The sequence below is a fragment of the Mustela lutreola genome, chromosome 3, assembly GCF_030435805.1.
Source record: "Mustela lutreola isolate mMusLut2 chromosome 3, mMusLut2.pri, whole genome shotgun sequence".
In the NCBI taxonomy this organism is placed as follows: Eukaryota; Metazoa; Chordata; class Mammalia; order Carnivora; family Mustelidae; genus Mustela; species Mustela lutreola.
The window spans coordinates 53,204,216-53,276,304 of NC_081292.1; the positions used below are offsets into that span (position 1 = coordinate 53,204,216).

General features: G+C 39.0%; 2 protein-coding genes across 5 annotated transcripts in view; both read left to right on the top strand.

Annotated features, from left to right (window-relative positions):
• The first annotated feature begins 18,178 nt into the window (after positions 1-18,178).
• On the top strand, positions 18,179-28,633 carry FABP12 (fatty acid binding protein 12). 4 transcript variants are annotated; one of them, XM_059168913.1, is made up of 6 exons: positions 18,179-18,266; positions 19,625-19,797; positions 20,449-20,536; positions 22,658-22,830; positions 23,648-23,749; positions 28,511-28,633. In XM_059168913.1, the coding sequence occupies exons 3-6, from the start codon at positions 20,464-20,466 to the stop codon at positions 28,574-28,576; spliced, it is 414 nt and encodes a 137-aa protein (XP_059024896.1). In that variant the 5' UTR covers positions 18,179-18,266; positions 19,625-19,797; positions 20,449-20,463; the 3' UTR covers positions 28,577-28,633. The 4 variants fall into 4 exon arrangements, with proteins under 4 accessions (XP_059024896.1, XP_059024897.1, XP_059024898.1 ...); XM_059168914.1 differs by having other exon boundaries at positions 19,625-19,784; XM_059168915.1 differs by lacking the exon at positions 18,179-18,266 and adding an exon at positions 18,281-18,394.
• A 41,302-nt stretch (positions 28,634-69,935) lies between these two features.
• Positions 69,936-72,089, top strand: part of FABP4 (fatty acid binding protein 4) — a 4,133-nt gene continuing 1,979 nt past the window's right edge. Inside the window, exon 1 of the mRNA XM_059166139.1 lies at positions 69,936-70,094. Within this exon, the coding sequence (XP_059022122.1) occupies positions 70,022-70,094 (73 nt within the window). The 5' untranslated portion in view covers positions 69,936-70,021. The remainder of the gene's footprint in view (positions 70,095-72,089) is intronic.

The following is a 72,089-nucleotide window of genomic DNA, read 5'->3' on the forward strand; positions in this document are numbered from 1 at the left end:
TCTGGGGGAGGGGCCTGTTGTAGTGATTCTCAAGTGTCTTTGCCCCAGGCGGAATTACACCGCCCTTACCCGGGGCCGGGGTGAGTAATCCGCTCGGGTTTGCTTTCAGGAGCTTTTGTTCCCTGAGCGCTTTCCGTAGAGTTCCAGAGGACGGGAATACAAATGGCGGCCTCCTGGTCTCCGGCCCGGAGGAGCCGAGAGCCCAGGGCCCCACTCCTCAGTGCGCCCTCAGAGAACAGCGCCCAGTTACTCCCGTCTGCCTGACCTCCGGCCGCGCTCCGAGCTCACCGAGCCTGCGACCGGTTCAAGGTAACACGGAGCTGCGAGCTTACTGTCGGCTCTGTCTCTGTAGCCGGCTTTCCCGTTCCAATACCCGCAAGCTCTGCGACACTCAGACACCCCCGATCCTTCTGTGACCCTGCGGGACCTGAGGCCACGCTGACCCCGCGTGGGCTTCGCTCCGGTTTAGCCTCTGGAGCGATGTCCCTCCGCGGAACAGACTTTTAAAAGTCCTGATTTTGTGCGCGGTTGCTCCGCCGCTTGCCGGGAGCCGGCCCCTCCCCCCGGGGTCTATCTTCCCGTCGCTTTGGATTCACTTCTCCGCCGGTCCTACCTTTCAGAAAGTGGTTGTTTTTCTGTTTCCAGAATTGCTGTTCTTCTTCTCTTCGATCTGCCGATGGATTTTCAGGTGTTTGCAATCTTTAGATAAGCTATCTAGCTGATCTCCGGCTAGCTGAAGCAGTCTCAGCTTGCTACTTCTCCGCCATCTTGACTCCTCCTCAAGGCTCACCTGGTTTATCTGAAAACTTCTACAGCCACAATCCATTAACAACCAAACTCTTTAGCTTGCTCATCAAGGCCTTCTGTCAGTGTATCCCGTCATCTAACTCTTGTATAAGGGTTCTCCAAAGAAAAAGAACCAGTAGGATGTGTGTAAGAGTGTATGTATGTATGTTTCTCTTTCTATCTATCAATTGTCCCAAAGGCCACCTGCTGGCAAGAACTCCTTTTTGGTTGAGGTTGGACAAAGTGTTCTATTCAGGCCTTGAACCAATTGGATAAGGTCACCAACATTATCTACTTTACTCAAAGTCCAATTTAAATGAGAATCTCATCCAAAACAATACCTTCAGACACATCATAATAATGGTTTTTTTTTGTTTTGTTTTTTTAAAGATTTTATTTATTTATTTGACAGAGAGAGATCACAAGTAGGCAGAGAGACAGGCAGAGAGAGAGGAGGAAGCAGGTTCCCTGCTGAGCAGAGAGCCCGATGCGGGACTGGATCCCAGGACCCTGAGATCATGACCTGAGCTGAAGGCAGCGGCTTAACCCACTGAGCCACCTAGGGGCCCTAGAATAATATTTGACCAAATATCTGGTACCATATCCCTGTCTTGCCGTAGTCATAAAGTTAACCATCATGCCTTTTATCTTAATTATGCAGATTTCCTTAACATCATCACTTCCATCCATATGAATCACACTCATTTTAGCCTCTCTTTGTCCCCAGTAACAACTGCTTTTCTACCTGCTAATGATGGCCTCCACTCTCTAGTCTAATGATCCTCAAATTGTGGTGAGTATCAGAATCACCAGAAGCAAAAAATCTTGTGGAGGTAGCACAGGACCGGGGGAACTACATTTGCCAAATACTGTAGATGATTCTGATACACACTAAGGTCTGAGAATCATGACTCTAGTCAGAAGTGTGCCCTGTCTTCAAGTGGTTTCCCTATATTCTCTTCATTTGTGAGATAAGGCTTCCATGAACCCACCTGTATTAGTTTGTGAGGGCTGCCACAAAAAATTCCACAGGCCGGGTGGCTTAAACAGCAGAAATACATTTCCTCATACATAGTTCCAGAGGTCAGAAGTCCAAGATCAACCCTGTCAGCAGGGCTGGTTTCTCCTGAGGCCTCTCTTCTTGCAGGTAGCAGCCATCTTGCTGTGTGCTTACATGGTCTCTCCTCCATGTGTGCATACCCCTGGCATCTCTTTGTGTACCAAGTTTCCTCTTTTTATAAGGACACCAGTCAGGTAGACTCAGGATCCAACCTCATGGCTTCATTTTAACTTCATTACCTTACTAAAAGGCCTTTCTCCACATGCAGTTACAGCTTGAGATACTGAGGGTTAGCGTTTCAACATATGAATTCTGCAGGGACAGAGTTTAGCCCATAACACCATTCCAATTCCAAAAGCAAGATTTTCCTTTTGGAATTCCAATACTTTAGGTAGATACTATACAATTTCAAGTTTCCTGATCCATGACCTTAAAATTGTGTTCTAAGTATATTATATGTGTATGCATTTATCTCTTACTTCTATACAATGTAAGTGTTTTGAGGGAGATAGCCTTGTATATAGCATAATCTAATAAATGAAAAGATTCTCAATCCTGGATATAGTTTAGAATCACTTGGTTGAACTTTAAAAAAAATCCTTAAGTGCAGGCCTCACTTCCAGTGATTCTGACTTAATTATCAGGAATGAACTTTGGCATCAGTATGTTTTGGAAGCTCTGTAGGTGATTCTAGTTGAATCACAAGTCGAGAACCACAGTTACAGTAGAGAGAGATAAGAGGAAAAGATCTCTGTCTGCTTTGTATCATGGTGTATCCCAGGACAATGTCAGACTCATGGTACGTGGTCAATATATATTTGATGGAATGAATCTTTTCACTATTTTTGAGCTGTATATCCTCTGTGAAATTTCACTTCTCTAACCCTGTTCCCCACATTTATAAAATTGGTTCAACAGTACTTATACTGATGGGGGTGGTTTGGGAGAATAAATTGGATGATAGAGTATTTTGGCACATAGTAGGTGCTCATCAAACATCAACTCCCTTCCCTTCAAAAGTTTGTGTTCTCACCCTATTTCTGATGCTGGAGGGATGCTGTGAGCCCAACAACAGTGTATGTGAAGTGTGAACTGAGTGGAATGAATGACATATGGAGAATAAAACAATGGAGATGTTAGTGAGTGATTTAAACTGGGCTTGAAAACTGACATCTCATTTTAATTGTTGGCCTGGTGGATTCCACCGCCGCACTCGGGTGCAGAGATAAAACAGTAAATGTTAATCACAGGATATGTTGCAATTATTTATTTAGAATATTTCCTCCAGCATGTGCTGAATGAAAAAGAAGAGCGCTTTTAATTCAAGTGCATTCTCTCTCATTAAAATGAATGTGTAGTAATTAAGAAACTGGAATATGATCAAATGGACTCATCTGCTCCCAAATCTAACTTACATGTTTGATTTTCATTGAATCCCAGAGACTTTGTGGGCCCTTGTGTGGTGCTAAACTGAATGGGACAGGGAAGAAATGCCAGGGGGTAGGGAGAGACACACTTCCAAGGGTCCCTTCAGTTGTCTATGACATGTGTGTACACATACAGGTGCTCGGAAACCACGTTCTCCCACACATGATGAAATTAAACCTGGTCCAGGTGTCAGGAATTTGCGAGCTGGCAAAGGACTGTTTTTATTCCCAACTTGTTGGCAGTGTTTCAGCTTCCACCGTTCTTCTCTCTAGATATTGAGCATGGGAATTCTGATTCCTTTTTCTCCTTACTCCTTCACTCAGAAAAAAAATGGAAAGGAGACAAGGGAGTTTTGCGAGTAACTCTTGTGTGTTTGGACAAGTAAAATATCCTGAGGAAAAATGTTGTACACCAAGGGCATGGCTTCAAAAGAAACCTGAGCGTTCAGCAATGCCAGGAGAATGTGTGAAGACAGGTAGCCATCCATGTGAGACTGATTCCATTCAAGAATGACAAAGAAGTGGAAATAGCACTGATAACAAAACACGTAGAGATTACCTACTGACGCTCTGTCGTAGAAGTCTGCTTAGATAAAGAATGATACAGGAAAATCTGTATGCCGTGCCGGTACATACATTAGATTTTATTTAAAAGAATTTTTTAAAAAAGATTTTATTTATTTATTTGCCAGAGAGAGAGAGCACAAGCAGGAAGAGCAGCAGGTAGAGGGAGGAGCAGGTTCCCCACTGAGCAAGGAGACTGAAGCAGGACTTGATCCCAGGACCCTGAGCCAAAGGCAGACACTTAACAAACTGAGCCACCCAGGCATCCCCTATCCATTAGATTTAAAATTTTAGCCTTACTGTGGAATTTGTTTCAATGTGTTAAAGTTAACTAAGAACTCTTTTCTGGGAGGAGAACCTTTTTCCAGATTATTTTGGTATTTTACTGAAAATTGCCACTACGTTGAAATTTTATTCTAGTTCGCTGGAAAATGTTCTCTTTTCCCCCCTCCCCCCACACCTGTATTCATTCATGTAGAGTAGCTTTTGATGGGACTTTTCCCTTCGAACACCTCAAATGCAGCTTTCAAACTGGACTCCTTGTAGGTGTAAAATTACTTATCTAAAACCCCTGGGCTTTGAAATAAAAAATACCTGGTTTTAGACTTTTATCAGGCCTGAGAAAGGAAACACGAGGCATATGCAGACAACACCGGGTAATCAGATGCATTATTTCTTTAGCAAACTGCATATTCCCCTAAAGAAGATATGCAAAGGTTACAGATGGCCTCATGTTCATTCAGGTCAGGCTTACCACCAAGTGAGCCACTCCAGACTTATTTCTTAAATGTTAGTGTTTCAGAGCCATTAAGATTTGAAATCTTGTGTGAAGGTCTGTGAACGCCATTCCTCCATTTCCTCTCTCAGTTCTATTGCTGTTCGTTTGTTCTCCTGAGCGGATCTCCCCAGAGGAGAGGAGATCTTTGCCTCTTGCCTCTGTCTGCTAGAGCCCCCTTTTCTATATCCAACGCTTAGTTCATCTCCGTGGCTTTAGGTGCTCTTGAGCACATCGTCTCCAATTTACTGCCCCAGCCTTCCTCCTGATGGTGCCCCCTGTTTCTAGTCTCCCTCCTGGAGCCAAGTCTTTCAGACATCATTTGAGCCTGTCTGTGTTCGCAGTGAATCAGTCTCAACTCACAGAGCCCCAAGTGACCTCAGAAGCTCTATGGAAACTAATAGCTTTCCTTCTCTCCTCACACCAGGGCCTCCCTTTAATTTTCCAGACCTTGATTAGAATGGGGTACAAAGGTAAAGCTAAAGGTTTTCTGTCCACAGTTCTGGCTGCTACATAACCTCTTATTCGCTTTTGCCCTAGACCTTACCCTCCTGGGTGTACCCAACTTTCCGCTCTTCCCTAGACAATCCATAAACATTTCCTGGCTTCTAAATCATAGATCATGAAATCTCTTCCTAGAATAATCCCCCACCCACCACCACTTATGTGTGTGTGTGCGTGCCAATTTTCACTCAGTTAGTTCTTCTTTGATCCTTCAGAAATTACTTTCATCTCTCACTGGGCTTCTAGAATACTCCGAACATTTTTCTATTGTAGCCCTTAAACTGTGCATTACAATTATTCTGATTATATGCTTCTCTCTCCCCACTGGTCATGAAGGCTGGGATTGGATCTTATTTAGCTTCGTATTTACACTAGAAGAGAATGCCAAATTCATTTGGGGAAAGGTATGTTACACAAAATTAAGCAGGTCTTTTTTTGTTTTATTTTTTTCAGTGTAGGTCTTCTCATTGCCTGACCCACACAGAGATCCTTTCCCCCACAGTCCTTACAATTTTCACACCTTCTTTCTAGAGTAGGTTGAATGGTGGCTCCCCAAAAGATGCATTCTCATCCTAATCCCTGGAGCCTGGGAATGTGATCTTATTGGAAAAAGGGTTTTGCCTATGTAGCTAAAGATTTTGCGTTGAGATATTACCCTAGATTACCAAGATGAGCTCTAGATCCAGTGAGAAATTTCCTTATCAGAGACAGAAGAGGAAAAGACAGGCACATGGGGAAGAGGCCATGCAATGACGGAGGCACAGATGGGAGGGAGGTGGCCACAAGCCTAGGAATGCCTAAGCCACCAGAAGCTTCAAGAGGCAAGAAAGGATTCCCTACTAGAGTCTGTGGAGGGAGATGGTCTTGCTGACATCTTCATTTCAGAATTCTGGCTTCTAGAACTATGAAAGAATACATTTCTGTGATAATAAGTCACCCAGTTGTGGTGATTTGTTATGGTAGCCTTGAAACTCAGACAGTCCCCCTTTCTTAGTCACCTCACTGGTTGTTGTCTGTTAGTTTTTCATATAGCTCTGCACCTGTTCCTCTTATTTTACACTCTAATCTTGAATGTCCTCTTCCTTATCAGATTCCAATCTTTTTTCCCTGTGCTCCAACTGTGCATCCAGCTTCCCAACACACACTTTAAACTGGCGATTCTACAGACACTGGTTATGTAAGTTGAATGCATATCTCCTTTTTCTTTACAAAACTGCTTCCCTTCCTGTATACTCTATACTTTGCATAATGTACTTCAGGAGTTCACTTTGGACTAATTTTCTTTTTTTTAAGTGTTTTTTTTTTTTTTTGAAGACTTTTAAAAAAATTTATTTACTTGGCAGAGAGAGCACAAGTAGGTAGAGTGGCAGGCAGAGAGAGAGGGAGAAGCAGGATCCCTGCTCCAGGCACCCCACTGAGCAGGCAGCATGATGCGGCACTTGATCCCATGACCCTGGGGTCAGGAGCCCGGGGTCATGACCTGATTGGAAGGCAGATGCTTAACTGACTGAGCCACCCATGCTCCCAGGTTAATTTCTGACTTTAACTCCCATATCTGGTCAGTCTCCCAAATCCTAAATGAATATATTTTATTTCATTATTTATTTATTTATTTATTTATTTATTTATTTGACAGACAGAGATCACAAGTAGGCAGAGAGACAGACAGAAGAGAGGAAGGCAAGCAGGCTCCCCACTGAGCAGAGAGCCTGATGTGGGGCTCGATCCCAGGACCCTGGGATCACAACCTGAGCTGAAGACAGAAGCTTTAACCCACTGAGCCACCCAGGGGCCCCGAATATATTTTATTTTTAAAATTTTATCTTTTCAGTATGATTTTACATACGGTATTGTGGTTATTTAGACATACCACAGATTTATTGTCTTAACCATTTGTAAGTGTATAGTTCCATAGGATTCAGTGTATTTGCATTGTTGTGCAGCAGCTCTCCAGAACCTTCTCACCTTGCAAAACTGAAACTCTATACCCATGTCCCTCAACACTCAAACTCTCCTTCACTCCCCAGCCTTTGGTAATCACCAATTTGTTTCTATGATTTTTGACCACTTTAGATACTTCATATGAGTAGAATCATGTAGTATTTGCCCCTTTATGGTTTTCCTTTAAAATGGAATTTATTCTTTTAATTATAGAACAATTCCAGAAAAATTGAGATTACTAAAAACTGGTAAGAAAAAATTTAACTTGCCCAGAAACCTATCATCTCACACAATCAACTTAGTGAACTTAATTCCAGTCATTTAATTATGCAATTTTTTCATATTTTTGATCAGAATATAAGTAACTTTGTATACCCATACATAAACGAATGAGCAAATCTCATTGCTTTTCAAAATTGTTAGTTTGTTTCTAGACAACCCCGAAACATAATTTCTCACATGTTACCAATAATCTCCTAAATTAATTTCAAAATAGTGTTTGCTTTTCATTTTCACTTTGACTTGAACCGGAACCCAGACACTAAACTCATTTTCCCCTAAGTTCTTTTCCATGGAGGCATCATCATCATTAAAATAGCGTGAGATGACGTTTTCCCTTATGATAACTAATCTGCATTGCCCAAACCTGCTAAAGAATTATTACATGCAATTGTTCCTGGAATGTCATCACTCACTTTAGATTTCACAGTTGATGTTAATATGAGAAGAATAAATTACTCACATACCGCCTAGCCTAGAGCTAATTAGTTTCATAATGCACACTTATGATCACAAAGCCAAAGATACAAATGTTCTGCCTTCTATGACTTTTTTTTTTTTTTAATTACTGAATATTTCATTGCAGTTTTAGACTCTAGAGTGTCAAACGCTTGAAGTTGGCTAGCTTAACTGGAGATGATATTAGATTATTCCATAGATGATTTTGATAGAATAGTAGATTTTTTCCCTACAGTTGATACTAAAGTCAACTGTGTCCAACTTACACCTTGCACCTGGCCTTCTCCACTGCAGCAAGGGGTCTTTCAGGCAGCCCTGCTCCCTCCCTTCCCCTGGTTATGAAACTTCTTTAGTCACCAGTGTTGGGAAAGATAATAATTTCCTGTCCATCCTGATCACAATGTGGGAAAATATCTTCTTCTTTCTTACTTCATTAACAACAAGATGAGAGTTTTTCAAAAGTGAAGATTAAAACAAATAAGACACAAAAAGGTTAGCAATGGGTGCATTTGTAGAGTCTGGTGTGTTGGCTCAAAAGCATAATCCCCAGGTTACTGCTCCCTGGGCATGGGTAACATGCCCAGGGGTTCGTATCAGTGATCCATAACTCAACCTGCCCCCTGTAGACTTGTGGGAGCATCCAGCCCAACCCAGAGCTCTTTTATGGCTCAGTGAGGCATAGAATCCCATAAATTTCTCCCTACCCCCACTCACCAGGTTGGTTCTAACTTTTAGGTCATTTTGGGCTTATTTCAGCTGCTCTCAAATCATTTGGGTGCTGGTGCAAGTCTTCCCTGAAAAATCCATGTGCCATGGTTCAGTTCAGACAATGTTTCCTGAGGTTGGCACTTGCCATGATGCCTCAAGATGAGTGCCCAGTGTTTCCCTACAAAAAGCAAGAAGCTCTAGTCTCCCTTGGCAGACCAGTCAGGTTTTCAAGGATTAATTTCTCCTTTTATTTAATCTATTTTTTAAGTTGGCTTCCTGCCCAGCATAGAGTCCAATGTGGGGCTTGGGTTCATGACCCTGGGATCCAGATGTGCACTAAGATCAAGAGTCAGATGCTCAACAAACCGAGCCACCCAGGCACCTCTCTCCTGACTTTTCATTTTCAGCAATTCACTTCAATCTTTTTCTTCAAGAGAAGAAGATGAATGCCATTATGTCTGGGGAATGGTCATTTTCACCATTCTAACTGGATTTTATAAATAATACCCAATCAAGAAACTATCTTTATAGAATCAGTAAATCCTTATTTCTGAGACTTCAATGACACAAAAGTAAAAAAGCCTGGGTACAGAGGAAATTATCTACTTCTCTAGTTTTATTCCTAGGCCTTTAGTAGCTCCTACCTATCTGACCCACACATTCTACTGATTTTTTTTTTTTTTTTGGTAAAAATTGCTGTCTTTGGAAGTCCTGTTCTTTTTTTTTTTTTAATTTTAGGCCCATTTTAATTAATTAATTAATTAATTAATTAATTTTCAGCATGACAGTATTCATTATTTTTTCACCATACCCAGTGCTCCATGCAATCCGTGCGCTCCATAATACCCACCACCTGGTACCCCAACCTCCCACCCCCCCGCCACTTCAAACCCCTCAGATTGTTTTTCAGAGTCCATAGTCTCTTATGGTTCACCTCCCCTTCCAATTTCCCCCAACTCCCTTCTCCTCTCTAACTCCCCATGTCCTCCATGCTATTTGTTATGCTCCACAAATAAGTGAAACCATATGATACTTGACTCTCTCTGCTTGACTCATTTCACTCAGCATAATCTCTTCCAGTCCCATCCATGTTGCTACAAAAGTTGGGTATTCATCCTTTCTGATGGAGGCATAATACTCCATAGTGTATATGGACCACATCTTCCTTATCCATTCGTCCGTTGAAGGGCATCTTGGTTCTTTCCACAGTTTGGCGACCGTGGCCATTGCTGCTATAAACATTGGGGTACAGATGGCTCTTCTTTTCACGACATCAGTATCTTTGGGGTAAATACCCAGTAGTGCAATCGCAGGGTCATAGGGAAGTTCTATTTTTAATTTCTTGAGGAATCTCTATACTGTTCTCCAAAGAGGCCGTACCAACTTGCATTCCCACCAACAGTGTAAGAGGGTTTCCCTTTCTCCACATCCCCTCCAACAGATGTTGTTTCCTGTCTTGCTAATTTTGGCCATTCTAAGTGGTGTAAGGTGATATCTCAATGTGGTTTTAATTTGAATCTCCCTAATGGCTAGTGATGATGAACATTTTTTCATGTGTCTGATAGCCATTTGTATGTCTTTATTGGAGAAGTGTCTGTTCATATCCTCTGCCCATTTGTTTATCTGATTGTTTGTTTTGTGTGTGTTGAATTTGAGACATTCTTTATAGATCCTGGATATCAACCTTTTTCTGTTAGTTTTGTTCTTTTCGTTGAACTGTTTGACAGAGAACCAAATTCACCACATGCTGTCCTATCTCTAGGTATTTCCAGGCATGGTTGAATCTGGCAAATAGATTACAACATCTGAGTTTATAGTGACAACTGCATGGGAGGTGCCTTGAAAGATGTGACAGGAGGGTCCTAGGAGGCAGTACTTAGAATGCCAGGCAAACTGACTTTCAGCAAGACGAAAGTCTGTTGCAGGCAACAGGGACCCATGCACAGAGTTAGGGACCAAATGCAAGAGTCCTTCCTGCCTTTAAGGGAGAAAATGTATCACAGACACAGTATAGGGTTTGAGCCTTTTTGAAGGTGTTACTATGTAACGACTGAGCCTTAAAAAGGGGCACAGAAGTTTAGCCATCTGAATTAGATTGAAAACTGAGCCTGAGGTCTTTTTTTTTTTTTTTTTTTAAGATTTTATTTATTTATTTGTCATAGAGAGAGAAGCAAGAGCAAGCACAGGCAGACAGAGGCAGAGGGAGAAGCAGGCTCCTTGCTTGGCAGGGAGCCTAATGTGGGACTCAATCCCAGGGCGCTGGGATCATGACCTGAGCCAAAGGCAGCTGCTTAACCAACTGAGCCACCCAGGCGTCCCTGAGCCTGAAGTCTTAAGAAGTAGGTAGCTGCTTAATCAAAACTGGTTCACAGGGCGCCTGGGTGGCTCAGGGTGGCTCTGCCTACCTCTCTGCCTACTTGTGATCTCTGTCTGTCAAATAAATAAATAAAAATCTTCAAAACTAGTTCACATTTCTGGCCTCGACAAGGTTGAGCTGATGGTAAATCCAAGGCTGGTGGTAAAGAGTAGGATTTTTCAAATTTTATTGTACATTAAGTGTTTCATCTACGGATCTTTTTGAAAAATGCAGTTTCTGAATTAGCAGATTTGGAGTGAGTTCTAATAATCTGCATTACTAATAAGCTTTTAGGTGAGTCAGGTCTACTGATCTGTGGACAATATTTTTGGTTTTATTTTTTAAATTTATTTTTACATTTAACATTTTTTTCAATAATTTTAGATTTATAGAGAAGCTGCAAATACAGTACAGAGAGTTCCTATATACCATTCCTCCAACTTCCCCGAATGTTAACATCTTACATTATAGTGGACATTTGCCAAAAGGAAGAAATGAAGGTTGGTATTACACTAACCACTAAACTGTCAACAATTCAAACTTCTCCAGTTTTTCCACTAATGTCCTTTTCTGTTCTAGGATCTGATAAGACCTCATATTGCTTTTAGTCATCATGTCGCCTTAGTTTCCTTCAATCTGTGACAGTTTCACAGTTTTTCCTTGTTATTCAAGACCTTACAGTTTTGAAGAACGTCTCTCAATGTTGTCTTCACATGTCTCATGACTTCCCATGATTAGGTTTGAGTTATGGGTGTTTAGGAAGGAAACACACAGATTAAGTGCCTTCTCACTGTGTCATATCAGGGGTCCATGACATCAATATGACTTAACACAGGTGATTTAGACTTGATCCCTTGGTTAAGATGATGGCTTCCAAGTTTTTAAAATTACTATTTTTACTGTTCCATAGTTTCTTCTTTGGAAGTGAGTTTAAGTCTGGGTGGTGGTTTTCAAACTCAAATCACCCATTGGGCTTGTTAAAACATAGGTTACCAGACTCCTTTTTCAGAGTTTCTGATTCAGCAAGTCTTGGCGGGAAGGGTGTAGCAGAGGTCAAGAATTTGCATTTCTAATTAGCTCCCAAGTAATGGTGATGTTTTGGTTCAGGAATCACACTTGGAGAACCATTGGTCCAGTGCATGTCTTTCATTACTAAGCCTTAGATGGAAGAATCAACTAGGAGACATTCTAAAAATTCATATTGCCAAGTCTGGTCCTTGGCAATTCTGATTGAGAAATCTAGGGTGCACACACGGGTTGGCATTTTTACAAATGCAAATTAAGCTTGGGAACCACTGGGATTAATGCTAATTTATAATAATCTGGTGGATGTGTAACTGGGGCAGCCCCAGGACAATGCTAAGGCAGCAGGTGGGGTTTAAGCAGCTCTAACTGTGGGAAGAGAAGGGCAGGAGAGCCTGGGAACCCAGCAGGATCTGAATCACAGGCCCTCCGCCTGCCCAGCCCTGACCTTATAGTCTTACTCATCCCTCCAGGAAGTCTTCTTCTTATTTTTTTTTTTTTTTTAAGATTTTATTTATTTATTTCACAGAGAGAGATCACAAGTAGATCACAAGTAGACAGAGAGGCAGAGAGGCAGGCAGAGAGAGAGAGAGAGAGAGAGAGAGAGAGGGAAGCAGGCTCCCTGCTGAGCAGAGAACCCGATGTGGGACTCGATCCCAGGACCCCGAGATCATGACCTGAGCCGAAGGCAGCGGCTTAACCCACTGAGCCACCCAGGCGCCCCATCTTCTTCTTATTTTGATTGGTCTGAATCACATGATTGTTCAGAAACAGACAGCACTCAACCTGAAGTTAGCAATCTGCTGAAATTCTGAAACAGAATAAAGCATAACGTAGTACTATTTACCAGTATCAAATAATTTATTATATTGTCTAAATCTTAAATCCTTCAATATTCACCCCAAAGAAGTTGTAGGATTCTCAGTATTTCAAAAGAAAACTGGAAAGGAAAGAGGAGAGGAAAACAAACTAGAGAAATAGGGAACGTGTTTTCTTATATGAATTTCAGAAAAAATTTTTTAAATTTTATTATGTGGTTATACTATTACTATTACTTTTATTATATTATCATAATTGCTTACTGCTACTATTATCGACAAAAATTATCTCTATTCTTGGTAAATATGATGATAATTTTTGATTGACCAAGAAGAAAATCCAGTGAAATAAAGATAATTCTTAATAAGTTTAAATGCTATTTAAATTTATAATGCTTATTTAAATTTATAATGCTATTTAAGTTTAAAAGTCCTTCTTTTAAACATAAAATAACCTATGATTTTTAAAAATTGAAAAAAAAAAATTGGTGGGACCGGGGAGGGAGGCAAACCATAAGAGACTCTTAATTTCAGGAAACAAACTGAGGGTTGCTGGGGGTGGGGAGGGGTGAAGGGATGGGGTGGCTGCAGGATGGACACTGGGGAGGGTATATGCTGTGATGAGTGCTGTGAACTGTGTAAGACTGATGATTTACAGAACTATACCCCTGAAGCAAATAATACCTTATATGTTAAAAAAAAAAGTTTCTCCCTTTAGTAGTTTCATAGGGCTGCCATTACAAATTATCATAATTTGGTAGCTTCAAATGACAGAAATTTATGATTTATTATTATTATTTATTGTGATCTTATAGTTCTATTTTATTTATTTATTTATTTATTTATTTAAGATTTTATTTATTTATTTGTCAGAGAGAGAGCGAGAGCGAGCACAGGCAGAGTGGAAGGCAGAGTCAGAGGGAGAAGCAGGCTCCCTGCGGAGCAAGGAGCCCGATGTGGGACTCAATCCCAGGACGCTGGGATCATGACCTGAGCCGAAGGCAGCTGCTTAACCAACTGAGCCACCCAGGCGTCCCATAGTTTTAAAGGCCAGAAATTAAGGTGTGAAATTAAGGTGTTGGAAACCTTCTGGAGGCCCTGAGGAGGAATCTCTTCCATGCCTCTCTGCTAGCTTTTGGTAGCTGCTGGCGGCACTTGGTATTTATCCCTTGGTTTATGACTGCCCTCCAGTTTCTGTCTTTGTTGGTCTTCTCTTGGGCTTTTCCTCTTTGTGTCTCAAATCTCTCACCTTCTCTTACATGTCATCGAATTTAGGGAGCCCCCTAAATCCAGAATGATCTCATTTTGAGATCCTTTATTTCATTACATCTACAAAGACCCTGTTTCCAAACAAGGTCACATTCACAAGTACCCTAAGGGTTAGGACTTGGACATATTTTTTGGGGGAACACAATTGAACCTGCTCTCTTTCCTACTAAAAATATTAAACAAATGTGTGAATAACATTGATATGGAATACATGCCTCATTGTTGCTTGGTTGGGGGTCCATGAGTCTCATTCACACATTGGGTCCCAGTTTCCCATTTGCTGCTCACCTCCAGCTGCTCCTGTGAACAATGGGGGTGATGCAGAAACATCCTGAGTCTCACGGATGGCCACTGTGCCAGCTTTTTCCCATTGTCCTAACTAGCACCTACTGAGGGATGACCTGGAAAGGCTGCACTCTTCCCAAGTCTCATTAATACCCTACAAAGCCCAACCATTATAACAAGAGAAGCAACTCTAAAGTATTGTTTTTTATTTACCACCACACTGAAAGTTTTGTAGTGGATTTCTCCTATTTCCAATATTCTTTCCTTTAAAAATTCATCAAAGATATTTTTTCTTCCAGTGTGTTTTTAATCTAAGTGCATTAGCAGTGCCTGAAAACTCTGAGAGCTTAATATCACTAAGGCGACTAAAAGGGTGGGAGAGTCAGGGCCACTTCTGAAGAAAGCTTTGGAGTTTAACAGTCCATTAGACCCTGGAGCTTAAACCCAGGATGAGGCAGACAGCAGGACAGCTTTTTTTTTTTACCCTGTTTCTCTCCTAATCAATTTAATTCTTATGTCTTTCTGCCTTGTAGCACTCAGGGCATTTTTAAAATATATTTCATCTATATTTGACTGATAGCCACCTCTTTGTCATGTAACTTTTATGAAATGCCAGAGCTTAGCTTCTTAAGTTATATTTTCTGTTAGCCTTGCCCATGACATAATTATAGGAATGTCTTTTCTTGATGAAAAAGCTATGGAAGGAAAAATGTTATCCACCATTTCTTTCTCCTAAGAACAGAAAGCCTACAAACCCAGTAGTTGTTAGGATCCTGAGTTTTATTTATTTATTTTTTTAAAGATTTTATTTATTTATTTGACACAGAGAGAGAGAGAGAGATCGCAGGTAGGCAGAGAGACAGGCAGAGGGAGAGGGGGAAGCTGGCTCCCTGCCAAGCAGAGAGCCCAATGCGGGGCTCCATCCCAGGACCCTGAGGTCATCACCTGAGCTGAAAGCAGAGGCTTAACCCAATGAGCAACCCAGGTGCCCCAGGATCCTGAGTTTTAGATAATTAAACATGAGACTCTAAAATGGGGGCCATCAAACGTTTTTCTGTAAAGGGCCTGATAGTAAACATTTTAGGCTTTGTGAGCCATGGGCTATCTGTCATAACTACTCAACTCTGCCACTATCATGTGAAAACAGTCTTAGATAGTATTCAAAGGAATAAGAGTGGTCGTGTTCCAATAATACTTTATCTACATGTGCTGGCTGGAATTAGTACCCAAATCATAGTTTGCTGACCTCTGATCTAAAATATCAACCATGTTGATATCATGTTTCTACTTTGCAGATATATAGATATCTATAGATATCTATCTATATCTATCTATATCTATATATATATCTGCATATCTATAGATATATCTATAGATATCTATAGATATCTATCTATATCTATCTATATCTATATATATGTCTGCATATCTATAGATATATCTATAGATATCTATAGATATCTATATCTATCTATATCTATATATATATATACATATGGAAACACTAGGGAATTTAGCACTATTTCAGATTCTCTTTCATAATGTTGAAAACATTTTAGAAGTCTCTTTCTTTCCCCATTATATACCAGAACCTAGCATGGGGGTCTTTTATTTAGTAGCCACTCAAAGTTTATTGAATGAATAACAAATGAGTAAGGCTTATCTATATATCTATATATACATCTCTCTATATATCTGTATCTATATCTATATATCTATACTCTATATATCTGTATCTTTATCTATCTATCTATATATGTATATCTGTTATATAATATATGTATAAATTGTTTAGTTAAAATAACACAAGTTGCATATGCAGAAACACTGTATGAAACTCTAATATGGTGGGGATCTCCTCTTTTTCTATACAAAATTTATGAGCAGCTTACTTTTGTTATGGCTCAATATAGCCACAATACCTTTCTATAGAAAGACTGTAGAGATCTAAATGCATCATCCATACCTATCTCTATCTATCACTATCAGCTGGCTCATTGATAACAATGGCAATGATGAGACTCTGAAGCAACAGGGACCAGATGGCAACACTTTATTGCCAGAGTCAGGGGGTTACAATGACCATACCAACAGGCAAAGTTGAAGGGCACCCTAGTGGACTTGACTTGCAAGGAGATGTGGAGATGATTAGGAGACCATTATATCCCTTAAGTAAAATAGATGAATAGCCAGTGAGGGTGTTGCTTAATACATCAACCAAAAGAAGGCAAGAATATATGAACAGCAGATTGAGGGTGGCCAACTCAATAAAAACTCTTGATCTTTTGGCCATGTCCCAGAACTCAGCCAGTTTTCAGACCCGGAAACCATTGGCTGAAGAGGTGGCTAAGTCCACAGGAGGAAGAATTTTGAAATACCATGGCAAAAATATAATGCATTAATTACCCCAAGTTTCCTCAAGAGAGACTTATATTTACTTGAGAAAATACACACTATAGAAAGAGGAATATCCAAATATTTTGAGGGTACTGTGTCTTAATTAACATTGACTCATAGGATTTCAAAGCATTATGGTAGAATGGAGGAATAGAGGGGACAGGCTCTGAGATAAACAGAACCATGGCCCAAGTGTGGCTCTCAGAAGGTCCAGTAAGTTTGTGGACCCATCCAGCGGTCAATTCTCTGGTCTCCAAATATATAATTGAAATTGACATATTTGGCTGTTGAAGGAACCCCATCTTGATTTCTTCTCATTCAAACCAAATGGGAGCTATCACACTGGGGAAGGTGAAGTGGGAGCTTCTAACACTGCATCTCTACATGCCCATCCCCTCGATCCCTCATTCTTTTGCCAGTCCTGGCTAGGATGGTACATCAAAACCCACTGTATTTGGTGGTGATGATGGGGAGGAATGGCAGAAATGAATGCTGCTCTAAAGGATCTTAAGAATACAGGGGTGGCGGCGGGGTGGTCCATACCATAGCTCCATTTAATTTACCAATCTGACCATTGCAGAAACCAACTAAATCTTGGAGAATGACTATAGGCTACTGAAAACTCAAATAATAACTCCAATCTCAGCTGCTGTGCCAGATATGTTAAACTTTGCTGGAGCAGATTAATATGGCTTCAGGTACACGTTACAGCATTCTTTTCTATCCCAATCAGACAAGATCAGAAAAAGAAATAGAAACTGCATTTACATGGAACAACACATATTTACAGGTTAGAGGCCTACATTCTCTTCTGCTGTTATAACCTGATGAGATGAGATCTGAGTTGTCTGGACCTCCTACACATCATGTGATCAGGAGGATGAGCATGAACGGCCAGCATCCTGGAGGTGTTGGTAGGACATATGGGAGTACGGGAGTTTTAAGTTGGTGGCAATTGAGTGAAATTTCATTCTTGTAAAGTATTTAGGATCCAGGTGGGTCAAGGGCAAGAGAGGACCTCTCTTCTAGAAGACAAGTTGCTGCATCTTGCCTTTGTACCAGGAAGAAGGAAACAAAATTCCTGGTAGGATCCTTTGGCTGATGGTGGCAACATATTCCACATCTAGGAATATGCTCCAGCCCATACTTTAGGTGACAGGAAGAGCTCCCTGCTTTGAATGAGGCCCAGAGCACAAAGTCAGAATGACAGTACAAGCAGCCCTGCCCCTTGGGCCATATGATCTGGCAAACTCTAAGCCACTGGAGGTATTAGTGATGGGAAAATATGCAGTGTGGTGGAGAGGTGAAGCCACAGTGGAAGCCTCACAGAACAGACCTCTGGGCTTTTGGAGCAAGACCATGCCACCTGCAACAGAAACTTGTGTGCTTTTGAAAAGCATTCCTGGTGTGTTACTGGGGACCAGTAGAGACAGAACTCTTGATTATAAGATGCCAAGTAACCACGTGTCTGGAACTGTCCATTATGAGCTGGGTTCTATCAGAACCACAGAGTCATAGACGCAGGCAGGCCCAGCATTCCAAAATAAGATAAAAACTGTGCATCTTGGATTAAGGCTAAGCAAGACCAGAAGATATGAAGTAACTGCATGAGCAGGTAGCCCGGTTCCTCATGTCACCCACCACGGGTGTACCAACAGCCCTCCCTCAGATCATTCCTCAACTTTGTGGGGGGCTGTCACCAGCTGAAGGAGTAGGAAGAGCTTGAACAGGTTTTATGGGCAGGTCCGCTTAGTGTGTGGACAGAAGTTAAAAACAGGCTGTGGTTTAATTGTGGGAGGGGGATTGAGAAGAGTGGTGAAGAAAAGCTGTCCCAATGGACAAAGCTCAAAGTGGTGTGCCTATTACTTATTTTGTGTGGAGGGAGCAGTGGTCTGAGGTGAAGACTTCCTCATGGGTGAAGGGAATATTCTTATGAGGTGGTCTTATTCAGTCTTTCAGGAAGACTGAAAAATTGAAGGCAAGGGAGTTTGGCATCAAGGAATATGGATGTACTGGAGGGAAAAGACATAGTGTGTGAAGACTTTTGACTCACGTAGTAATGGACACCAGAAAGATCCATCACAGATAAGAGAGTGAGCAACCAAGAGGACATGTGACTAAGCCAGTACACATTAGCCAGTCTTTGATTTGGCATGATGAGCACATGAACAGAGGAACCACAGGGCCAGAGACAGAGGCCATGCCTGGCCTCTATTTTACTGACACTTTTCTGAAAGTCTAACCAGCCAGCAATAGAGACCAATACTGAAATCCCAATATGACAACTTCTTCAAGATGAGTTCCCATAGTTAATTTACATATGTTGGGGGATCAGTGTGCATCCAACACATGAGGCAACACATCAGACATTTTCTTAAAAAAATCCTAGGAATTTTAGTAACTTCAGTGCCTAATGTTAGTATCTTTAGTACTTGGCTTCAGTCTCATGCTATTCAATTGAGTGAGGATAACTATAAATTGTACACATTAATATAAAAAAATCATAATGGTAAAATTCCTAACACAGGAAAGGAAAAGAATAAAATAAGCTATGGTATCTTTTCAACCATAGTTGGGACATTAAGTCGATGGTGTATGCAAAATTGCTTAGCCTCCTATTAGGCATATAATACTAGGTGCTCCACAAATGTTAGTTGAATAATTATCGGTCAGACCATAGGCCTGGATAAATGCTTTTACAGATATGTATAAATACTGGAAATTTAACATCTTAATGGGAATTGTTATAAAATGCTATTTTTCTTTTCTGTCTTAAAATAATTTTATAATCTCAGTTTTTCCTAATAACTCCATGTTAGCATATGGACATCAAACATTGCCTAGAATTAACAATGATATTCCCAGAGCTGATGGCATGTGCAAGGCTGTGTTTGTCTTTTAACCTTGAAAATCTCTTCTCTAGTTGGTATATTTCCCATTATACTCTTTATCCTCTGTTCTGATTCTTTACAGATATCAGAGGACATCACATCAGAGTGTTTCAGTCAAGACTGAAAGGAACAGAACCTAGCCTAAATTAAGGAGGATTTACTAAGAAGATACTTGGTGTTGTCATGGCAATGACGACTCTCTAAGCTTATGGGAAATTGAACTGACATCTGGAAAAGCAAGAGTAACAAGGCCATGTGTGTGTGCGTGTGTGTGTGCGTGAACACAGTCTCTTTCCTTCCTTTTTTTCTATGTTCCATTCTCCTGCTCTATATGACATGGCTTAAAGTGATTGTTCTAGCCCTCACTAAATTTAACTTTTTAGTTCAAATGCCAAATACAATCTATGAAATCTTTCTGGCTTTTAGTTCAACTTATCAAGAATGAGAGTGTGATAAGATCTCTAAACAGCTGATAATTTGGCTTATTCTAGATCACCCTTGGTTAGAGAAAGAGAGAAAAAGACCTGGAGCACAGGGGTCTTAGGGCATAACCATAGCTGCCTACTTTCACCCCCTACACAGTGCTGTGTGTGTGTGTGTGTGTGTGTGTTGCTGTTCTTAGGGAAGGAACTAGAATTTATAAACCTAGTTTTGATCTTAAATTAGAGTTGGAAAAATTATATCTGATCCTTCCAAAAACTCTTTCTATTTTCATGTTGACCAGCTTACATTTGAGAGAGCTTTCCTGCTCTAAATGATACTAAGAAAAGATGACAAGGATTAGAATTCCTAACTTTTCCCTCCGACTTTTCTGTACTATCCACAAGAATTGTATGAAAAACAAGTTCAAACACTATTTCAGGAAATAATAACACACTCATCCTAATGAGTCTATTTTTCTTTAAGATCAATTTAGACAGAATGGTTGATCAGCTCCAGGGAACATGGAAATCCATTTCTTGTGAAAATTTTGAAAAATATATGAAAGAGCTGGGTAAGCCATTTTTACCTGCATATCATAGCCAGTAAAAATGGGAGATTTGATAGCACAGAAACTTGGTCTGTATATCAGCTTTATCGTGGGCTCCTCCCTCCGACAGAAACATAGAAACAATCACATAGAAATGATTAACATTGGTTCAGGACCTAGATACAGTTCTTTGCAAAATTAGTTTGTAATTAGCAGAATCCTTGCTCTCATATAATTTACCATGGGTTTACATGGCTAAAGCACATATGCAGTATATATTATATTATTTATATTATTACTATATTATTATATACTATAGTAATATATTATATGTATTATTTCCATAAAAATCTTAAAGCAAAAAGTCATAATTATTTTTAAAAAACAATCATTTTTTTCAAGGATTTGCTCTATATCTTTAGAAGATCTTCAGAATAGATCTTGTTTTCCAGCTGAGATGCCTGCTGGCCTTCTGTGGTGTCTGTCCACCATACTCCAATCTCTGTTCCTATTGTAACATTGCCTTCTCCTCTTCTGTAGTCTAATCACACTCTTTATTTTCTTATAAGGGAAGATTCTTTTTTTTTTTAATTTTTAATTTCTTTTCAGCGTAACAGTATTCATTGTTTTTGCACCACACCCAGTGCTCCATGCAATCCGTGCCCTCTATAATACCCACCACCTGGTTCCCTCAACCCCCCTCTCCCCCTGGCCCCTTCAAAACCCTCAGATTGTTTTTCAGAGTCCATAGTCTCTCATGGTTCACCTCCCCTTCCAATTTCCCTCAACTCCCTTCTCCTCTCCATCAGGGAAGATTCTTATAATGAGATTGTGATTACATTTAGGGTCCACGTGGCTGATTAGCTCCCTATTTCAAGATTCTTGAGTTAACCATATCTACAAAGACCCCTTTGACCTGTAAAGTGACATTCACAGATTTTAGGGATTAGGGTGTAAATATCTTTGGTAATAATTATCTAATACATCCCAACTTGTTATCATGTTTCACAATATAAATTCATGAGCTGTATTAGGGTGTTTGTTTAATTTATCTTCTCTTAGAAATTTAACTTAACTATTGTATATGTGACACTATTTCTATAGAAAATAGTCCTACATGTAATGCACAAAGCTGTGTGCACAAGGATGCTCACACTAGCATTATTCATAATAAGAAAGCATGGAGGGACGCCTGGGTGGCTCAGTTGGTTAAGCAGCTGCCTTCGGCTCAGGTCATGATCCCAGCGTCCTGGGATCGAGTCCCACATCGGGCTCCTTGCTCAGCAGGGAGCCTGCTTCTCCCTCTGCCTCTGCTGCCACTCTGTCTGCCTGTGCTCGCTCTCTCCCCCTCTCTCTCTCTGATAAATAAATAAAATCTTAAAAAAAAAAAAAAAGAAAACATGGAAACAAACTAAATGTTCATCAATAGGGAGAGAGATGAAATAAATATTAATATATATACTCTGTAAAATATTATGTAGTAATGACAAAAATTTGTATCTACATGTACTGACACAGAAAAGACATAGAAATGGGGGGAAAGTAGGTTAAATAACAATTGTTATGACAGAATAACTATATTTAAAAAATTTTTATATGTAGTGGTGATGGTTCTATAATATTGTGAATGTGCCTAATGCCACCTAATTGTATGCTTTAAAATGGTAAAAATGATAAATTTTATGTCATATGTATTTTAGCACAATAAAAAATACTTTATGGAAAAAACAACTCTATATGTGTGTACATACAAGAATATAATAAAGAAATAAAGATCTTAAATAATCCATGCCCAAGTATTTCCCCTGTATAAATGAGTGCATTTTAAAAGAGGGAGGTATTTTTTCAAAATATGGGCTTTAATAAAATTTTCAAAGAGGTTCATGAACCAACAGGAATAATACCTACTGGGCTAAAGAAACATGACAACCAGTAGCCAAAATTAGAGACTGATTTTTTTTTCCCTGCAAAATATAATCTATTTTAACAAAATGGTGGTGCTATAAGCTTCAGCTACTTGAATTCATGCAGCATTAAATCTGCTTAACTCGCAGACCTCTTAGCTAGTAAAGAATTACGCAGCGAACATGGGTTTCTAAAGTCAGCAACAGATTTAACTATGGTGTCCTTTCATCTGGTTTCCAGGAATAGGAAGAGCCAGCAGGAAACTTGCCTGTCTGGCAAAACCCATAGTGACCATCAGTACCCAGGAGGATATGATCACTATAAAAACCAAAAGCATCTTTAAAAATAATGAGATCTCTTTTAAACTGGGAGAAGAGTTTGAGGAAACCACACCAGGTGGCCATAAGACCAAGGTGAGGCCTTCAACACTCTTTCAGTTACATTTCGTAAGAATGTAAATTCGAAATCATTCTAAGTAAGGAAACAGTTATAGCAAACACATCTAAAGTCTGTATTAGATGAACATTGGGCTAAAACCTAGGTCTGAGGATCTTAAATTTTAATATGCATAGACATCTCCTGTGATGCTTGAGAAAAATGCTTATTTGTAGGTCCCATCCACACAGGTTCTGATGTGTGGGGAAGGCACCCGAAGACTGTATTTCTAACAATTCTGAGGCAGAAACTTAGCAGATGCATATTGAGAATCATTTCTTTAGATTCTTCTCTCAGAAATAAAAGTTATTTCTTTCTACTTTGTAGCAGTTTTCTATGCATAAAGTTAGAATGAATAAAACTACATTGACCAGTATAGGTGACGTTATGCCTCAGTACCAAATTAGCCACAGGCCCCAGTGGCTTAACACAATGGGAGTTGCTTTCTATGTTGGTATACATATTCAACAATACTACTCATGGCTGGAGAAGTTTCTGTGCATGGAGTGGAGAGCAAACAGGAAATGAGGGCATAGGGTATCTACTCCTCTTAATTTCTCAGGGAAAATAGAATTTTACTTAGTCTTCAAGATAATATATTTTTACTCTTATTCTTCTCTCCCCAGAAGAATCAGCCAACAAATTTAGTGCTGATGAAGTCTTAAAATATATGTAAAACTTGTAAACACCAGTCTAAAACTACCTGAGAATGTCACAACAGCTGAGAAGAATTTGGTAAAATGTTAGTATTCAAATGTGACAATCTGAGCTGAATTCTGTTTTGTCCATTTTCAGAGTGTGGTAACTTTCGATAAGGACTCTCTGATTCAGGTGCAAGACTGGGATGGCAAGGAGAACACCATAAGGAGAAAGTTGGTGGATGGGAAAATGGTGGTGGTGAGTGAACCTGTCTGTCATTATTTTTGTCACCTACTCTAATACTTAATACAAAAAATCATTCAAATAGGTTGTTCTAAAATAATAGAAGTCAATGTAATTTGTCTTTTTCTCTTGCTTTACAAGAATGGGGGAAAACACTGGCAGATAAATATAGTAGATATAATATTTATGCATGATCATAAATATTATAAAATGTGGGTTGAGGAACTAAAACACTAAAGAAAATAAAAGAGTTGTGTTACCTAATTCTTTGACTTACACATAAGCCAAAACAAGCATGTGTTTGTGCAATGAAGATTTCAGCAGGGATTGTGAGATGTTGCTAATCCTTTGCTCCATATCAATCCTTTCCCACTGTTTTCCAGCTCAACACCAAACAAACAAGTGAAAAGGAAGTTTAAACTAATGCAAAGTTTAAGTGGTATCCCCTTAGTGTATGGATGAGTTGACACAATTAAAAACTGACATTTCTGTGACTACTGTTTGCATGCTTTCCTATATTATTTACCTAATCCTCACAATAGTCCTGTGAGTTAAGACTAATTAGCCCATTTAGAAATTCAAAATCACATTGAGAATACCACCTTATACCAGTTAGAATGGCCTCAATTAAACAACATGTGTTGGAAAGGATGTGGAGAAAGGGGAACCCTCTTAAACTGTTGGTGGGAATGCAGGTTGGTGCAAACCACTTTGGAAAACAGTGTGGAGAGTCCTTAAGAAATTAAACATAGAGCTACCCTATGACCCTGCAATTGCACTACTGGGTATTTACCCCAAAGATACAGACATAGTGAACAGAAGACAGAAGGGCCATCTGTATCCCAATGTTCATGGCAGCAATGGCCACGATCGCCAAACTGTGGAAAGAGCCAAGATGGCCTTCAACAGATGAGTGGATAAAGAAGAAGATATGGTCCATATATACAATGGAGTATTATGGCTCCATCAGAAAAGATGAATACCCAACTTTTGTTTCAACATGGATGGGAGTGGAGGAGATTATGCTGAGTGAAATAAGTCAAGCAGAGAAAGTCAATTATCATATGGTTTCACTTACTTGTGGAGCATAAGGAATAACACAGAGGACATTAGGAGAAGAAAAGGAAAAGTGAGTTGGGGGAAATTGAAGGGAGAGATGAACCAGGAGAGACTGTGGACTCTGAGAAACAAACTGAGGGTTGTGGAAGGGAAAGGGGTGGGGAGAGTGAGCCTGGTGGTGGTTATTTAAGAGGGCATGGGTTGCGTGGAGCACTGGGTGTGGTGCATAAACAATGAATCTTGGAACACTGAACAACAACAAAAAAATTACTAATTAGCCCATTTAACAGTTGAGAAAACTGAGATTCAGCCACTGATTTACCTAAGGATATTCAGCTAGAAAAACATGGTGATGCTGGGATTAAAAACCAACCAAACAGGTAAAGGATCTGTACTCGAGAAACTACAGAACACTCATGAAAGAAACTGAAGAAGACACAAAAATATGGAAGACATTCCATGCTCTTGGATCAGAAGAATAAACATTGTTAAGATGTCTATACTGCCTAGAGCAATCTATACTTTTAATGCCATTCTGATCAAAATTCCACTGGTATTTTTCAAAGAGCTGGAGCAAATAATCCTAAAATTTGTATGGAATCAGAAGAGACCCTGAATCACTAAGGAAATGTTGAAAAACAAAAATAAAAACTGGCGGTATCACGTTACTTGATTTCAAGCTTTACTACAAAGCTGTGATCACCAAGACAGCACGGTACTGGCATAAAACCAGACACATAGACCAGTGGAACAGAGTAGACAGCCCAGATATGGACCCTCAACTCTATGGTCAAATAATCTTTGTCAAAACAGGAAAAAATATACAGTGGAAAAAAGACAGTCTCTTCAATAAATGGTGCTGGGAAAACTGGACAGCTATATGTAGAAGAATGAAACTCGACCATTCTCTTACACCACACACAAAGATAAACTCAAAATGGATAAAAGACCTCAACATGAGACAGGAATCCATCAGAATCCTAGAGGAGAATATAGGCAGTAACCTCTTCGATATCAGCCACAGCAACTTCTTTCAAGATATGCCTCCAAAGGCAAAGGAAAAAAAAGAGAAAATAAACTTTTCGGACTTCATCAAAATCAAAAGCTTCTGCACAGCAAAGGAAACAGTCAACAAAACAAAGAGCCAACCCACGGAATGGGAGAAGATATTTGCAAATGACAGTACAGACAAAAAGTTGATATCCAGGATCTATAAAGAATGTCTCAAATTCAACACACACAAAACAAACAATCAGATAAACAAATGGGCAGAGGATATGAACAGACACTTCTCCAATAAAGACATACAAATGGCTATCAGACACATGAAAAAATGTTCATCATCACTAGCCATCAGGGAGATTCAAATTAAAACCACATTGAGAAATCACCTTACACCAGTTAGAATGGCCAAAATTAGCAAGACAGGAAACAACATATGTTGGAGGGGATGTGGAGAAAGGGAAACCCTCTTACACTGTTGGTGGGAATGCAAGTTGGTACAGCCACTTTGGAGAACAGTGTGGAGATTCCTCAAGAAATTAAAAATAGAGCTTCCCTATGACCCTGCGATTGCACTACTGGTTATTTACCCCAAAGATACTGATGTCGTGAAAAGAAGGGCCATCTGTACCCCAATGTTTATAGCAGCAATGGCCATGGTCGCCAAACTGCGGAAAGAACCAAGATGCCTTTCAACGGACGAATGGATAAGGAAGATGTGGTCCATATACACTATGGAGTATTATGCCTCCATCAGAAAGGATGAATACCCAACTTTTGTAGCAACATGGATGGGACTGGAAGATATTATGCTGAGTGAAATAAATCAAGCAGAGAGAGCCAATTATCTTATGGTTTCACTTATTTGTGGAGCGTGACAAATAGCATGGAGGACAGGGGAGTTAGGAGAAAAGAGTTGAGGGAAATTGGAAGGGGAGGTGAACCACAAAAGACTATGGACTCTGAAAAACAATCTGAGGGTTTTGAAGGGGCAGGGGGTGGGAGGTTGGGGGTACCAGATGGTGGGTATTGGAGAGGGCACAGATTGCATGGAGCACAGGGTGTGGTGCAAAAACAATGAATACTGTTACACTGAAAATAAATTTAAAAAATAATAAATAAATAAATAAATAAATAATCTTAAAAAAAGAAAACTAAAACCCAGGTTAGCTTAATTTCAAAGTAATTTTTGAGACCATTCTGCTCCCTTTGAGGATGGCTGCTCAGGTCAACTTTCTCACTGTCACACAGTGGAGGGAAATATGCCAATGATTCATCTTCCCAAAACTCCAATTGCACCAAAATGAATAAAATGACAATTTTGGACATAATGTTAAATAGCTTTAAGGGAATATGTGAGAACTATGTGAAGTAAAAAACAAACAAACAAAAAAATAACCCAACAAAAACCTATCTTCATTTCTTAATGTAAGGATGGTTTTCCTTCCAACAATGAAGAGTACATTTCCTTACAAAATAATAAGTGGAAGACTAGGCATACTTGATTTTATTGCTCTTTATAATGACATTAATCACCACACAGGTATGTTTTTAATTCATTAGGGAAAATGTAGATTCAGAATCCAATTTGTGCATTTCCATCCCTGCCATTCAGTACCTCTGTGACTTTGGACGAGTCATTTATCCTTTCCAAGATTGAGTTTACTTGCCTTCAAAAATGCAGGACTGTCTTTATGGGTTATTATTATTATTATTATTATTTTATTTTTTCGGTGTTGCAAGATTCATTGTTTATGCACTACACCCAGTGCTCCATGCAATATGTGCCCTCCAGGCTCACCCCACAACCCGCCACTCCAAAACCCTCAGTTTGTTTTTCAGAGTCCACAGTCTCTCATGCTTTGTCTCCCCCTCCAATTTACCCCAAGTCACTTTTCCTTTGAGAGGACCCAAATTAATAAAATTATGAATGAAAGGGGAGAGATTACGATTAATACCAAGGAAATAGAAACAATCATCAGAAATTATTATCAACAGTTGTATGCCAATCAGTTAAGCAACCTAGAAGAAATGGATGCATTCCTGGAAACCTATACACTTCCAAGACTGAAGCAGAAAGAAATTGACAACCTGAATAAACCAATATCTAGTAACAAGACTGAAGCAGTGATTAAAAACCTTCCCCAAAATGGGAGTCCAGGACATGACTGATTCCCTGGAGAATTCTACCAAACATTCAAAGAAGAAATAATACCTATTCTCCTGAAGTGTTTCAAAAAATAGAAACAGGAGGAAAACTTCCAGACTCTTCATGGTTTTTTTTGAGAGAATTAAATACCATCATGTATATATCAGTGCTCTAAAAACCATAAAATACAATATCAATGTAATTAATGTTATTATTTGAAAAATGTAGTGTATATAAAATTAGCAAAAGTGCCTCACTGTAGGCATCTAAAATGTTTCAGATTTTATACTCTTTGCCTTGCTATATATATATATATACATATACATATATATATACACACATTATATATACCATATACATGTATAACTACATTTATCATATATATGATTTTCCATTTTGTTAGCAAAATCAGCTAGCAAACAAACAGTTGGTATCTATAGTTATCTACATAGATCTCTTTTCAAGATTTTCACAGAATGTATGTATGGATAGTACTTGGTTTGCATTGTTCTAAAAGCAGTTTCACCAGCAATACTGAAATGTCTCATCGTTCCTTTGTCTTCTAGGAAAGTGCCGTGAACAATGTTATCTGCACTCGGACATACGAGAGAGTACAAAAAAACTCAGTCTGAAACTCTTAAGCATCCCCAAACTGTGATCCAAACTGCTGAGGTTGTTTAAATAAAACTCCAAAGTAAAATGTTACATCTGTTAATATGAGGGAGCTTGTAGACAAGCACTGACAATTTTGCTTTCCAGTTTTTATATGCCTCGGTTATATTGTACCTTGGTACTGAGAGCTGTGGGAAAGCAAGCTGCTATAATGAATTGAAGGCTGCTCTCATGCATTCAGAAAGGCACTTCATGTTGATTTTTTCCCCATTAAGCGTATTATGTCAATCCTTTATATTCAACATGATCTGCAGTACATTGGGAAAATATTATTAATTATAAATCCTTTTTGGGATGCCTGGGTGACACAGTCAGTAGAGCATCTGACTCTTGGTTTCTGCTCAAGTCGTAATCTTGGGCTCGTGATCTCTGGGTCGTGGGGTTGACGACCCCACATTGGGCTCTAGGCTCAGTGTGGAGTCTGCTTGAGATTCTCCCTCCCTCTGCCCCTCCCCACCATGCTCCTGTGTACCCTCTCTGTCTCTCAAATAAATAAATAAATCTTTAAAAATAGCAACAAAAAGATCTTTTTATAGGGTGCTAGAGATACAACAGAAAACAAAAGAATCCATGCCCTGATAGAGTTTGCAATCAAATGACATTGGAGGCTGTTTAGAATGATTCATATTTCAGATTTAGCTTATTATAGTATATGATGATTTGTATTTAGAAAGAATTTTGTCCTAAATGCCCAGAATTTTTAATCCAATATCTAAATTATTATATCACCCACTGATACAAATAGAACTCTATGAATAAAAATTTGTTAATAAACTTCTGTGCTAATTTCACTGAGCATTTTATAACATAACCATTTGTTTTGTGAGCCTCTCAGTGTTTTTCAATTTCTTGCACACCAAGGCAATTGTCTAAAATTAGTAGTGTGCAGCAATTTGAAACCAATAGTATGAGGACCATTGAAAGTACTAACTTAAGCATTTTCCCATCTTATAAGAATTGGTGTGTAAGAAACTTATTTTCTGTCTTGATTATTAATAAAAATTTATACTTAGATCAACTTATAATTCACAAAGAAGCTTCATTAGGACATGGTTTGCAGTCCCTTCCCCCCCTTTTAAAAATCTTTTAACCTCCTTTATCCACTGGGAGAAATGGGTGAAGGGGGTCAAAAGGAAAAATATTAATTTTTTAAAAAACTAGTTGGGACAGTGTGTGTCTCACAGGTTGAACCCCAACTGTGTGTGAAAGAATGATACGCAGGTCTGGAACTAGAGCAGTAACTGACAATCTAATATATTAGCAAGCTCTTTCTACAGAAAACACATAACCACTACCATCATAGTAAAAGCCAATGCAAAGGAGAATATTCTGTTTTATTAGCACCAAACCTTATGAAGTTTAAGCCAGGGAGGGATTTTAGAAACTGCCTGGACTTATCACTTTATTGTGTAGATGGGGAGACAGGGCCAAATTGGTAAACTACACTTCCATGGTAAACCCTGATGGTTTTTGGCAGACCTGGAACCAGAACCCATGTTTCTGGATTATTCACCTCACAGCCCTAACAAAGGGAATCAAGATAAAAACAGGTTCACAATGTACAGTTAAGGATCAATGTAACACTACTTCAAACTTAATGGATAAAAGAGCTTCCCTTTATTTATTTATTTATTTATTTAAAGCTTTCATTCATTTATTTACTTGAGAGGGAGAGAGGGCACAAACAGGGAGGAGGGGCAGAGAGAAGGGGAGAAGACGACTCCTTGATGAGCCGGGAGCCCCTGCGGGACTTAATCTCACGACCTTGAGATCATGACCTGAGCTGAAGGCAGACCCTTAACCCACTGAGCCACCCAGGCGCCCCTTTCCTTTATGCGAAAACGTGTCCCAGGATGCACAGCTTGGTCCAGGCGATGACATAGAGTTTGCCGTTTGGACTCAGGACCCATCGCTGCTTATTTGCCTCAATGATCTGTTAGGAGGTCTCGGAGGTCCGGTAGAAGCGAGAGACATGCTTGTTTTATCTTTCGGTTACTGAAATGAAGATGACAGCGGAAGGTACAGAAAAACGTCCTCTATCCTACTTGTGCTGGACAGAGAGGATCACAGGCTGAGGCTCAGGGAGCTATTTTCCCGCCGCCCTGTGGAGGGCTGTGCACTGAGCAGCCCGCTGCAGGCCCGGGGGACAGCGTGTTGCACAGAAGCGGGAAAGAAGCATTCTCCGCGCCCCCCGTCCCCCAAATGGAACCCAGCACTGCTGTGATACCCGAAGGGTCCGTGGATATGGCAGCTTCGCCCACAGTCTCCTGGCTTTGGTATGAGAATTCTGGCTTTGGTATGAGGATTCTGGTCTGCTGTGGTGACAGAGGTCCTCTCGTGGGCAGCAGGAGCCCGTGCAGGAATCCTGGCAGTGAAGGCCTAGCTGACAGAAAGCAGCGCCCAGGACGGGACGCCCGCGAGGATTCTCTGGAACATCTGGGACTCAGAGCCGGGCGTGGGCGTGGGCGTGGGCGTGGGCGTGGGCGTGGGCGTGGGCGTGGGCGTGGGCGTGGGCGTGGGCGTGGGCGTGGGCGTGGCTTTGCAATGGCTGGACCTCTCCATGAGCAAGTGCGAACATCGTGTTTGGATATTGGTATTAGTATTATTTTATTTGTCAGCACTTTGATGAAGTCTAGGTGCTTGCGGGTACTCAAAGACCATGAAAATGCAACATCAGCAAGCAGAATTTCAGGGAAGGTAAGTGAACGTCATGCCTGCCTTCTTCTACTTCCTTTATTTGGTTGAGAGCCATTAAAATAGAAGGTCACTCCACTATGACTGATGGATGCGTAGCTTCCCTCAGGTATGGTTCCGCAGTCAACATGCAATCAAACTGAACAAGACACACCACTGCTCTAAAGTGATGATGTAAATCAGGATTTACCGTGCATTCGCCATGCACGGGGCGGTGCGTGAGAAAGGGGATCCAAGGAGAGATAAGTCCTCTTCCTTGCCCTTGACTGACTCGAAAGAGAAGAGATTTGTTTAAAAAGTATCACACTGGCACGTTCATCTTAGGAATTTATATATAACAGATTAAAAACCAAATGCGTTCACCAAGAGAGAAAAGATCTAATACCAGTTTCTTGGTGGATAACTGTCTTGCCCAGGTGAGAAGAAAACTAACAACAAGGGTGGCAGAAGCAGCAAGAGTGAGGACAAGGAGGCACACATGGGCTCTCGTACACACCTTATCAGGTCGTCTGTCCTAGGGAGTGAATCTTTCCATGTTGTAGCCTTCATGCACTTTATACCCATTCAGTTCAAGTCAGTAATCACTATTCAGGTTACACAGGGAGTGTGAGCTTATTCCTAGAGAGGCATGGCCTCTCTAAAGGTGTTTTTTTGTTTTTTGCTTTTCTATTTTCTTTGTCTCTTTCTTTCAAGAGAGAGTGTGTATGTAAGTGCAGGGTGGAAGGCAGAAGGAAGGGAGAGAGAGAATCTTTTTCTTTTTTTTTTTTTAAGATTTTATTTATTTAATCTGTCAGGGACAGAGGGAGAGCGAGCGAGCGAGCACAGGCAAACAGAGAGGCAGGCAGAGGCCGAGGGAGAAGCAGGCTCCCTGCCAGGGAGAGAGAGAATCTTAAGCAGGTTCCTTGCCCAGTGCGGAGCCAGACACAGGGCTGGATCTCACAAGGCTGAGATCATGACTTGAGCTGAAATCAGGAGTCAGAGGCTTAACAGACTGAGCCACACAGATGTCCCAAGGTTGTTTTCTTAAAAATCATATTCTTTGATTTAGATGGGGCCAAATAATTAGAAGAGAAATCAAAAAAGCATTTGCTACAGAAAGGGAGGCTATTTTGGCTTTATTTAAACAGTAGAGTTAACAATGTTTAATATTTTCTAAGTAGACAAATTTGGAAAAATAATGTTCCATTTGAATAAGTCAGCTGACAATAATCTGAGATGAAAAAAAATTGGATAACAATAATCACAATACTCTGGTTTTTGAGTCATTATTAAGTGCCAGACACTGTCTAGCACTTCTGATGCATGCCTCATTTTCTTAACTGTGAGGTATTTATAAATTATAAACTAAGACTCAGGGAGGCTCAATTTCCTCAGCAGATCAATACCAGGGCTTGAGTTCAAAAGCGGGTCTTTGGGACCCCAAGTCCATGTTCTTTAACCACCAAACCACAATGCCTACTCAGAAAACAAGATGAAGTTACAAAAGCTTCTTTTTGAGTCTTTCTTTGTTAAATGCATAGTTAATCCACTAACCTGAACTGTACCTAAACTCTCATTCCCTAGATAATTAGAAAGACTACATTTTGGAGCTGATTTTCAAAGCAGAAAGCTTTGGAGAAGAGAAAATCTTTGGAGAAGATTTTCAAAGCAGAAAACAACCAAACCATGACTAATGTATCACCCATAAAAGATTCTTTTTACTTTATTTTTTTATTATGCCTCCAAAGGCAGTGCTAGAACATACAATCTCCTCAGTTTCATGAACAGAGAGGGATTGGAAGAAACTCAAGGTTACCCAGATAAGTGGCCGGGGAAATGATTCACTCAGCTTGGATGAGGAGCTCATCTCTAGACCAACCCCTGTGGCTAGGAAGATGACTTCAGAGAAGGAGAGAACATCACCTATTCAAACTATATGTTTATGTGGGAGGTGGAGGGGAAGGAGGGAGCAGTGAATTAGAAAGGTTTGGGGAGGCGCCTGGGTGGCTCAGTGGGTTAGGCCGCTGCCTTTGGCTCGGGTCATGATCTCGGAGTCCTGGGATCGAGTCCCGCATCGGGTTCTCTGCTCAGCAGGGAGCCTGCTTCCCTCTCTCTCTCTCTGCCTGCCTCTCTGCCTCCTTGTGATCTCTGCCTATCAAATAAATAAATATTTAAAAAAAAAATAAAAAGAAAGGTTTGGGGAAAAGGTTCCTCAGAAAAGATGGGCTGCTGGGCAGATAAGTCAATATGGATGCCTACTTCAGATGTCATGCTCAATAATTCCCCTATTCCCCAAGGTATCCAAACAGTCATGCTTCTTTTCTTCTACTACTTGTATGGTTTTATATTTTATATTAAAATTTTTAATCCATCTGGAATTTATTTTGATGTAAGTATAAAGTATACATGTAATGTATTATGCCTTCCAAACTGGTATGTAAATGCCCCAATGTACAAACATGCTATAACTTACAGAATTAAGACCTGTGGCAATTACACATATTTTCTTATTTGTATTTTATTTTGTATTTATATATGTATGTATGTATTTCTATATACTCACTAATTCTTTTTTCCTCTCTCTGTTTCCCTTTTTTGCTTTTCAAATTAAACTTAGGTAATTATTAAAAGAAAAATATTTCTAATAGTACAGGTTATATTATTTTTAATTTTTAAAAATTTTTTTATTTTTAATTTTTAAACAAACCAGTTTTTGTGTGAACTTGAATCTGAGATGATGTAAGGATCGGAGCTGCTGCAACCCCTTTGCCACTAAAAGGGGAGATCCTGGAACTGCTAGAGGCCATGATCAGACACCAAATCCACAGGTGCTTTGATCATGGACTTCCCAGCCTTCAGAACTATGAGAGATAAATTTCTGTTGTTTATAAGTCACTCAGTCTATGGTTTATTATAGCAGTCAAAATATGGACTAAGACACCACAAAAATTTTTCTTTTTAAACTTTTGACTTCCCTTCAACCCATTTCTTCTACTCTCTACCCCCACCTCTGGCAACCACCAGTCCAGTCATCATATCTACGAGCTTTGGTTTTTTGTTTGTTTTTAAGGTTTTTGTTTCGTTTTAGATTTTACATATAAGAGAGATCTATAAGAATCAGGGAAATTCTTGCTCAATGTGCTAAACAAAAGGAATAAAATCTAAGAATCTGAGACCAGAGAAGTTGGACTAAGAAACATAGAAGATCCAATAAGTTTTAGCTTAGCATTGATAGATGAGAATTCTGTTTAAGGATTAAAGTTGAGAATACTGTTACACATTTTGAATTTTAGGAAATTTCTGTATTTATACAGTGCAGAGATGTCATGAAAATATGCTTTTGGTACCAGACGGGGCTCTGAGAATCATAAAATAGAATTTCTCACTTAAGAGACTGTAGAATCAAGGTACCCTTAATGAGGCAGTTGACAAAGTCTTCTTTGTGGTCATTCCAGTTCTGATTGGCCACTGGTGTGTTATGTGGGTTTGCTCTTAGCAATTGCTGTAGACGATATGGGATCCCATAGAGAAACTCAAAGGAAGACTCAAGTCACAATCCTAGAATGACTTTAACTGGAATTGCTGATGAGATATGACATTGAATTACATGAATATACTGGATCCAGTCCAATGCCAGAGGAGAACATGACTCTTGCTGACAGAAAAGCTCCTTTAAGCTTTATGATGAAGAATTATACCTTCCTTATTTTGTGATATGAGCATTTTGCTAATACTTCTGTAAAATTTATTGATTTGATTTGGTTATCAGCAGTTTTAGAACAATTTTTTTCAATCCAGGGCTTTTTGTTAAATAAATTGTATGCAGATGTATAAAACAGATCAATGCAGAACTCTTCTGTTTGTGCAGGAGGTCCCAGAATCCCACACATGATTTCATCTCCCTTACCCATATTCTAGAGGGCACTTTTAATTCACTTTCTAGAGACTGAGAGATACCTTCATGAGAGCTGTTGTGGAGTTGGGACCCAGACATCTCGATGGATGTTGGTTTTTCTGAGTGGTACTGTGAGGTTGGTTCTGAGAGTGTTGGAAAACTGTAAACTGAAATCAACTTCAGCTACTAGAACCTACTGTTAACTGGTAGTCTAAAGAAATACTGCTGGGGTCATGATGATAGAATAAAAAATATGGCATTTGAGTAAAGATATGAAAGCAAGGGAATGAGACAAGCATATAAGCACATGAATTAGAAAGTTGTAACAAGATTCCATACATGTGATGATGGTGACTTGCACTGGGATGGCACTGGCGATAGAAGTAGATGGCAAGTAGCAGCAGGATCTATTTCTTACTTAGGGTTAACAGAATTTCCTGATAGATTGAATTTGAAAGAAGGAGAGAGTTAAGGATAATTTAAAACTTTTTGTTCTTAGGCATTAGAAAGACACATGTCTTTAAGAGACATAACATCTAAACTATGCCAAAGTCATGGTTTGATTTTATAAATTCCCTGAAAAACTTAACAGAGGGAGACAAAACCAACAGAAGTGATTCAAAAATAAGTGGCTTATTTATTTATTAAGAAAACATTAGAGACTTCCCTTTCCAGTAATGATGGAGTAGCAGGGCCCAGATTTACCTCTTCTTGAAATAACAAAAAGGACAACTTATATGAGACAGTGGTTTCTTTTTTTTTTTTGTCTTTATTAATTTTTTATTTTTTTATAAACATATATTTTTATCCCCAGGGATACAGGTCTGTGAATCACCAGGGTTACACACTTCACAGCACTCACCAAAGCACATACCCTCCCCAATGTCCATAATCCCACCCCCTTCTCCCAAACCCCCTCCCCCCAGCAACCCTCAGTTTGTTTTGTGAGATTAATAGTCACTTATGGTTTGTCTGAGACAGTGGTTTCTAAGACACAGAAGTTCAGGGAAAAGAACAGTGATCAGTGAGAGGAAGAAAACACATGGGTGAAGTTGGCCATTGTCCCTTGTACTCCGAGAAATATGGACACCAGCCCAGTAGCCTGCCCTCTCCTCAGAAGTCTAACTCCCAGCTTCAAGGGATGCCTCAACCAAACTTTTAAATGTTAAATCCCCGTACATTTCCCTTTGTTCCTTCCTACAGCATCAGGGAGAGGAGCTGAGTCTTGCAGTTTCCTATCTCTAATACCTCTGTGCACCTCTTTCGGTTCTCTGATACCAGCTTCAACAACAACTTATGCTAAACTCTCTCTACTGTGGTTTCTCCTCAATCTAATTGGTATAAAGTTACTACTGTGTGTCAAGCCACATACTAGGTCCTTTACACTTCAGCCTTAGAGAATTTATGTAATTTCCCCTAAGGTTATGGAAATGCTAATGGTACATCCAGGATCCAAGTATATCTCACTATAAAGGCTTTGCTCCCAGTTATGAAGTAACACCATAGTTGGATAAAAGGCTTTTAAAAGAAAACTAAGGCTTTCAGCATTACTCCTGGGATTATGGCTAAAGCCAGGATTATTTCTATTTATGTGTTACTTTTTGCTTTAAAATATATTGAAACCAGAGGCTAGAGAAGGGGTAGGAGAGTAATTTAATCTCAGAAAGTCTATAAATATTATTTCATTGCCTATAATAAAATACTGAAACTTTCTGTGGTGACCTTTGAATACCAAACACAAGTTTATCAAATGTGGACCACAGCAGTTCTTACATGCGAGTTGTAACATCTTGGGTTTGGCAATCTTTGTTTTTTCTATTCCCTTGAGGAAAGTCTAAAATGTGTTTCAAAATAGTAAATTCTTGGTAAGCTCCAATTTTCAAAGACTTGCAAACACTTGGCTGACTCAAAACAGTTCAGGCAGGCATAATTTTTGAATTTTGGTTGTAGCTTCTTTCTTCCCTTGCAATAGTACTCCTCATCTGTTGGTTTGACTTTTTGTTTGTTTCCTAGAGAGTTACTATTAAATACAGAAATATAGAAAGTTATCATTTTGTGGTAGAGATAGGTATCAACATCTCTTCTCAATTCTCTATTCCCAACACCTACCTCCATTCCGACTACTTAAGGATTGATAAAGGGGAAAAGCTATGCCTTCTCCCACATTAGGACGTCGAATACATATTCTTAAGGAGCAGTGTTATAAAAATGGAGGGCATACATTATTGAAATGAACTTGAATTCATGCTATGTTATATATACAGATGAGATAGTAAGGAATTTGGGGACTTTGTTTCTAGTCATGCTACGGTGACAAGGATTGTACTTGCCCTTGAACAATAAGTGGCTAAAAAAATGGACAAAGTATATGAAGTAGCTATTTCCAGGTATTGGAGTACAGGAAAGACATGAGGCCATAATGCCTTAGAAAAGGGAAACACTTCAAGTGAGCTCCAGCCATTGTTTCAGTTTCCGCCCAGGGACACTTCCCCCACTTATTTGCAGAGAGAAGGATTATTACAAGAAGAGCACAGAAACCTCACTGAGTTGAGGTAGGGAGTTTGAGACAGTTGGAAGATATGGGGCAGGGTTCAAGACAGGAAGGATCTCCAGAAAAAAGAGCTCTAGAAATATGTACTAAGGCCCCCATTTATTTTGGCAAAGTCCTTAGCTGCATGTGTGAAGTGAAACCTCAGAGGCCAGGGAAAGAATAGCCAGAGGGCTGTAAGCTGAACAATTCAGAGTTCATACAGGGCCTGGAGCTGTTTAAGCACTTGCCAGCCAGAGTAGAGATCCTTGATACTCAACTAGGGCATTCACAAGAGACCCTAGAAGGGTTCTAACTTGGAACTAGGGCTATACTATCCCTAGAGTAAAGGTGAGGTCAGATGCATCCTAACAAAGCTCATAAAAGGCTTTGGGAGGATCAAGCTGATCTGCCAGTAACTTAAATTTCTGTAAGAACTAGGAACAATACACTGTAAAGGAAGACAAAATTCAGGCACTCAACAGTGTTATATTCATAATGTCCACACAGCCAATTAAAAATTATTAAACATAGCAAGAAGAAAGAAATAAAATCTATAACTAAGAAAAAAATATCTGTTAATAAACAGACTGAGAAATGACAGATGATGGAATTAGCAAACATAGATCTTAAGGTTAGTTAAAACATAACTATGCTGAAATGCTCAAGGATTTAATGAAAATCTGAGCACCATGGAGAGATAAATGGAAAAGAAAAACTTCCAGAAATGAAGAACACATTATTTGAAATAAACATCTGCTGGATAGGATTAAGAACAGATTAGAAACCTCAGAAGAAAAGATAAGTGAACCTGAAGACATAACAATAAACTCTATCTAGGCTGAAGCACAGACAGAAACAAAGACTGGAAATTGCTTTAGGCTAGGGAACTTCCTCCTCCAAGTTTAAACCTGCTAGGCTGGAGGACAGCCACAACCCAATAACTATTTGATGTGGATACAATCATCCCAGAATGGGGTCACAGCTGGCAGCCTTCAGAAGCCTATACTCTTGGCAGCTGAGAGGGAATGCATACCCTAGTCTTGAAAAAGGGATGATACTATACCTCAGTATTGACTATACTTTTTTTTTTTTTTTTAAATAATTCTTTTTTTTTTTTTTAAAGATTTTATTTATTTATTTGTCAAAGAGAGAGCGAGAGCGAGCACAAGCAGACAGAGTGGAAGGCAGAGTCAGAGGGAGAAGCAGGCTCCCTGCGGAACAAGGAGCCCGATGTGGGACTCGATCCCAGGATGCTGGGATCATGACCTGAGCCGAAGGCAGCCGCTCAACCAACTGAGCCACCCAGGCGTCCCTACTTTTTTCTTTTTAAATAATCTAGAATTGATTATGAAGTATTACAAAAACAAAACCCTGATTTATGCAAATCCTTCTGTAAAAATCCATTTAAAAAGAAAAAAAATCACAATGGCCTTTTATGTTTACTTTTGATACATAGACTTCCTCTGAATTCTTACTACATTTTTTAAAAAGTTTATAAAGTGAATTTAGATGTAACTATAAATTATTTGGAAATAAAGCTGTTTTTTTTTCTTGATAAATGAGCTCTAAGAAGGTAGACATTATTGTTGTTGTTGTTCATTGTTGTATCCCAAGATCTAGAATAGGGCTGTGTATACCTAAGTAAATGCTGAATGAAGAAAAATCAATGAATGGATTAGGCTCTATTACACATGAAATGGTGTTTCCTATTGTTTTCCTCAAGGTGGTGCTGTGTACAGTATAAAGGTCATTTAAACAGTGTCAATTTTTTTTCCCTAAAATAGCCTTGATAGCTAATAAATTTCCTTTCATTACACTTTATTTATTTATTTTTTGATTTAACCCTCCATCTTTCAGACCTCCTGATCTCTTAGATTTATGTTCTGTACTGGAAGAGGCTTACAAGAGTGTCAGGGGTGTTGGCTTATCTTTTCTCCCCATCATTTATCTCTACCTAATTGTACAGACAAACTTTCCTTTGAATGCCTCTTAGAGATATTACATATCTTGTCTCATTTCCACCTACTGTGTCTATCATTTATTATAGCAGGATTTATGTGACAGCATTTGATACATTTCACGCTAAATTTTCCATTTTTCTGTTTCCTATTTTTTTCTAGATGTTTGTCTAGTATTTTTCCAACTTCAAATTTTAAACCAACTAGTCTTTTTTCCCCCCAAATAATAGCTCTATTGAGATATATTGCCATAGAATAAACTGATATTTATTTATTTTTTGGGAGATGGGGGGAGAGGCAGAGGTGGAGGGAGAGAGAATCTTAGGCTCCACCCTCAGAGAGGAGTCCCATGTGGGGCTCCATCTCACAACCCTGAGATCATGACCTGAGCCAAAATCAAGAGTCAGACACTTAACTGACTGAGCCACTGATGTGCCCCAATAAAATGGTATTTGCATTTACAATTTAATGTTTAACATATGCATTTATCTTTGAAACCATCACTACAATCAAGATAATGAGCATAGCATTACTCTCAAGTTTCTTAATTTCCCCTAGTAATCCCCCTACTCCATCCCTCCCTTTCCCTACCCCATCATCTGAAGGCAACCACTGATACACTTTCTGTCACTATAGAGTAGTTTTTATTTTCTAGAGTTTTATGTACATGGAATCATACACTATTCACTCTTTTTATTCTGGCTTCTTTCACTCATCGTAATTATATCAATAATTCATTTCTTTTTATTACTATCTAGTATTTCATTGTATGAATATACCACAATTTGCTTATCTATTAATTTACTGATGACTCTGGGTTTCTTAGTTTTTGGTTATTACAAATAAACTTGCTGTGAACATTTGTGCATAGACTTCTGCATGGATGCTTTTGTTTCTTGTGGGTAAACATCTAGGGGTGGAATGGCTTGATCTAATGGTAAATGCATGTTTAACTTTTTTTTTTTTTTTAAGATTTTATTTATTTAACAGAGAGAGATCACAAGTAGATGGAGAGGCAGGCAGAGAGAGAGAGAGAGAGAGAGAGAGAGAAGCAGGCTCCCCGCTAAGCAGAGAGCCCAATGTGGGACTCGATCCCAGGACCCTGAGATCATGACCTGAGCCGAAGGCAGTGGCTTTAACCCACTGAGCCACCCAGGTGCCCAGCATGTTTAACTTTTAAAGAAACTGTCAAACTGTTTTCCCAAGTGGATGTACTATTTAACATTCCCACCAACAGTATATGAGAATTTTAGTTTCTTCACATCCTTGCTAGCAGTTGGTATGGAAAATCTTCTTAATTTAACTATTCTTTTTTTTTTTAAATATTTTATTTATTTATTTGACAGAGATCACAAGTAGGCAGAGAGGCAGGCAGAGAGAGAGAGGAGGAAGCAGGCTCCCTGCTGAGCAGAGAGCCCGATGCGGGACTCGATCCCAGGACCCTGAGATCACGACCTGAGCCGAAGGCAGCGGCTTAACCCACTGAGCCACCCAGGCGCCCCTAATTTAACTATTCTAATATGCATATAGTGTCGACTGGTCTCTTTATTTTCAGTGTCTATGTTTAGATACATTCAGCTTTCCATGAATTTACTTTGTACTTGATTTGGTCCCTTAGTCTTTTATAGTGTTACTATAGTTAGATATCTGGCTTTCCTCCTGACCTCTTAATGAGATTCTTTCAACATAGATCTTTGTTAATTAGGACATAGGCTAGAACTTTTACAAAATGGAAACTTTTATAATTTTATTATCTGAATTAGTGTTTCCCAACTCCAAGGGGGCCTGTTAAAACTCAGAACATCTGCAGTGGATAAGGACATGTATGGGTCCTGGCAACATACATTTTTGAGTTTACAAGTCAGGTAGATAAAAATAAGCACAGTGTTGAAATAATGCTTTTATTAATTAGGGATCATGAACTTTTGTTACTTTCACATAGTTTTAGCAATGGGAGAAGTGTTGGGAAATCTCTAGTTCTCAAATTTTCTGATCCAGAGAGGACATCCCAGTTTCCCAAATTCTCACAGTATAAAGGGCAGAAATACTGCTAAAACTTCTTGGTTCCCTGTGCTTTTTCTAATACATTGTATTCTTTTGCAATTTCAATTTAATTTTAGATTATTTCTTTATTAAATCAATGTATTTGGCAAAAATTTTTAGTATCTTTATTTTATAATTTTTCAATCTTTTGGGAATAGGAAAAACACTGTTGAGTGACAAGTAGAGCCAATTAAGTATATTGACTCTGGGGAAGAAACTAAACTAAAATTCACTGTATTCCTTTCTTGGATAAATAAACATGGATAAGAAAACATAACAATCACAGTCATTGTTGTGGCCATCATCATTGTCATCACTGATTGTTAGTTCAGTCATTTAATTAATATCAATCCTTGAAAATTAATCAGGTCTTCTAAGACCGGTGAGAAATACAATTATTGGTCAAACACCATAAGAACATGTGCAAGTTGGTTGAGTCAGAGGACATTGGAAAAGAGAAGCAGTTAGCAAATGGGTCTGAGACTTTCTACCAGTTAGAAGGACTAACCTTGTAAGAGAAGCAGAGTGTATTCAGAAGATATTATCTCCAACTTCTCTTGACTAGAGATATACCACCAAGCATCTTCATTGAGAGGGTTTTAGCCCTAGGTAAAATCTGACAAATCAAAGTTGAGAATGGAAAAGACCTACTTCACCTCAAACCAATTATTGCCTTTATTGATTCAGGGCCAACTTACCTATTAGGCACAAGAGGTATAGGTACATGCCTATAATATTTTTAGAGATCCATGAAAGTCTTTTAATTTCTTTTAAATTTATAAGGAAAAGAGCTTTTATTTATTTATTTTTTTTAGGAAAAGAAGAACTTGGGGTTATGGACATTGGGGAGGGTATGTGCTATGGTGAGTGCTGTGAAGTATGGCGATTCACAGACCTGTACCCCTGGGGATAAAAATATGTTATATGTTTATAAAAAAAATAAAAAATTTAATAAAAAAATAAAAAGAAGAAGTTTTAGTGTCATTTACATGTCTTGTTTCTCATATTACCAAAAACCCATGAAAATCTATCAGATTTTGCCTAAAACAGAAAAAACTTAAATACTGAATTCCTTAAAATAATATAATTTTCATATTAATATAACTATGGTGGGAGGGACCTATGAAAGCAAAAAGGGGTTCATGAAAGTCACAGTGCTGCCCTGCATTGATCCATTGATTTTCAGTATATTTGCTACTGCTTGATGGATTCATCCATTGCTAAACTTTGGTTCCAGTACTTTTTTAGGGTGGTGAATTCTAATAAACTCCCTAAACAACAGTGCTGCTAGATGTAAACTTTTGATTGTTTTCTAGTTATTCGCCAAATTGTGGCCAATGGAACATTTCTTTTTTTTAAGATTTTATTTATTTATTTGACAGAGAGAGAGATCACAAGTAGGCAGAGAGGCAGGCAGAGAGAGAGGAAGAGAAGCAGGCTCCCTGCTGACCAGAGAGCCCGATGCAGGGCTCAATCCTAGGACTCTGGGATCATGACCTGAGCCGAAGGCAGAGGCTTTAACCCATTGAGCCACCCAGGTGCCCCACAGTGGAACATTTCTAATGTCACTTGCTCTTTTAGCTCCCGATTTGTTCCCCAGTCCCCAAATTTTCCTGGTGTTCTTTCCTACAGAGCATATTCTAGAACACTCAAACAATACAAAAATAGAGGGTCAGGGAAACCTGTCATGGACAAATAATGATAATTTACAGTTGCAAATTTCATTACTATTTAGTCATTCAAACAATTATAGAAAAGAGTAAAGTTAAGCTAATGGTGGGCCATTGAAAAGAAATGATCTTTTAGGGACATTTATGAGATTCCTTTCTGCCTTTCACATTTGTGTACTTTGAGTGAGAAGTAGAGCCAGGTGTAGAGAATGGCCGGAGAAACAGCAGGACTCATTCTGAAAATGCTAGTGCTCACGTTTAGGCCCTCCCTGGCCATCACCAATGTCCAGTGAATTTCTTTATGCAATTAATTACTTAGAAGATTAGTTTTCTCTTTGTAATTTCAAATCTTAGTGCCACAAAGTTGAAAAGTTCGAGTTAAAATGAAAGAATAATGCATAAAAAAAAAAGGATCTTAGAGGCTGGCAATTAGATAATATTTAAGCATGATCTTAAACCAACTTTAAGACTAGGTGCTAATTATTTATTGCAATTCTGTATCAGGAAGATTTTTGACAAGGGTGTTTAGATATAATGTAGCTGATAGCCCTGATTTAAATACAAGGCAGTGTTTTGGTGGGGGCGGGGGTAGTTGAATTCTACCTGCTTCAATGTCAAAAATATAACTTATTCCTTTCCTATCTATCTTTGGGCAGCTTGGCAAGAGCTGATTAACTGATTATATCCACCTTTTCCTGCTCCACATTATTTTTCAAGCATGTTGATTTCCCTTGAAAGCCAGAGACTAGTCATTTCAACATAGCTTTTAAAAAATTCTTTTGTAGTTTAATTAAATCTTCTTGTTTTTAGGAAATGCCTTATATTCTTTCTGAATAAAGAGTCTAAAAGGCTAGACACTGGAGGAAAGTTAGCTGCATTTAGGTAGTTAAAGTCAAATTCCTGAATTCCTATCTATTAGAGACATAGTTTGAAATGGTGCCTAGCAGACTTTTCAGAGGATCTCTTTCACAATTATTGAACATGCATACTAATGTGATTATAAAGCTTTTTTAAAATAATAGTTTACATAGTGTTGGTCAACATCACTGTCATCAACAAAGACACTAGACTGAGCTGGGAGTCGTAACCTAGAGTTAGGAAAGGTTGTCGCCACAAAGCGATGTCTTCCTCGGGTCCAGTCAGTGCTGGGACCAAAAGTTCTTCAAGAGTTCAGAGAAGGGAAGGGAGTAAACCCAGGGTGGGAGCAAGGAGGTGATGGATTGTAAATGAGAGAAGGGGTTGAAGGAGGGAACTGGGGGAAAGTGATGGTGTGACCGTAGGGAAGCAGGATGAATCATTGGTAATGACGGATGAGAAACAAGTTATTGAATGGGAAATTTTACAAATGTAAAGGACAGGAAGAGATGATCAGATCTAGCCTCCTAGATTTAGGCAGGTAAGGTCTTACTATCCTGTTTACAGATAAAACATCTGAGGCCAAAATATCTGGAGAGGTCAAATGAGGGGACTAAGTCCTTAGCCTAGTGATTTTTCCCCAAACTTCCAGAAGAGATTTTTAAATGTAGACTTTGGGGCTCAAACCCTAGGGAGTCTGACTCGGGGGATGGGACCTGGGATGTCCATTTTTTGTGATACTCTCAGTTGGTTTCCAGATGGGAGAACCTCACCAAAGAGATGGTGCTTTGATATGATAGGTTCTCAGGGAACACCTTTTGCCATATTCACATTTTAAGATGAATCCTAATAAGTTTTCATTAACTTTGGGTAGATGGACAAATGGGGTTTATCCCATTACTGGCATTTTTTTAATCCATCTTCCTAGTTCTCAAAAAATTTTTCACAACCAGAAAATGGAGGCTTACCATCACTGCTCAGGAATTTAAAAAGATGGACAAATATGTGGGTCCTCAATACAATAGTATAATAAGGGTCCGGCCAAAGACCTGAGAACATGGAAGAAAGTAGAATACTAAGTTAAAACCCTAGGTTTGAGTCCTGACTTGCTACTTAAACTGCCTATTGATGCTGTATAAGTATTTTAATCCATATGCTAGATTATCATGTATATACTTGGGCCAATAAGACTTCTACCGGTTATGTTCCAAGATTATGGAAAGGACAAAAGGAGATTGTGTGGCAATTCTCTAAAACTATGAAGACCAACACAAGTTTTTTGAAAAGTGGTAATAAGGATCAGTTACTTTATGTAATTACTATGACATTCCTACTATAAGTAAGCCATTGTAGAAGTTACAGGGAAGAAGGATCCTCAGCTCTGCTCTCAAGCAGGCCCAAGCCCATAGATGAGTTATACCCTTCCCAGTTTGCTCATTCCTATTGTTTTGTGGTCCCTGACATTGATCAGAGAATGCAGCCACCGAAAAGCAATGCCTTGACTGTCCCCTTCTCCAAGTTTAAGACCTGGAACAATTAGTGAGAGGTTGAAAATAATTGTAAATGTTTTATTCCTTTTGCTACCTCTTTTTTCCTCTTCCTCTGAAGGCTGAAGAGGTCTAGAGACTTGTGTGCATTCTTGGGAAATACGACATTGGGAAAGTTTTAAGAAGGCCATAGTAGGGGCCTAGGAAAGGAAATGCAGACTTGCTAGTATAATCTCCTTCCAGATCAGGCTCTTTCAGACAAGTAAAGGGTCTTTTTGAAGTTTCTACATTTTGTGGCTTATCTCATTAGGGCTGAAGTCATGATAGTGGTGGTGGATGGAAGAATGTATGTTTGGCTCCACTTAATATACTTTTTTGGACCCTAAGCAGAGGGATAAGCAGCTGCATTCAAAGCTAAATTTGAAGCAGTGAAGGAATCCTATTGAAAACAAGTTTACAATGAGCTACGGTGGCGGGAGTGAGGACAGGACAGGCGTTTAGAAAGTTTCTTCTCCTCTTTGACTGAGTTTTAGTTGAAAAGAGTGCAGCTGACACTATAACCAAAGGAGGCATGATGCTTCCAGAAAAATCTCAAGGAAAAGTATTGCAAGGAACAGGAGTAGCCGTTGGACCGGGCTCTAAAGGAAGGGGTGGAGAGATTCAACCAGTGAGTGTGAAAGTTGGAGACAAAGTTCTCCCAGAATGTGGAGCACTGAAGTAGATCTAGAAGACAAGGATTATTTCTGATTTAGAGACGGTGACATTCTTGGAAAGTTATATATAGACTGAAATTAATCATTTTTTAAAAAATTTAATTTCTTTTCAGTGTAACAGAATTCATTGTTTATGCACCACATCCAGTGCTCCATGCAATACGTGCCCTCCATAGTACCCACAATCAGGCTCCCCCAACCTCCCACCCCCCGCCCCTTCAAAGCCCTCAGATTGTTTTTCAGAGTCCATAGTCTCTCATGGTTCACCTCCTCCTCCATCACATGAAGCTTCCAATTCCACTAAAGTGAAATTTCATCATGTAAATAATTTCCACGTTTCTGTTTTATAATAAACAAATGGTAGCCAAGCTAAATAACAATAATAATAATAAAAATAAAACAAGTTTACAAACAGTATAAGTCAGGATGTGATTAGTGCAATGGTATTTCAGAGAAGGGAGACTGCTATCAACAGGACATGTATTTTTGCAAAAAGCAAATGACAGTAAACAGTGATACAGTAGTGAAGAGAGTGGGGTATTGAAAACCACAAGACTACAGGACCATAGAGCCTCTCCGTGTGATCCCAGACAAACTGCCCTTCTGGGGGCCCTTTATGCCCATCTTAATTCACTCTCCCTTCATCTTTCTGTAATTAGTATTAATTGCATTAATCTTCTAATGGTCTTCTAGTCACAACTGCCAGTCACTCCTTAAACCAGGTCACTCTGCAACCAGAATTAGCTCGTTAGAACTGGAATCTGATTTCACAACTAACTCTCCTATCAGAAAGACTTCACGACTCTCCTTTTGGTGATAAATGCCTTCACCTGATCTGTGGTTCCAGAACCTCCCTCCACTGACCTTTCTCCCAACATAGAAACTTTATGCACTCCTCTCCACTCCTAGATTTTTGGCACTAAAACATGTACCTTTTGTTTTATTTTATTTTTTAAATTTTATTTATTTGGCAGACAGAGATCACAAGTAGGCAGAGAGGCAGGCAGAGAGAGAGGAGGAAGCAGGCTCCCTGCTGAGCAGAGAGCCCATACGGGGCTCGATCCCAGGATCCTGGGATCATGACATGAGCTGAAGGCAGAGGCTTAACCCTTGAGCCACCCAGGCGCCCCTATTTTGTTTTTTTAAACCGCACGTATATGCCTCTTCACACTTTCTAGGATGCTCTTTCTTTCCTTCTTCCTCTCACTGGCAAAATTGTGTTATCCTGCAATACTCAGCTGGAGTGACACGTTCTCAGGGAATTCTTTCTTGACTCTCTGGTTGAACTGGTCCTTCCCTAATAATAATGGACTAAATACTTCTAGATGGCAGGGGGGTTTTTCATTTGAAGGCTTTTCTGGAATCTCCAGGCCAAGTGGGTCAGTAGCCCTATTATTGCCAGGTTTATGCTTCACGATGAATTCTCTATCTTCCTGGAGGTAGACAGTAGAGTTCATGTGTGTTCTTGGGCTATTCTCCTCACATGAATGCTTAAACAACAGGAATTATAAGTAGGCTCACATTTTAACCACAGGCAAAAGTCACCCTCTTTTGTACTTGCAAGTTCTTAAAAGATCTCATGTTGGAAGATTGCCCAGTTGTTCAACCATGGTAAATTAGAGGAAAAATTTTCAGAGGCTACAAGTACAAGCTACATTTTTCCTTTGAAAAATGTTCTAAGAGTATCCTTTCATCCTTTGGAAATGAGTAAAATCTCCCTCCGAGGTGCAACAGAGTTTCTGACCGAACAATGAGCTTTAGCAGGCAACCCCAGGGGGCATTCATTAAACTCAGAAGAAATCAGTGGCGGAGCCAGACCCACTTTTCGTGATAACTAAGGACACGATGTTCAGTTTCTGTAGGACTTTCTTTCCCTTTACCTCTTTAAATCTCATTTTAAGTCACATAAACTACCTTCTCTGCTGTAGTCATTAGACCAGGTTCTGGTCTGGTGGACAAGGTCTAGGATCCCTTTTCTCATTGTTATTTTACCATTTCTAATTATTACTTATTTACTCCAAAGTTCTTAATCCCACCCCAGATCTCCTCCTACCCCAAACAGATCCTTTCTAGGATTAGATCCTTTTCAGGCCCAATAAACCCCACACATCCTGGCTGATGCGCAAGTGGAAAAATGATGATCCTTGCTTTCTGAACTGGAAGCACAAGCATTACGTGGTTAAAGGGCGTTCCCTAGATTTCTGAGGCAAATGAGAGAGGAGCTAGAAAAGGCTCTGATGCGAGTGATTAGATCAAAGGTAATTCTTTGTCCCAAAGAATGGGACATGCCATGGGACAGGCGGCTTTCTGCACTTTCTGCATGGTGCGCACTTCATAAAGCAACAGGTTAAGAAGTGCTGTGGTCATCGTTAGCCGTCCCTTCTCAAGGCCATCTCTTATTAGCAGTAAGTTGTGAGAGGGACCTCTCCTCTTTCATCTCAGGCTCTTTGTTTTCAGAACCTTTCTACAGCAATTCAGTTCAATAGAATGGCAACTCAGCTATCCCTTTGTAATTACACCGGGAAGGATTTGTGACTAATTGTCTCATTCATTCTAGCAGCAGAAGGTCAAGTTACCAGGGAGGTGATGTTAGGCAATGGGTCCCAGGTAGGATGTCACAGTCCGTCCCTTGGGTAGACTCCCTACTCAACCCTAGACCTTCAGGTTTCTGGAGGGATGAGGTCTCAAAGACTAATTTTAGGAAGTTCTGCAAGCCAGTTACATGACTCGTCAAGTTCAAGATCTACTTTTCTAGTGGTCTCTTGCAGGGGCTCTCAAAGTCACTATTTCCTGGGGAGATGGCAAAAAGCGCAGATTTGCTTTTCAACTGCAAGGGATTCTGACTGCTGGGAGGTTTCTAGAAATAGTGAGGGGTCTAGAAATAGGCATTTTTAACAAGCCCCCAGGGTGCTTCTGAAACATGTGACCAGTGTACCTCCCTTGAGGAAACACTGCTCCGTTCAGGGTTTAGCAAAAAGGGAGAAGGGCATAGGTTGTGGCACACTTGGGAGGTTTAGAAGTTGCCTATATAGGGACAGGTCCAGAGGTCTTCCAAAAGCTGTGTCCGTCTGCCTCCAGACCACACCAGTGCCTGCGTGAGAGAGTAAGGATGGACAGGAGGACTGTCAGGGACAGGGCAGGGATTCCTGGAGGATCCTGCTTAGGATGAGGCTGGGAGAATCCTGGTTTAAAAACACAGAACCAAACAGAGGCTTATTTCCTCCCCTCTGATCTATTTCAACAGCTCCTCAGGGGCTTTCCTAGTGGGGGGTCTTCCTGGCTTGCCTACCTCCTTTCCCCCAATCTGAATCCAGCTCCAGCTTTCACAGTGCTGCTAGAATGATTTCTGTAAAAGGTAAAAATGGTTTCTTCATGGCATAAAAGTCCTCTCAGTAATTTACCGGTATGTGATCCAGACTCGGCTGCAAAGGCTCTAACGCTCTGTCATAGAGCCCCTTTGTGAGTCTCCAGCTTTGCCTGTCACCCTGATTCACACGGTATGAAGAACGTCCTCCTCTGGTAACACCCTTTCCATGACTGTGTGATGGACCCTTCAACTTTCAACTGAAACATGACTTTTCAGCTGAAACATGATTCATCCTGTCAAGGTTTCTCTGATCTTTCCAGCCAGAATTATCATGCCCTCCCACACTCGTGCCAACCTGTCCCCTGGCACCCATTACTCCATATTACATTTACTTAAGTCTAGTCCTTTCAGTAGACTGTAACCATGTTTTAATGTTACTATCATTGATATTAATAAAAGTAAAAGTAATCGTAGTGGCTATTATACATTAACTACTTACTAGTGCGAGGTTCTGTGCTTTATGTTTTGTATGAATTATCTCACTCAATCCTTTTAACACCTGAAGAAAAAGGCCTTGCCTCTAGGAAACAGCAGGGTAGAGTTAGAACATGGGTCTGTCTGTCTTGAGAGGAGGCATTTTTCATTCAGTAGACATTTAGCAAATACTTGTCAAATGAATATATCATGGGTGTGTAAATGAATGACTGAATGAATGTGCCCACTTTTCAGAAAGTTTGTGGATTACTAAATTATGGCTGTTGCTAATTACAAAGTGATCTGCAAAGATTTCTTGGACAGTATTTGCATTTGAGGAGAGATGAAAATAAAAGCACTAGAAATGGCTTTTATTCTCTGAAAATTGTTTCTTCAATAAGCCTCAAAAAGAAGCTAGAAGCTAGACATGAAAATAAAATAAGAAAAGACCAGACCAGACTAGACCAGACCAGACCTTAAAAGTCCAGCTGGGGGAAAGAACATGGGAACGATTCCTGGTTATCTGGGACCTGTTAGGCCCTGGTCAGTCACGGTCCTCGTCCTGTGGTTCAGGCCACTTCCTCCTTTCCTGGATCCTTTCCGTAGCTTTGCTGTCCGCAGGAAGCCCGGGTTCTGTCTGAGTCCTCACTTAGAGACAGCCTCCTCTCAACCTCTGACCGTAGAGCGCAGGTGCCAGCGCATCGGTATCTTGATTCAGGTGATCAGGCTGCCTTCTTGATTCTGGAACCCAGGGCATCCGTTGTAGACAGTGATTGAATTGCTGTCTGACCCCAATGGCTTGTCTTACTTGTTGCTAACTAGCCTCCTGGTCAAGTCCCAAGTAAGGGCCTGACCGCGGGACGGTGCTACCTGCCTGGAGCCCCAGCTGACAGCACATGCTCACCTGGTTCTCCCAATGTGCTTGTTGACTGTGGTCACTATACCGCAGCTGGCACTGCAGCTTGGCTTAGAGCGGTCGTCTGCTTAAGGAGATGCGAGTCTATAGTCACTGGCCATGAGCCATCTAGTTCTCCCAGGGGTTGATATATAGGTAAGCTGAACAGGGATAGGATAAGGAACCCAAGCTCGGCATTCTTAAATTCTTCAGTGTTGACGTTTATATCCACAGTCCTTCTGGAATGAGATGTTATTTATGACTTACTGTCTTGGTTGCTGGGAACCTAAGGCAGAAGATCCAAGCAACGACACCGTCAAGAAACTCTAAACAGATGCTTAAATGTGTCTGATACGGATAGTGACTATTATAACTTCTAGCCTGGTACACATTGGACTATACTTTAGGGAAAATAGAATAACACGGAGAAAATATAATTTCCATATGGAAAAGAGCATTCATATAAAACAAAGTGAACTCCATTTTGTTTCTGGTTGAGCTATTATCTATGTAACTTTGGAAAAACCATATTGGGGACTTATTTCCTCATCTGTAAGATAAAAAGATCGCACTAGAGGCCACTGATAACAGCAGAATTCTGCAACCTTCCTAATTATTTTTTGATGTTATTGTAAAATCATAGCAATTGAAGGAATGTAGGAGGACAATTAAGAACAGCACTTTTTTTTTTTAAAGATTTTATTTATTTATTTGACAGACAGAGATCATAAGTAGGCAGAGAGGCAGGCAGAGAGAGAGAGAGGGAAGCAGGATCCCTGCTGAGCAGAGAGCCCGAAGTGGGGCTCTATCCCAGGACCCTGGGAATGTGACCTGAGCCAAAGGCAGAGGCTTTAACCCACTGAGCCACCCAGGCACTCCAAGAATAGCACATTTAGAAAAGAACAGTGTAAGTTATATCCCATGAGGGGAAATTTTTTTGGCAAAATTAACCTAAAAACATCAAAAAGTAACATCTATATATTACATGTAAAATTATCATATGCCTCCTATGTACCTAAATTTTTTTGTTTGCCTTTCCAAATCATGTCATTAGGCAAGTATCCAACAATTAAAAGGAGTAACATACTTTTAAGAAGATCTGTTTACTAAGGTTTTATGTTCCAGATATTTTTGCAGCAATGAAATGGGTTGCATTCTGGACTACTATTTTGTGCCTTTTTAAAAAAGATTTTATTTATTTATTTGATAGAGTTTACAAGTAGTCAGAGAGGTAGGCAGAGAGGGAGGAGGAAGCAGGCTCCCCGCTGAGCAGAGAGCCCGATGTGGGGCTCGATCCCAGGACCCTGAGATCATGACCTGAGCCGAAGGCAGAGGCTTTAACCCACTGAGCCACCCAGGCGCCCCTATTTTGTGCTTTTTGAATAGACTATTATTTTTGGAGTCAGACAATACATGTATCAGAATTAAAAAAAAAAAAAAACACAGATATGGGAACTGAGAATGTGTCATTGACTTGATTTAAAATAGTCTGTATTCTGTAGTCCGGAGGAACTCAGAAGTATGTCAAAGGACAAAGGGGAAAAAGCCATCTAGAAAAAAGTGAGGACAATGTCCCTGAGTATGATTTTGGAGGAAGCAAGAACGACATTTGCAATATTTGGCAAGATAAGTAGGGGAAAGATCAAGAGCTAGAACAGCCGCCTCCCAGTGTTAGGGCAATCAGGAATTAAAACCCTGGAGAAACTCAGATGAAGGGAAATTCCACTCTGGCATCCCTGGGAATGCTTTAGCTCATGGTTTTGCCTGCTAATACTATAGAAAGGATGCTGATTTTTTTCCTTTGGCTAAACCCAGACAGAGAAAGAAACATGTTTTGTTAAACCCAGGCACATTCTGGCAAAGCAAAAAGAAAAAATAATGCTTTTTACATTAGATGTTTTCCCCTAACCAGAACTCCTTTTTTGAGGATTTAAGAAATAAATAATTCAGGAAATTCTGAGGAACATAAGCATATTTTAGGGACAATCTTGGAGCAACAACACAAATATTAGAAATAGAAATTTCAACAATTGCTTGGAAAAGCACAGCCTTCAACGTATAAATGAAGTTGCAACCTCTGCAAAATCTTTACCACAATGGTTTCTCCAGGGGAGGAAAAGGAGAAAAATAACCCCTTAAAAAGGAAAAAAGAAGAAAAAGAACCCTTTAAAAAAATCAGCCTGTGTCAAAGTCATTCATGATTCTTCACACACAGACATAATGATTAATCCACTCAGAACTAATCAAGGGGTTGACTTTATTTGTAGTAGATGAACCTGTCACTACTTGGAGGTTTTCATTTACCAATATCTGACACTAGCAGCAATTTTTTTAATAGCAGCAATTTTTAATAGAGATGTTCAAAGGAGTTTTTTCAGCATTTGTATTCATTGAAATGTCTTTGACGAATGACTTATATCTTTAAGTAGGCAAAACAATTATTTGTGGTCGGATCCTTGCCCTGTGCAATATTAATGATCAGGAGGCAGCTTCGTGGTGCTTGGAACCATGGGAGGGTCATGGAAAGGGCAATTGGCCCCAGTGCTGCACCCTCAGGCGGGGAAATCATAATGTTAGGAAACACAACCCACAGTTTCCTAAATTTTAAAATCAGATTTTATGCTAGGTTTTCTCTGTTTCCACATTAAAGGAACTCCTATGCTATTTAAATATGCCATTTGATATTATTTATTTATTACAGATTTGTACTTAATTTGATTTGGCTACCCAGTCCCTGACTGGTACACCCTGTCAGGCAACACGATCTGTAATATGTGTACGTCACTCCCTAATACTTATACACTAAAGAGAATAAGCATTCTAAGAGAATTAGAATCACAGTAACTCTTCTCATCCCAGAAAAATACAATATTTCAAATCTGCTTTCTATACTTACAAATAAAGAAAATCACCTCCATTGGGAACTATAAGGGCAAATCCTCATGTACCCAAAAGGCCCAAAGGGGGAAAAGCATATAAATCCTCGAGGGAGCAGTTACGACCAAAGCATAGCTGCTGTAATTTTCCTGCTTCCTTATTTGGAAAGCATATGAAAATTCGCATTTTCCATATGATTGGAAAATGAATATTCCACCTGTCACTGACTGGAATTGGAAAAGTTTCAACCATCTCCCTTAAGCCTTCTCAAGTGAAGTTGCATCAAGCTCTTCACTCATACATTTTTGTTTTTTTAGCAGAAGACAATGAACGCTAATGTTTGTACATAATGTTACTTTGTCTTCATTCCATCTACTGGTCTTTCCTGAGCCAGGCCCTTGATGGGCTTGTTTAGACAACCAGATGCTCAGTCTGTCATCAAATATGTCTTGAATGACTACTGGCCTCCATAAACCAGGCCCTGGGTAGCATTCTGGCTCTGGGTTCTAGTAGTCAGCTTTGTGTTCTCTTACCAATTTACCTTGGCCCATATTGACTATCTCAAATGATAAGTCCCACTGAAAGCAAGTCTGGTTTTAAGCCAGTTCCCCTGAAAGGAAATAGGTGATGTCATTCACAACTGGTGAGAGTTTAAAGAACATAAGTTTCTCAGAGGGCAGTTCAACAATGTGTATCAACATTTAGAATGCGTATACCCACTGGTCCTTCAACTCTACCTGTAGGCTCTACCCGTATTTATCAACCTGTATCTACCTGTATTTATCAACTCTACCTGTAGGCATTTATTCTACAGGAATACCAACGCAAATAGATGAAGATACATAGGTACAAGAAAATTTACTAAAATTATTTTTTAACAGTGAAAAGTGGAGTTATTGGTTAAACTATGGTACATATATAAGTGGAATATTTGGCAGCAATTTTGAAAAAATGAGATGTATTTATATTTATTGACATGAGGAGACAGCCACACTGCATTACTAAGTGAAGATGAAAGTTACGGGAGAGTGGAAGAGTACATATACACAAAATCTTGACATTTTATCCAATGTCTTTAATAAAAACTCATACTCATATTCCATATTTTCGCTTACACATGTATAGAAAAAAACTGAAAGGATATTCCTGGAATCATTGAAAGTGATAATCCAGAGAGTAGGATTATAGTATATTTTATATATATATAAATGGGTGTATGCTTGATAATATATACTGTAATCCTATATAAAATATATATATTATTAAAAATATATATATATTACATATATATTTTTAAAGAACATTCAAAATATTTCCATTTGTGGGGGAAAATCTTCCACAGTGAGAGGAAGAGTATTATCATGGTATCATCTCTTGAGAGAAAAAAATTCTCGTTCTGAAACATGAGTATCAAGAAAACTTTTTGAATTTCATGAATTTCACTATCAAATTTCATTCCAGAATCATTGCTGGAGAAATCTCAACCTTCTGAGCATTCGAAAATCCAAGATAACTGTGAATAAGGCTATTCTGCATTAGAGAAAATTTTCCAATTCTTCCCAGCCCCAACCCCCCACACACCCCCAAGTGTGTGGTTTATCTTCTGGGACTATATTACTACTGCTCCCACCAACACCACCATTACTAGCTGCCACATGTTGAGTAAGGTACATGCTAGGCAACATGTGCAAGGAAATGCCAGGCAACATCAAGGCTGTGAATACTTGACATCAAGGCCGTGTATTTAAACGCTACCATAAAATAGGGCTTTCCAGTTTTACAGATGAGAAAGCTGAGTGCCATAGAAATTAATTAGATTGCCAAAGGTCACAAGCCAGTGAAGAGTGGAAACAGAATTTCAATATGTCTGAACTCCAGAGCTTGTGGGCCTTTTTTAAAACAAATTTATTTATTTAACACAGAGATCACAAGTAGGCAGAGAGGCAGGCAGAGAGAGAGGGGGAAGCAGGCTCCCCGTGGAGCAGAGAGCCCGATGTGGGGCTCGATCCCAGGACCCTGAGACCATGACCTGAGCTGAAGGCAGAGGCTTAACCCACTGAGCCACCCAGGCGCTGTGGGCCTTTTTAAAATGTAACACTTGCTTATATGACAACCATGAGAATGTCATAGGTATGTTGGTATTTACCGACTATTTTAAGATAATGACAGAATTCTAAGGAATAGTGACAATTATAAGGAAGATATATGTGTGTGTGTATATATATATATATATATACCTATATACACATTTATCTTTATAGCATCAAATCATGACCAAAAATCCTATTGCAGGGATAATAATATCTAGGTTTGGAGAACCTTGGCAAGCCACTGAATGAATGCAGGAATGCACATTTCACCCAGTGAGAGAGGATTTTCGTCAAGAGGGAAGTTAACACCCAGATGGCAAAAATAGTTCACAGATGCCTGACATGTGTGCTTTCTTACTCGATCAGAGTTCACTGGGGAGAAGTCCCACAGCAAAAGTACCTCCCAGAAAGAATACTCAGTGTCTCCTTGTAAGCAAAATTGTTCTGGATGAGCTGCTCCTGTTCTGTCTCTTTACCAGCATCAAGTCACAGTTTGGGCCCTAGTGTGGCACCTGCTACTGTCTGGTGTTTTCATTCTACCACACAGCTCTCATTCTGTCTACAGCCTTGGGGTACCCAGGCGCTCATCCTAAACATCCTCTTTCTCTGTCCCTTTTTCCCTCTTCCTTAGTCTCTCTTCCTTTTCTTCTTCTTTTTCCAGTCCTCTTTCTCCCTGACCTCTTCCTTCTTCTCTCTCTTAAATGTCATTTCTTCAGTGCCTTCAGTGAAGCAGAAGCTGTGCCTCCTGTCTGCCAGAGCCACTCTTGACCCACCCACCCCCCCCGGATGCACGCTCCCTCCTCTCCAGAAACTTCTAGTCCTCATGTGCCTGGGTCTGCTTGTCTTCCTCAGTTTTATGCCCAAGCATCCAGCACGCGACTGACACTTATTAGACATTTGGTGAATATGTGGCTGAATACCTTCTTTGTCTATAGTTTTATTTATATAATTAAAACCATATGATGTATGTGCAGTTTTAAAAAAGCACATGAAGTGTAAGTGGGTTGAGACTGGTACAAGTGAGGCTACGGATAGAAGTTTGGAGAACACAGGGTGTGCTCATTGTCAGTTGAGAAAAGTTCTTATAAGCACAAGCAACAGTGTATATACTACTAGGACTTGAGGAGGGCAGGCTAGTTCTTCCGTTCTACTGTCTATTTCCCACACCTGACATTTTTACCTTCACTCTGTCAAAAAATAATCTCAGTTGAAATAGAGTTACACTATGGCCCAGCAATCACACTACTGGGTGTTTATTCTAAAGATATAAATATAGTGATCCGAAGGGGCACCTGCACCCCAGTGTTTATAGCAGCAATGTCCACAATAGCCAAACCCTAGAAAGAGCCTAGATGTCCATCAACAGATGAAAGGATAAAGAAGATATAGTGTGTGTGTATGTAATGAAATGCTATGCAGCCATATAAAAAGATGAAATCTTGCCATTTGCAAAGATGTGGATGGAGCTAGAGGGTATTATGTATGTATGTATGTATGCTAAGCAAAATAAGTCAATCAGAGAAAGACAGTTATCACATGATCTCACTGATATGAGGAATTCGAGAAACAAGACAGAGGATCATAGGGGAAGGGAGGGAAAAATGAAACAAGATGAAACCAGAGAGGGAGACAAATCACAAGAGACTTTTAATTTCAGTATACAAACTGAGGGTTGTTGGAGGTGGGGGTGGGAGGGATGGGGTGGTTGGATGATGGACACTGGGGAGGGCATGTGCTATGGAGAATGCTATGAATTGTGTAAGACTGATGAATCACAGACCTATACCCCTGAAGCAAATAATACATTTTATGTTAATAAAAAAAATCTCAAGAGGTTAATCAGGATCTATTTTTTAAATGCAAAAACTTCTACTAACATTACAGTATTACCTATCAATATGATCTAAATAAATCTGATTGATTCCCTCCTAATTCAATAATGAACTATATAGAACTTCCACATCATACAGAATGCAAAGCCTGGAGTATCAAAGGACAAATAATAAAACACCCTCAAGGAAATAGCCAGGAATTAAAAAAGGAATAACTTAATGTTAACTGAACATAATGAAGAGAACAAACTTGATGTGTGTGTGTGTGTGTGTGTGTGTGTTTCTGTCTGTCCTCCTGGACATTTTCGTAGTGATATCATCTAATATCACAACTGGTTCATTTGTACATTCCCTTCTGGTTTTCCAGGTTTACTTTTTCACTTGCCCACCGTCTGTTCTTCATAATGATGCTTGCTTTATTATATAAAGACAGAGTAGGACACATTCTACATTCAGAAAGTGCTTTGCCAGCTCTTAACTTGGTTCCTACTTGCACCTACTACACTATAAATGAACAGTCCCTTTTATGAATAAGAGGACAAGTGAAGAAGTTACACAACACTTTTGAAGTCACAACACAAATCTATAATTAGCTACAACCTTTTTAACTGATGCATAGACTACTGACTTAGTTACTCTTTCTAAAACCATCAGTATTTGAAATCAAAGTATCAATGATTAGTCACTGTGAACATATATTCAATGATCTGAGGGGTTTGAAGTGGCGAGGGGGGGGGTGAGAGGTTGGAGGTACCAGGTGGTGGGTATTATAGAGGGCATGGATTGCGTGGAGCACTGGGTGTGGTGAGAAAAAAATGAATACTGTTATGCTGAAAATAAATAAAAAATAAGTTTAAAAAAATGAATGATACACCAACTAAATAAGGTTACCTTTACTTTGCCTGTTCAAACTAGGATAGGAAATATAAAATAATCTTCAATTAAAAGTTCCCAATAGGGGCGCCTGGGTGGCTCAGTGGGTTAAGCCTCTGCCTTCAGCTCAGGTCATGGTCTCAGGGTCCTGGGATCGAGCCCCGCATGGGGCTCTCTGCTCGGCAGGGAGCCTGCTTCCATTCCTCTCTCTCTGCCTACTTGTGATCTCTGTCTGTCAAATAAATAAATAAAATCTTTAAAAAAAAAAAAAAAAAAAAAAAAAAATAAAAGTTCCCAATAATCTGTGGGGGAGAGAACCAAACAAAATATGCCTAAATTACCTGCCAAAATTTCATCTTAAAACTCTAAGAAATCTCCAAACGTTGGTAATAATATTCCATTAATATAGGAACTTTCTTAAATAAAAGGAGAAGCTTGGCATGAACCCTTTTTTTAACCTATCACACACATTCTGTGAAAACACTCCCTCTCACCATGGCTTTGTCTCTACCCCTTATTATCCCAAGATTGGGTATGTTTCCTCTTCAACTTAAAAATTGTCAGAAAAAATACCCTCATTTCCTCCAAAAGAAATAAACACAGGCAAAGGTCAGAGGGATGCATTCCATGGAAGCTGTCCATAGTGGAGCAAAGTGCAAAGCAGTTGGCCTGAACCAGAGAGGGCCTGTCCCCAGTCAGCACTGAGTGTCTGGGGCCACATTCCTAGTGTCCACATTTCCAGAACAAAGGAAGGCTTTAGTCACTGTACACCCCTTCTTCATGGCTCTGAAATAAGAGTATGGTCTGTTATATGCATTTTAATGTTGTTATTTGAATATTTGTGAATAAAAACATCATTGCTTCTATGAGAATTCCTTTTACAGCCACAGGTACATTTTCTCCCATGTACCTTGTTTATGGGGACCAGTCTCCCCCAGAAGGAAGGAGCTTCCTCAACCCTCCCTCTGTCATTCCTCACTTTCTTCTACTGCTTTTCTGTCATCTCTCTGCTGTTACCCTTGCTCAACTCCTCACCATCCCATAAGTCCTGTCTTGTGAGGGAAATTACATCTGCTTACTTTATCCTTTATAATATACCCTTCCTAGTGCTACCATAACTTTGTAAAGCACAGATTAGAGCCCATGGTTTATTGGTTTAAAACTCATACACAAGCGATAAGAATGATTATGTAGCCTAAACACAAACCTCATTGTTTTTGTTAACTAATGCATTAATCTAGCAAATATTTGGTGAGTGAGTAAAGTACAAGGAACTTTAAGTCAAAATTGAAATGAATTTTAGGATGATGAGGGGAGATCAGGAATGAGGAGAGACTGGGAATGGGATGAAGATACCACTTATCTTGTGCACATGATATGTGTACAAGGGGGGAGGGCAAGGGGGAGAGAAAGGGAGAGGGAAAGAATATCAAGCAGAGTTGGAGCTGAGCATGGAGCCCAATATGGGACTTAGTCCCATGACCCTAAGATCATGACCTGAGATGAAACCAAGAGTTGGAGGCTTAACTGACTGTGCCATCCAAGAGCCCAGAAATCAGATCTTATATATTACTTTGTTCCCTTATTGCACCTAGCACAGTGCCTTGGACATAGTAGGATTACCAAAAAGTGTTTTGTGAAAAAAATTTGCCAGTTTGAGTTTTAAACAATGAAAAAAGATTAGAAAATGAGAATGGTATAATTTCTACTAGTTTTCAGGAAAGGATGAGCACAAAAGTTTTGGTTAAGTCTGAATTTTCTTCATTAATACATGGGGAAGATATTCTTCATGGAACGTTGAATCCAAGGTCTTATAATGTTGAATTGTTTTTTAGTGTGATTCTCCTTATTGCATTCCATCTGTTCATATAACAATCCACGAACACTATAGTGAATGATAGTGATTATTTGATAAGAGCACATTCTGTCTTATCTAGGCAGCAAAATTCAGTCTTAGGAACTGAGATGGAGGGGATTTGTGGAAGTACAAGGCAGTTGCTTATATTCCAAGTCATACTGCAATGTAGATACATGAAATAAGACATATGGGTCTTTGGATTAAGTTCTGGACAGCTTATAATTCTTTGAAAAGATCAGAAAAATTGACAAACCTTTAACCAGACTCATCAAAAAAAAAAAAAAAAAAAGAGGATCAAAACAAAATCAGAAATGAAAGAGAAAAAACAACTGACATCACAGAAATACAAAGAATTTTAAGAGAGTATTATGAAAAATTACATGCCAACAAATTGGACAACCCAGAAAAAATGGATAAGTTCTTAGAAACATACAACCTCCCAAATTTAAATCAGGAAGAAATGGAAAATTTGAACAGACTGATTACCAGCAGTGAAATTGAATTAGTAATTAAAAAACTTTTAACAAACAAAAGTTCAGGACCAGATGGCTTCACAGATGAATTCTACCAAACATTTAAAGAAAGTTATTACCTATTCTTCTCAAACCATTCCAAAAAATAGAAGAGGAAGGAAAACTTCCAAATTCATTCTATGAGGCCAGCATGATCCTGATCCCAAAACTAGATAAAGAAACTACAAAAAAAGAGAGCTACAGGTCAACGTCCCTGATGAACATAGATGGAAAAATCCTCAAGAGAATATTAGCAAACTAATTCCAACAATAAATTTAAAAAATCGTTCATCACAATCAAGTGGAATTTAGTCCAGAGATGCAAGCGTAGAGTGCAGTATTTACAAATCAGTTAATGTGATACCTCAATAAGAGAAAGGATAAAAACCATATGATCATTTCAATTGACACAGAAAAAATATTTGACAAAGTATAATATCCATTCATGATTAAAAACTCTCAAAAAAGTATGGTTAGAGGAAGTACACCTCAGTATAATAAAGGACATATATGAAAACCCCACAGTGAATATCATCTTCAAAGGGAAAGATTTGAAAGCTTTCCCCCTAAAGAATAAGGATGTCCGCTCTCACCACTCTTATTCAACATAGTACTGTAAGTCCTAGCTACAGCAATCAGCCAACAAAAAGAAATAAAACCATCCATATTGTTAAGGGAGAAGTAAGTCTTTCCTTATTTGTAGAATGACATGATACCATATATGGAAAACCTAAAAGACTCAAAAACTTCTAGAACTGATAAATGAATTCAGTAAGGTTCCAGGGTACAAAATCAATGTACAGAAATCTGTTGCATTTCTATACACTAATAGTGAAGCAACACAAAGAGAAATTAAGAAAGCAATACCATTTAAAATTGCACCACAGATAATAAAATACCTAGGACTAAACTTAACCAAAGAGGGGAAAGACCTGTATTTCATAAACTATAAAACACTGATGAAAGAAATTGAAGATGACAAGAACAAATAGAAAGACATTCCATACTCATGGATTGTAAGAACCAATATTGTTAAAATGTTCATACTAGCCCAAGAAAATCTACCAAAATACCAATAACATTTATCACAGAACTAGAACAAATAACTCTAAAATTTACATGGAACCACAAAAGACCATGAATAGCCAAAACAATCTTGAAAAAGTAAAACTGGGGGCTTCTGGGTGGCTCAGTCAGTTAAGAGTCCAGCTCTTAGTTTCAGCTTAGGCCATGATCTCAAAGTCCTGGGATAGAGCCCAGTATTGGGTTCTGCACTCTGTGCAGAGTCTGCTGGAGATTATCTCCCTGTCCCTCTTCCTCTGCTCCTCTTCTGCGATCTCTCTCTCCCCCTCTCTCTAAGATAAAAAAATTTTTTAAAGAAAATGCTGGAGGAATCACAATTCCAGATTTCAAGTTATACTAAAAAGCTGTAGTAATCAAAACAATATGGTCCTGACACAAAAATAGACACACAGATCAATAGAACAGGATAGAAAGCCCAGAAATTAACCCATGATTATATGGTCAATTAACCTTTGACAAAAAAAGCAAGGTTATACAATGAGGAAAAGAACAGTTTCTTCAACAGATGGTGTTGCTACATGCAAAAGAATGAAACTGGACCACTTTCTTAAACCATACACAAAAATAAATTCAAAATGGATGAAAGACCTAAATATGAGACCTGAAACCACAAAAGTCTGTGAAGAGAAGACAGGCAGTAATATCTCTGACATTGGCTGTAGCAACATTTTTCTGGGTGTATTTCCTGAGGCGAGGGGCACAAAAGCAAAAATAAACTACTGGGATTACATCAAAATAAAAAGCTTCTCCACAACAAAGGAAAGAACAAAACAGAAAGGCAACCTACTGAATGAGAGAAGATATTTGCAAATTTCATGTCTGATAAAGGTTTAGCATGCAAAATTTAAAAAGAACTTATATAACTCCATACCCCCCAAACCCAAATAATCCAATTTAAAAATGGGCAGAAGACATGAACAGACATTTCTTCAGAGAAGACATCCAGTTGACCAACAAATACATGAAAAGATGCTCAACATCATTCATCATTGGGGAAATGCAAGTCAAAACTACAGTGAGATATCACCCCACACCTGTCAGAATAGTTAAAATCAAAAACCACAAGAAAGAACATGTTGGTAAGAATATGGAGATGGAGGAACTCTGGTGCACTGCTGGTGGCCATGCAAACCAGTGCAGCCACTGTCCACTGTGGAAAACAGTATGGAGGTTGCTCAAAAAATTAAAAATAAATAGAATTACCCTATGGTCCAGTAAATCATGCTACTAGGTATTTACAGAAAAATTATAAAAACACTAATTAAAAAAATATATGTATCTTATGTTTATTGCAGCATTATTTACAATAGCCAGATTATGGAAGTTGCCCAGTGTCCATCAATAGAGGAACAGAGAAGATGTGGTATATATAATGGAATATTACTCAGCCATAAAAAAGAATGAAATCTTGCTGTTTGCAACAACATGGATGGAATTGGGAGGGGTATAATGCCAAGCAAAATAAGTCAGAGAAAGACAAATACCACATGATTTCACTCATATGTGGAATTTAAGAAACAAAACAAATGAACAAATGGAAAAAGAGATAAACCAAGAAATAGACTCTTAACTATAGAGAACAAAGTGAAAGTTACTGGAGGGGGAGACGGGTGGGGGTGTATGAGTGAAATAGGTGATGGGGATTAAAGAGTCCATTGGTCATGATGAGCATTGAGTAGTGTGTAGAATTATTAAATCTTTATATTGTACACCTGAAACTAATATAACACTGTCCATTAACTACAATGGAATTAAAATAAAAAAATAGAAATAATTTAAGGAAAGCCTCTTGTTTGAGGGAAATCTCTGCCTTATATGATACATAACTTAGTGGACTTGTTCCTAGAATATTAGCCTTCCACAGGATAGCCCATGTGTTTGGAATATAAACTGAGCAGCTTTTAAAGACACAATCCCCTTAAATAAGTCTGGTAAGCTTATTTTGTTACTCTACACAACTGATAACGTGAAATTTTTTCATGTAACCCAACAACTTTCTTATATATTAATTCATTGATATTTAAGTTATCAAGTTCCTATACTATAGGTTACTATTTTTGTTGATAGAAAATTATTAAAGGAGCCAGTGTTGTTTCTAAAAATTTCAATATACCATTTCTCCAGCAATGTTCAGACATTAAATATGTTAACATAGGAACATGAGGATACTGGCCCATGGAAATACTCCTGAGGTAATTTTACAGGAGTTTTATTGGACTCTCAATTCAATTTTATTGAATACTCAGTTATTGGGTATATTCCAGTAAATAATCACCACGAAAACTCCTGCCTTAATGGAGCTTGGACTCTTCACCAGGAACATATATCTGTACTTTTGTCATGGCTTTATAGGGTATATGTCTGTGTGTGTCACGGGTTAGTGTTGTGGTCATGCTGAGGTGAAATTGTCTCGAACAAGAATGGAATCCGCAAACTCCCGCTGTTCCCTGTGGCTGGAACATCTTTTGTCTCATCTTTCCATGACTATTTTCTTCTCACCCTCTAGGTTTCAGCTCCATTGTCTACCTCCTTTGACAGACCTCCCTGAACTGCCCATCTAGTGTTGCCAACCCTTGGAGCAGTTGTTACATCAGATCCTTGTTCTTTTTTCTCGAAAATCACTACCAGATGTTGGTTTACTTGTGTATTATCTTCTCCAGAACTAGAAGGTAAGCTCTGTGAGAGCCAGCAAGTGCCTGGTAAGGTTGCCCATATTGAATCCCCAGTGGCTGGCAACATGTTTGACACACATGTTGAATAAACAAAGAAACTTTGATGTCACTATGGGAGTGTAAAATAGTGCTACTCAATAGAAACATAATGTGAGTCACATGTGTAATCTAAAACTTTCTAATAGTCAGCTTAAGAAAGTGACAAAGAAACAAATTAATTAATTTAACTAATTTTAATAATTTAATAATTTTAGTAATGTTTTTCACGTAATTCAACATACCAAAAATGTCATAATTTCAACACTTCATAGTTTATATAATCAGTGCAAGAATTTTCAATGAGATATTGTACTTTTTTATATTGTCCTCAAAGTTCAGTGTGCATTTTCTATTAGTACATCCCAACTCAGATTTTAAATTTTCTTTTTAAATACTTGACTGACATTTAGATTTCATCAAATTTAGGTTCTATAACTGGAAGAGTAGATTCACATATTCAGGTTCTCCCACAAATTTTAAAAGTTTCCCAGTAACTGTATGAGGATAATTTCTTAAATTTTAATTAGAAGTAAATAAAATTAATAATTCCATTTCTGAGTCATACTAGCCACATTCCAAGTATTCAGGCACCACATGTGACTAAAGACTATAGTATTTGGGCAGTCCATCTATAAAAAAAAATGTTTAAATTGCAGTGTTAAAATACACTATATTGTTATTATACTATATATATGCTATATTGTTTAAGAGTGATAATCATTTGAAAATCTGTGTGAAGCAATTTGTTACTAAAGGTAAAGCATGAACATATATTTTATTTTATTTTATTAATTTATTTTTTAATTAAACTTTTTATTTTGAGATAACTGTAGATTCCCGTGCTGTTATAAGAAATCTCTCAGTGGTATAACATGATGCACGGCTATACTACAGTAATCACATCCAGGATATTGACACCCATATCATGTGTGTACTTGTGCCCCTGTGTATTCTCTTCTGTATAATTTTATCACAGGTATCCAGTGCTATTACCAAGATAATTATTGGTTCCATCCCCACAGGGATCACTCCCATTTTTCTTTTTATTTTTTTTCTTTTCTTTTTTTTAAAAATTAATTAATTTATTTTCAGAAAAGAAAGTATTCATTATTTTTTCATCACACCCAGTGCTCCATGCAATCCGTGCCCTCTATAAAACCCACCACCTGGTACCCCAACCTCCCACCCCCCCGTCTCTTCAAAACCCTCAGATTGTTTTTCAGAGTCCATAGTCTCTCATGATTCCCCTCCGCTTCTAATTTACCCCAACTCCCTTCTCCTCTCTAACTCCCCATGTCCTCCATATTTGTTATGTTCCACAAATAAGTGAAACCATATGATACTTGACTCTCTCTGCTTGACTTACTTCACTCAGCATAATCTCTTCCAGTCTCGTCCATGTTGCTACAAAAGTTGGGTATTCATTCTTTTTGATGGAGGCATAATACTCCATAGTGTATATGGACTACATCTTCCTTATCCATTAGTCCGTTGAAGGGCATCTTGGTTCTTTCCATAGTTTGGCGACCGTGGTCATTGCTGCTATAAACATTGGGGTACAGACGGCCCCTCTTTTCATGACATCTTCAACATATATTTTAAAAAGTAAACCATTATTCAGGAGGCTGGAGAAAATATCTGCCAAAAAATATATCTGATAAGGGACTATTATCCAAAATATACAAAGAACTGTTAAAGCTCAACAATAAGAAAACAAACAACCCAATTAAAAATGAGTCAAACACCTTAACAGACACCTGACCATATAAGATGTACGGATGGCCATAAGTGACTCTTAATCTCACAAAACAAACTGAGGGTTGCCGGGGGGAGGGGGTTGGATCGAAGGGGGTGGGATTATGGACATTGGGGAGGGTATGTGATTTGGTGAGTGCTGTGAAGTGTGTAAACCTGGTGATTCACAGACCTGGGGATAAAAATATATGTTTATAAAAAATATATGTTTATAAAAAATAAAAAATTAAAAAAAAAAAAAAAAAAAGATGTACGGATGGCAAATAAGCATATGAAAAGATGCTCCCCATCATATGCCACCAGGAAAACGCAAACCAAAACAGCGGTGGGTTGACACTCCACACCTGTTAGAATGGCCAAAATCTGGACCGCTGATAACATCAAACACTAGTGAGGATGTAGCTCTCATTCATTGCTCTTGGGAATGCAAAATGTCACAGCCACTTTGAAAGACAGTTTGGTGGTTCCTTACAAAATAAAATATACTCTCACTATATCATGCTCCTTAGTATTTACCTAAAGAAGTTGAAAAATTATGTGCATATAAGAATCTGCGTGTGGGGACACCTGGGTGGCTCAGTTGGTTGGACAATTGCTTTTGGCTCAGGTCATGATCCCGGAGTCCCAGGATCTAGTCCCACATCAGGCTCCCAGCTCCACGGGGAGTCTGCTTCTCCCTCTGACCTTCTCTTCACTCATGCTCTCTCTCACTGTCTCTCTTTCAAATAAATAAATAAAATCTTAAAAAAAAAAAAAGAATCTGCGTGTGGATATGCATAGCAGCTTTATTCATAACTGCCAAGTCTTGGAAACAATCAAAATGTCCTTCAGTAGATGAATGACATAAACTATAGTATGTCTAGACAATGGGATATTTTTCAGCACTAATGAGAAATGAGTTATGAAGCCATGAAAAGACATGGAGGAAACTTAAATGCATATTACTAAGTAAAAGAAACCGATCTAAAAAGGCCACATACACAACTATATTCTGGAAAAGGCAGAACGATGGAGACAGTAAAAACTACAGTGCTTGCACAGGTTGGGGGCTTAGGAATGTGGGAAGGAGGTGAACAGGCAGAGCCCAGAGAATGCTTAGGGCTGTGAAAATGCTGTATGATATTATAATGAAGTATACACATCATTATACTTTGTCCAAATACACACAATGTACATCAAAAGTGAATCCTAACATCAAGTATAGATTTGGGGTGATTATGATCTGTCAATGTAGGTTCATCCTTGGTTAAAAAAAATGTGAGTGATGTTGATCATGGGGGAGGCTGTGAATGTGTAGGGGCAGGGGGTACATGAGAAATCTCTGTACCTTCCTCTCAATTTTGTTGTAAACCTAAAACTTCTCTTAAGAAAATCTTTAAAAAGATAAACCCAATTGGAAGGGGAGGTGAACCATGAGAGACTATGAACTCTGAAAAACAATCTGAGGGTTTTGAAGGGGCAGGGGGTGGGAGGTTGGGGTACCAGATGGTGGGTATTAGAGAGGACACGGATTGCATGGAGCACTAGGTGTGGTGCAAAAATAATGAATACTGTCACACTGAAAATAAATAAATAAATAAATAGACAAATAAATAAATAAATGAAAAAAGGGGGAAAAAAAGATAAACCCAAACCTACCCAAAACAAAACAAAAAACCAACCATTATTAATTGAGAACATTGTCAAGTTATCACTGTATTGAGTTCAATCATTTTTATTTGCTTGTTCAGTGGGAAACAGATGAATTTTTAATAGCAAGTCTACCCAGAATGGTACATCACCCAGAGTCCACGTATCTATGCAACCGTCCGGAGTGGATGGACGTTATTACATTATTACCATGCCATTAACAAATGCAACAATTAACACTTACTATTGTAACATGACTTTATCAGGCCTTTATAGCAACTTGTTTGCCTACAGAAAAGCCTGTCTTTTATAGAATCCTCTACCTCAAACATTTCTGGGGAGCCATCAGGATACCTACAGGAGTCTGTGAATCAATCGTGTGTGCCGCAGCTGCTACTCAGAGAGGTATACAGTGTAGGGATTCGTCACCATGCAGTATTTTTATTGCTTTTTTCTTTTCTAAAATCTGTATATGTCCATGGCAGTTGGATGCACATATGAACATCTTCAGTTGTTCTGGTGTGGGGTAGGAGGAGACCGAAAGACAGGAATACTTTAAGAAAGAAATCTCATGAGGGGCGCCTGGGTGGCTCAGTGGGTTAAGGCCTCTGCCTTCGGCTCAGGTCATGATCCCGGGGTTCTGGGATTGAGCCCCACATTGGGCTCTCTGCTTCTCAGGGAGCCTGCTTCCTCCTCTTTCTCTGCCTGCCTCTCTGTCTGCTTGTGATCTCTGTCTGTCAAATAAATAAAATCTTTAAAAATAAAACAAGAAAGTAATCTCATGAAATATTCACTACATAAAAGAAGGAAATAAAATTTTGATAGTGTGTGTCCACCACCGCTGATTATTTTCAAATAAAGCAACACCATTTAGATCTAGGTAAATTTTGAGCTCCTAATAACATAGTTCAGGATCTGGACGGATGTGCTCAGTATGAAGAACATATTTTGGAAGGGGGCTTATTTTTTTTAAGGCCACAATACTATGGAAATAAATACTATGTTCTCATTAAAGGGATGGAAAGAATGAGGTTAAATCATTATTAACGAAACTGACAGATTCCTGATGGATAATTTCGTTTTCACTCATGCTCAACATTTGAAATGAGAAAACTAAGGTACTTTAAGATGCCATTATTTATTTTGTTTTAGTTGGCAAATAATTCCCAAGACAGTAGTGTCCCAAAGAGCCTTTGCAATTACTGAAGAGTCCGTAAAATAATTCTTATGTTCCTCAATTCCAAAGAACCACATAACTGCAATGTTAATAGAAACTCCAGAAAAGAGGGTTAAGGTTCATTCCAGGATAATTATCTTACTCTACCCTGGGATAAATATGTATGGAAATAGTAGGTACAAATTCAATGCACTGGGCAGTAAAGTCAAAACAGGAATGTTGAAAATATTTTTTGAACGCTGAAAAATAATTTGTACTCTAAGTCTGACCATTTGCCAGAGAGAACCAAAGTTGAGAAATTTCTGTTAAAAATATGACTCAGAGGAAAAATTGCAGAGGCTGGTAATGAAGGAAATGATCTGATACCATCCCCAATTGGTTATTCCTAAGATCACATGATCTGGGCATCTTTAAAAGGAAGTTATCTGGATTCAAGAAGGTCACAGCACCTTCCTGAGAGCTACAGCTTTTTTCCTCATCTTGAAGATAATCCTAGAAAGTTCATAAAATGTGTGATGCCTTTGTGGGTACCTGGAAACTTACCTCCAGTGAAAACTTTGATGATTACATGAAAGAAGTGGGTAAGAAACTCTGTTGTGGGGTGACTGGATTTATACCTTTTTCTCTGGGGGAAGAAGGTTTATTATTGCTGCTTTTCATTCTGGAAGTATTAGCCAGATAGGAAATGCTGCTTTCTATACAGAGGCTATAAAAATAGCAAGTGAGAATCATTTGTCTGGAGAAACTTTCGAGACCAAAGTTACAACTGATGCTTTCCTATAGGTGAGCCAATATTAAAAAGGGTCTGACTAGAATTTTTATGGTCCACAGAAATGATAAGATTTTATTTCACTGCTAAACTGGGGTACCTTTATTTTACTTGGCTCTTTGCCTGTTGCTAATCTCTCTTGCATATAAAATAAATAAAACTATATTTATTTCCTAGGAGTCAGTAATTTCTATTTGAAGCTGAAAGCACTGTATTTCTCTTTTTAATGTAATTTTAAAGTAAACATCTATTAATTATTTTATTTTCTCAACTGTCAATCTGTTAAAATGTATGGTTGTTTTATCAGAGCAAAAATCTCAATTTCAGGAAATATGTCACTTTAAGGGGTTAAATATTTTTTTTTGTTTAGGAATTACATGGGATGCCATAGGATTATCAAGTCAAAAGGACAATGTTCTATCCATAACATAATTCTTACTTGATAATGGAGGCTTTCGGGTTTCTAGATTCTGTTAGTATTGCCATTGTGTTGTGTGAACGTTCCGTGGATAACCACTGTGCTGAAGCAAGGGGGTGAGGACTGGTTCTCACTGAGACAGCTTCTACCTTGAAAGCCTCTTTCCTCACACCTCTATGAATGATAAGGTGGTATCCAGGGGTAGCAGTTTGGGGGGGGCGGTGTTCTTACAGGGGTTAGGATTTAATCTGTCTTAAGACTTCACCTTTCCCTAAATCACATAGTATATATTTTTTCCCTCTTCTGTAAGTACTACTATTTTCCTTGTTTATAGACAGGAGGGCATTTAGGGACTTCAGCATAAGTGAGATCTAACTTTCTAGACTATAGACTAGTCGTGATTCAATAAAGTAATACATATGTGCTGATACAGAAATGTCAGGATTTGAGGCTATTTTGCTTTTGATTCTTAGGAACATTTTACACTTTTAACATGTATCTTTAAATTCTCATGCCACTATGTTTTAAAATTATAAAGCACTGGTGATAATGGAAGACATTAAGATATCTCCTGGAATTAGTTGTTCTGACTGATGATCAGGAAGCAAGTATTAGTTTCGCCAGTCAGAGAAGGACTGTGGAGAATGTAATTTTTCCCAAGGTCAGCCAGTCTGGAATTATACTTGATGTTGCATCCATTCATTATACTGACTCACTCCCTGTATGTGAAGTTATATTTTGTAACAGAGCCAAGACTTGATGAAACGATGTATCTTTCCACCTGCAGCCATTTTCCAGACAGGGAGCTAGAAAAGAGCCTCAGGATCACTTGCTTGTATAGTATTTCTCTCCCTCTTACCCCCTATATCTAACCTTTGGTACAGATAAGTAGTCTTTAATAAAATAAGTAGCTGAGGTTTATATACATGTGTTAAAAAATTCACCATATCCACAACTGTCACAAATTCTGTATAATACACACAGTGACAGTGAGTTCCCATTGTCTACATTAAGTTGTAAATTGTTCATCCTTTTCGTTACTTACATCCCCCAAATTTCCTTTTTTAAAAGAGAGGTTTGCAGCTGAGGTGACTGAGAACCAAAGTATTGAATTTGAAACTTACTAAAATAGTGATTCTTTAAAATTGTGCCTTTTGGAGAAATTAATCAAACTCTTCATTGTGTAGTGATTTGGAAAAGCCAGGAAAATAGGACTTGGCAACACATGCCATGAAATGTGACTTTTGTACACCCAAACAGATTATTTTTTTAAATGGAGTAACTCTATATTCATTTTCAAAATCCTACTGAGAAATCTGTCTTTGACTATGGATTTTTGTTTTCTAAAAAGGAAAGGTTGAGGTTACCCAAGTGTTCCATGAGTTGAAT

Coding starts and splice junctions, on each gene's coding strand:
- FABP12 (XM_059168913.1), top strand. CDS start 20,464: ATGGTTGATCAGCTCCAGGGAACATGGAAATCCATTTCTTGTGAAAAT. Junction 20,537..22,657: donor AAAATATATGAAAGAGCTGG/GTAAGCCATTTT, acceptor TCTGGTTTCCAG/GAATAGGAAGAGCCAGCAGG. Junction 23,750..28,510: donor TGGATGGGAAAATGGTGGTG/GTGAGTGAACCT, acceptor TTTGTCTTCTAG/GAAAGTGCCGTGAACAATGT.